Below are 72,089 nucleotides of genomic sequence, written 5' to 3' on the forward strand. Positions count from 1 at the left end.
CCAAATCCAAGCATATAGTCATGTTCCATGAGCCATACACTACCAGCATGTCAAGTATGAACCAATTCTGATGAAAAAGACATCCTACGCGTAGGATGTCTAGATAAAAATTTTTGGGCCAGATTTGCACTGTGAGCACATGCACAGCTTCACAAGTTCCTTTTAAGCTTTATTTTCAATTTTCAAGTCATTTGGATAAGTAAAACTCTGTTTCGCAGCTAATATGGAAAAAATGCTAACTTCGGACTATTGAGTGCAACAGGATCTATGGCAGTCGCGAAGTCACCGGCAAAGAAGAAAAGAATGACCATCAAGGATTACCTGGAAGAAGTGGAACCCTTCGTCATTCCAGAAGGAACACTAAAGCCCACCATCACATGGATACAAGAAGATCTGTTAGAGTCCAACGACCTGAAGATCTACCAAGGAGTGTTCAAAGACACTGAAGGCAATGCTATCGAGCTACCAATGCTGCCGCGATAACTCAATGAGTTCGTACGAAGCAAGATGGCCGGATACTTGGAGAAGATTGATCTCGACAACTACTTTGAAGCAATACCGGCAGGGGTGGACATCAAGAGAGTCTGGGAGTTTGTGAGAAGCATCAAAGAGGATGGAGTGGCCAAAGGGTGATTTAAGTGAACTCTGGAAGCCTTCTCTAGAGTCTATGTCAGGATCGTCCTGAAGAGTGCAAAGGGACCGATTTGAGGACTATATCAAGAATTTTGAGATTCTTGATGGTGCATCAGAGAATATTCCACATGCCCCTTTCACAGAGGAGGAAGTACAACAAATACGGCACAAACTGCTAGATGAGCAAGAGAGCCAAGAAAGAGAAAGAAAAACTAAAGCAGACAGGGACTTAAAGGGCAAACCTGCATCTCTACCAGCCAGCCCTAAACCCAGCCCACATCCCTCACCACCACCCTCTCCACCTTCTAGCAGCCCTCCACTAGAAGATAAGTCGGCTGAAGACAAAGCAGAAGAGCAAGAGCAGAGACAAGATCCGGAGACAAAAGAAGAGGCTAAGCCTCGAAGTGAGCAAAAAGAATTAGAAGATTCTTATTACGCATTTTTGGACTTGCTAGCTACAAGATACACGAAGGAAGAAGCCGCCACAGTCGCATTCGACTTGGTGAGGACAGGGCCTAAAGAACAGATGCAAGGCATCAGACTCGTGGAACTAAAGGAAATTGCTACAGATACAGTGGACCTTCACCTGCCCTCCAACCACTGGGACGTAGTGATGACGAAGCTAACAGGGTTGAGAGCGCAATCCATGGCTTCAGAGAAAGAGATGACGGCTCTCAAGGCCACTGAAGTAAATATTATAATGGAAGTAGACGCTCTGCAAGGACAAATTCAGAGGCAAAAGGAGAGAGAAGCTGAGCTACATGCTAGCCTAGCAAGGGCAGTACAAAGCTTCCAGGCAATGGAGGAAGCCAATCAAGCAGCCGCAAAAATAATGCAAGCAGTTGAAGAAGAAGAATGTCAGCAGCTCAGCAAATCATTGCTAGATGCCGAGAAGGAAAGAGATAATTTGACACTACAGCTGGCAGAAGAATCTAAAGAAGTAGAAGCCATGAGAAACGCCAAGGAAAGGGCTGAGATAGATCAAGAAGCAAGCCAGGATGAGGTCCTTGAGCTCAAGGACCAACTCAAAGTAAAAGATCAGACCATCCAAAGGCTGCGAGCATCACCTGCCAGAGTCAAAGCTACTAGCTCGACTCAAATCACGATTGAGAGTCAACTCTATGAAGAACAAATGCAAGAACTATAGAAAGAGCTAAATCTAGAGAAAAATCATAGATTGATGATGGCAGAAGGATCTATCGTCATGCAAACGAGAATGGAAGAAGGCCAAAAAGCCGTGCAGGAGGAAGTAGAAAGCATGAAGAGAAAGCTCGAGGAGGCGGAGAGAATAAACGCCGAACTAAATGACCTCCTTGTGAATATGGGCGAAGAAGCAGAAACGGAAAAAAAAAAACTCCTGAGGCAAATTGAGGAGTTAAAAGGACAGTAAGTAGGAGAGCCAAAGAGCACAGGGCCAGCAGCCAATGAGAGCATTGACTTAGAAAATGTGGCAGATCCGGTGGACACGCCTATGCAAGAGGAGATCCTAGAAGAATCCTCTTAAGAGCCGTAGGATCTAACATAGGAAGAGAAAGAAAAATTGCGAAAAGCAATAGAGGTGGAGCTGAGAGAGACCACAAAGGAAGCCTTGGAGTGGGAGCAGAGGGTCTTCAAGTCTATGACTATTCAGAAGATCAACGCCAGCAACCTCAGGAGCAACTGGCTTTAACCCTCTCTCCCATATCCATTGCTAAAATATGAAGCAGCTACCATAAACAAGCAGATCAGAGAAGAGCCAACAGTACCACTGTACAATGCAGATACCTCACAACCAGAAGGGGTCAGGCTCATTGCTGATTCTCATCCAAAGTGGAGGAAGGCCTGGCTTACAAAGTACCCACAATACCTAATCCACTTGGTAGAGGCACCGAAAAATATCAGAGACAACCTCATCTTTTGTCCTCTAACAAGGATCAGGACGTGGAAAGCGCAAGAAATATTACAAAGGAGCCAACCCACTTGGCTGAACTACCCTAAGCTGCCGGGCTTGAAGGCAGGTGAGAGAATAAGTGTCCAATACATGGTGAAAACCCTAACGGGCGCAATCAAGTTGTTCACTAGCTCACTTGACCTTACATGCATTATGATGAGAAAAATCTGCAGAACTCTCTTAGCAGTGTTCAAGACTTTCAAGCCAGGCCAGGTGACCGACAGCATCTTTTTCTTCCAGTATACTTACAGATGTACTTATGATCTGTCTAGTCAGCCTTCCAAGGAGGTGATACATGCGTTGTATCAAAGGATAATGCTTCTACAATCCTATCACCTCCAGGCTTTTGAAGAAGTGTTCTACACAGGCTTCTAGTCAGCCTTCCAAGGAGGTGATACATGCGCTGTATCAAAGGATAATGCTTCTACAATCCTATCACCTCCAGGCTTTTAAAGAAGTGTTCTACACAGGCTTCTTCACAATAAACACTGACATTTTTGGCCTGACAATGATGAACCTGCATGCAAGATACGAATCTCTGCTAAAGATGCGAGAAACGATATGATGAAGAAGCAGATCAGCGGTCATGTCGGGGACGACATGAGCAAGGAGGGGGGGAGTGTTAGAAGCTGGACACACCCCACGGCAACTAACTACTCAGCGGATTATTATTTTTGTAATTATTCATTGAGGAAAACCTGATTTTCCCCCTTCTAAATATTGGGACTTACAGAAGTTTCCAGATTGTATCCCAGTTTTGATAGTTAGATTGAGTAGATGGTTGATTTTGGAACTTTAGGGTTTGAGAATTGTAAGGTATATATACCACTTTTTGACCTTAATAAAAAAAACCTTTTGCTATTTTTTAAAACAAGTTTTGAAGTCTGTGAGTGAGCGTAATGTGTACGAGGGAGAGTGTGAGCTTCATCCTGATGCTACGTGTGCTCCGGTAGTCGGAATCGAGTGCGGAGAAGTGCATCGTGTTTCCCCCCGACGAGAGCTACGTGCCGATACCTACATTGCGCACGTACGGTCCGGTTTTGCAAGCTCCTTCTATGAGCTTCATCGGGTGTTTAGGTGAGCATACGTTGTCCGATTTTGCATTGCAGCATATCTACGCGTTCACATTGAGTAGAACTACACATTAGGCACTTTAGATTTTGGAAACGAAGACCTGCAGATTTTGGTCAGACATCCTACGTGATTTTTCACCGGGTGTTTTGGGTTGGGATTTTGGTTCATAGACCTTAGGGAGAGCGACCTATTGGTATTAGTAGGGTCTCCTTCAAGTTCCATGGTGTTTCGAGATTGTTTGATGGGTGTTCGGCTCTTGAAAACGTCGTAGGAAGTTTCCTCTTATGCACTCTTGAAGGCTGTGACTTAGACAATTGGTAGAGACCTCTGTAGGAATTAGTTAGGAGTAGGTCGAGTGTAGGTTGACACCTTATGCTTGCTTCCATGCGCCTGCGGGTCGAGCTTCGTTCTTAGCTGACATTATATGTTAGGTGAGTTCTTGCTGTGCTGACGTTCGTCGCGGAGTATCTGTCCAACAAACTAAAAAAAAACTTAAATCTAATCTAACATAAATCTAAATCTAGCCTAACCTTAAACTCAAAATAAACCTAAATCTAATCTAATCTAACGTAAATCTAAATCTAACGTAAATAAACCTAAATCTAATATAACATAAATCTAACTCAAAATAAACTTAAATCTAACTTAAATAAACCTAAATGTAATCTAACATAAATCTAAATCTAACCTAATTTTAAACTCAACATCAACATAAACCTAAACGTAATCTAACCTAATCTAATTTAAATTTTAACCTAATCCCTTACCTCTCCCTTTCGTTTTCTCCCCCCCTCTCTCTCTTTGGTTTTTTATTCTCTCTCTCTTTCTCTTTAATCTCTCTCTCTCTCTCTCTTTCTCTCTCTCTCTTTCTTTCAAAAACACAATGTGTGTGTGTGTGTGTGTGTGTGAAAGAGAGGGAGAGAGAGAGAAAGAGGGGAAGGGAACATGAGAGAGAGGAGAGAGAAGGAGCATACTTGGCTCTCCTTCCTCTCCTTGTGTGTGTGTGTGTGTGTGGCGAAGAAAGAGAGAGAGAGGGAGAGTGTGGGTTACCTCTTTGCTTGAGCGTCGAAAACTCAGATCTGAGATCTGAGTTTTCGGGCGCTCTCAATTTATTTTTTATCCCTGCCGGCGTCACTATTGTCGTCGCTATGAGCGTCGCTATGTTACAAATGAACTAGCGACGCTCATAGTGATGCCCATAGTGACACTGATAGTGACGCCGTGAATTTTCACTTTTGAGCGTCGCACTGCAAGCGTCGCTAATGTGAAGTACCTCTTGTAGTGATATTCAATACACGTAAAACAAATCCTAAATTGAATTTGGTAAACTTAAATTTGTCTTGTCGGCATTACTGCGTGCTTTGTCGACTCTAAAATCACCGACTTTTGTGACTAGATGGCTTGTGGAGTAGGTTAGTCACTTTTGAAGCTATGTACTTGTCCACTACATAGTCCTGAAGCTACCCATCCAGTTTTGGCCCATTTGGAGTCAGTTTGACTTCATATGTCAAAATTGACGCTTTGTAGCCCTCGAGTTGTTTTTTGCTTTTCGAGAGATTTCCTTGATAGTTTTTATAAAACCATCCATGTACATTGTGTATAGGCCCAATCTATAAGCTGTCTGTGACCTAGCAAAAACAATCAATCTGGCAAAAACCTAGCTTTTCTACTTGGGACACCCCTCGACCCCTGCCGAATGGTCATCTGGTGATATAGAAGTGTTCTATTGTATAGGGGCATGCTACAGTTCATGTCTCGTCCAATTTGGTTGAGATGACAATCCACTATGGTCAATTTTTGGTCGTAGGACTTCGTGCACTCCTCGATTTCTATGGTATTTTCCTTGAGCTTAGACTTGCTATTGGCCATATAGAATTGATCATTGATCAGCTTAGAACTACCCCTCATGTCTCGTGTGAGATGGCGTTGTAAAAGGGCGATTGTGGACTTCGAAAATCACGCGCAAAGAAGGTCGAGAACTCTCTTCTCCAAGGGAGACTTGTATTTGCGAAAGTAGGCCTTGGTTGCCTAATTTAGGCTTCCCGCTTCCATCTATCGATTTGATTGACATTTTTTGTGCATGTTTGCCTTGTCTTTTTTATCATCAGCGTATCTTCTTTTTTTCATTTGCGCTCATTTACTATTTATTATTATTTTTTGACTTTTTATTGAAAAATTCAAAGAAAATGACAAAATGAGCTAAAAAAGCAAAGTGAAAATCCAATAATTAAGAAAATCCATTGAAAAACACATCTTTATTGTTTTTTGATGGATTTCTCCATTTTTAAGTCCCAATATCAAGAACAATGATGAAAATAACAAAAAAAATATTTTTTTTGATAGTATATACATTACACTCATCGGGGAGATATTATCAGTTAAATTCCCTTGTTGATGACTTGGTAAGGGCATTATTAGGTACTCTTGCAAAATCACACGTTAACATCAAACTTTTTCCTCTCTCTTCAAACATTGCCCAAAATTACTTAGTTCCCTTCCACCCCTCCTAGATGCCGTACTCCGGGACGACCGTGTGCATGGGTTGAACAATCATGTCTATGCATAGCCTTGGTTGGCTCTACCATGCTTTGAAGATCAATGTAGTTAAAACCATTATGTTGTGGAAGAGTTGGATCTTGAGTAATTAACTCAAGGGTTTCTGATGTCAAGGTTTTCTTTTGCTGTCTTCCAAAGAGCAAATCCTGTAGCTTATGTGCTCTCTGCTTTATTGTACCGTCAGGATGCTTTGGCACTCTAATTTCTAGAGCTATTGGTATCAATAACAATGGTTGTTGAGCTTTTACACTCCACTGTTATCTTGGTTTGTCTTGGTCTGAATGTTGTGGTGTAGTCTTTTGAGACTTAACTCTCCATTGCTTCATCGATTTTACAGTTTGCAGAGAAGATAAGTGCTCCGTTTTCTTGCAAATTGTTTTTGTGTTAGATTCCTCGCTTGGAGGTGATCTTCTTTGTGTTTTGAACCTTGGAACCGTCTTTGATACTGTAGATGATGTTTTGGGCACCCAAATTTGAGTCGGCTTGTCCCCAAATTTGCCTAACTCCTTGCACGCTAATTGTAGCATTTGATTGTCGATAGGATGGAGAAGATTGATTGCTTTGTGGTTTGCTCTGTTTGTAACCTCCTTTCCATTCCTCTTTGCTTGGTGTAATTTGAACAATGGGTTGTCTGCCTTTAGGTGATAGCTTGAGCTGGTTGGTATCCCAATCTAGTATTGCTTGTACGTTTGCATCCATGAGATTCCAAGAATCATTATTTCATTCATGTGTTCATCTAATAAGCATACAAACTAATGAGGGCATAAACATCCATGTACTATCACATTTAAGTTGACTATTCCCAATGTCGGTGTTGGGTTCTTGTTGCATCCTTTAATAGTCGATATTCCTGCTGTAAAAGACTGACTAAGGTGTAATTAACCTCTGATAAATAATTCAAAGGATTTTCAATCAATTTGATAATTTCCCCCTTTTAATTTGTCCTAAACATAGAGTAATTCTGCTAAAGTAATTAGGTAAATTAATTATCTAATCTTGACATAATTATCATAGGTTTCCTAACATGTAATTAACCTTTGATAAATAACTCAAAGCAACTTGAATCCATTTGCTAATTTCTCCTTTTTAATTTGTCATAAAAACAAAGTAATTCTGCTTAAGTACTTAGGTAAATTAATTATCTGAGCTTGAAATGATTATCATGGTTTTCTTAACATATAATTAACCTCAAATAAATAACTCAAAGAAACTTGAATCTATTTGCTAAAGTAATTATGTAAATTAACTATCTGAGCATGACACAATTATCTTAGGTTCCCTAATATGTAATTAATCTCTGATACATAACTCAAAGCATCTTGAATCTATTTGCTAATTTCCCTCATTTAATTTGTCCTAAAAACATAGTAATTCTGCTAAAGTAATTTTTTAAATTAAGTATCTGAGCTTGACATAATTTTCACAGGTTTTTTAATATGTAGTTAACCTCTGATAAATAACTCAAAGCAATTTGAATCAATTTACTAATTTTCCCAGTTTAATTTGTCCTAAAAACAAAGTAATTTTGCTAAAGTAATTATATAAATTAATTAACTAAGCTTGAAATAATTATCACAAATTCCTTAACATGAAATTAGATTCTACAAAATAACTCAAATCTATTTGGATCAATTTTCTAATTTCCCCCATTTAATTTGTCTTAAAAATAGAGTAATTATGCTAAAGTAATTAGGTACATTAATTATCGGAGCTTGACATAATTATCACAGGTTTTCTAACATGTAATTAATATGTGATAAATAACTCCAAGCAATTTGAATCAATTTGATAATTTCTCCCATTTAATTTGTCCTAAAAATAGAGTAGTTCCCTAACATGTAATTAACCTTTGATAAATAACTCAAAGCAACTTGAATCTATTTGCTAATTTTTCATATTTATTTTTTCTTAAAAATAGAGTAATTCTGCTAAAGTAACTAGGTAAATTAATTATCTGATCTTGAAATAATTATCACGGGTTCCCTAACATGTAATTGACCTCTGAGAAATAACTCAAAACATTTTGAATCAATTTGATTATTTTTCCCTTTAATTTTCTTTAAAAAACAGTGTAATTTTGCCTAATTAATTATGAAAATTACTCAAAAAATTATAAGATAATTTTCCTAGCTTAATGACTGTCCAATGCAACTCTAATATTTGCCTCAACTTAATCTAAACTTAATCAATATATTTCCTATTAATTCATGGTTAATTTGGATAATTTCAGTCCTAATATGATAGGATAATTAATTAGCTTAATATTCCCAAGCTGAATTATGACAATCAGCAGAGAATATTTAATTAAGAGAGGATTTATGAGTATACATAGGCCTAATCTTTAATTTATAAAAAAAATAGATTAATCTAGCCTTGCTAATTAAGAAGGATTAGGTTAATTACAGTTTAAGTTAATCAACTAGAGCTTAATCTCTAGTGATTTCTACGTAACCTTCTCTCTAGATGAGAGAGAGTGTGTAAAGGCTCCGAGTCTAAATTTTTATGAAGGAAAAGAGATCTTTTTATAGTTTTTCTGGGCCCCAAGCTGTTCCTGGCAAGTTTTGACACCCCAAGCAGGCCCCCAGCTTGAAGATGGCACCAATTGCTACTATATTAGTCTCTGGCAGGTTCCCCCCCAGCTCCACAGTGCCCCCATACCTTCCAAAATTTATTTTGGTTGATTTTACTGATTTCTAATGATAAAAATTGGAATATAAGTTAATTCTAGAACCTTAGGATAAGAAAGTCTTTGTTAATAATTATTATTGAAACCATCCAATTTTTATTAACTAATTGAATTCCTAGTGTATTCTTTCAGGGCCTATAACTTTTCTAGTTTTTAGCGGATTTTGATTCTGAAAATTACTAACCATAGTAAATCTCTGCTTATGATTCCAAGAATACCAATATTAGCCATGATTGAATCCTTCAATAGTGGTTTTCAAGTTAAATTTACAAGCTTTGTACAATTTTTAAGGTTTCAAAAACTAGAAACCTTACACTGTGCATTAGGCAAGAACAAGGGAAGGACCCAGAAAAATGGGTACCTGCAGGACTGAAAGGCCCTCGAACAAAGCATCATACAAGAAAAGAGGCGGATGATCCAACAAAGCATTTAGAAAGAATGTACCAAGAGGCTGAAACTCTCAACCTAAAGGAGGTAGAAGAAGCTGTAAAGAAAGCCAAGGAAGTGGAAGACCAAAGGCCCGGGGAGGTCAGCTAATAAAAATGTAACCTATCACGTGAGTTCAACAGAAGGGTATTTAAAGTTCTTGAAACTTACAGAAATATATATACAAAAGGGTATGATTTTTTTTAAATTTGAAAAAAACTTACAGATTTTAAAACAAAAGGGTACATTATATTCCTAACAAAATTCACAGATAAGGGGTTTTACAAACATGGCTTGAACATACGTGATATGGTAATTTTACACATAGTGAACCCCCGAGACCAAAGGCAAGCCGAGGAAACGGCTAGCCAAGAGCAAAGTCATGGATCGCCCCGACCCACCTCACTGCCTACAAAACAACAAGACCATCCCTAGCCCGCCACTATCACCTGCAAGCAAAGGCACCAATGAAGCGGAGCCTGAGAAAGAGAAACATTATGAGTCCACCCGACAAATAGAATCTGCACAAGAGGCTGACCACCCCAACGGACCAAAAGAAAAAGAAGCTAAGTCGGAACAGGAGAAGGCAGCCGAAGATACTCAAAATCCAGAAGAGAAAATGGCAAGTAGAACCAAACAAGAGACAGATAAAGAAGCAGATGCGGAAAAAGATTCTAACCCTGCACATGAGACAGAACCTGAGCCACAGACAGAAGAAAGGTCGGAACCTGAAGAGACAACAAGATTTGAGACAACACCCTCTCCTTCTACTCAGCCAGAAACTGCCGATGCATCAAAGCCTCAATATACCCAAGAAGAAGACCAACCATCTACCTCTACACAAGAACCACCAGCAGTTACGACGCAGCAAGAAGCCACACACAAGGATGCAGGCATATCCGAGCTGGCAAGATAGGAGGAGTGGCAGTCAAGCGACGAAGTAATAGTACAGGTCAATGAATATGCACGACAGATGCAGGAAATGACGGAAAGACTCCGCTCAGCAGCACTAAATCGTAGCACCAAGGCCAGATAACTTGAGATGGTGATCAACGCTCTCCAAGGACGGTTAGAAGACAGGATGATTGTCATCACTCATCTTCAAAGGCAGGTGCAAGAGCTGAAGGCAGAAGCGGACCAACATAAGTTGGCCAGAGATAAACACCAAAAAGAAATGGAGGAGTTAGGTGATCTACTCACTAAACTGTTCGATGTCTGCAAAGAAAAAGATGAGCAGCTAACAAAAGTTACAAATAAACTTCTTACGACATCTCTGTGAGCTCAAAAAATTCAGGTGCAATTAGATGTTGCCAATGCTTCTCTGTAGTATTTGGAGCAGCGGATCAATGATCAGGCCATTTTCTTACTGCAAATCAAAGAAAATCCAACTGTGGCCTCGATCAAAAGAATTGATGAAGTGTATAAGGAACTTGAAAGAAAAACAAAGACCTAGAATTGGAATTAAAGCTAGAACAAAGCGCAGGGACTTGGCACTGATGCAAGTTCAGAGAGAGGAGGAGCTTCTAAAGGAGATAGTAGAACTCAAGCGGATTAATCAACTCCTTAGAGATGGAAAACCAGACATGCAGGAAGAGGTAGGCACTCTAGAGCCGCCACACATAGACATACCCTAGGTCTCGTTTGCTAAGTTCAAGACACAACCAACAGCAGAGCCGAGTGGTAATGAAGATTTTCATATTAACATCACATATGTAGACACAGTGCCAATGGTCCAGCAGTCAAAAGCTGAAGAAGACGCACTGAAGGAGAAGATCTCCCTAGAGGTGGATGAGCAGTGAAAAGCCGCTATGGTTTGGGAGTTGAGAGTTTTACACTTTGTGAACGTCACTCAACTCACTGCCAATCAAATCAATGCTCAATGGAACCAACAATCCCTGCCATACCCTCTCATCAAAGTAGAACTATTACAGGTGAAAGAAAGGCTGTACAAGGATATGCAAGAAGATGGCGCACATAAAGACCACCCAAAGTGGAGGTTAAGCTAACAAGAATCCGAGATACGTGATTCTGTTCACAAGAACACCTACAGCCCTTCAAAGAGATCCAACCTTCTGTCATGTACCCAGAGTAAGGACATGGCAAGCGCATGAAGCACTGTAAAAGAAGAGTCCAACTTGGCTCAACTTCCCCAGGCTACCAACTCTAGAGAGAGGCCAAGCGACGGAGGAATACATGGTGAAAACCCTAACGGACGCCATGTCTTTCTTCAAGAGTTTGCCAGATCTCTCCTGTGCCATGTTATGTAAGATTTGCAGAATGCTTCTTACATGTATACAAGTTTTTAATGAGCCTGAGAAAACAGGATCCCCATGGCTATCATTCTTGGAAGGAAACAAAGGCTTATGCTACAATCAGAGTGGGCAACCTTCAGAAGAGGTCCTTTACAGATTCTATGCGAGATGCATTTCTTGCCATTGAATAATATGCTGGCCTTTGAAGAAGCTTTCTACGCTGAATTCTTCACCTGGTGAATGAAGATATTTGCACCGGTGATCAACAACCTAACATCCAGGTTTGTAGGCTACTCAGCGGTGGAGCTGAAGAATCAAGTAACAATGCAGTTTCTGCAAGTGCCCGACAAAGAACAAAGAATCAGATACCAGAAGGCACTGGACGCGCTTAACACTAGTTTGGTACCAAAAAGGACACTTTAGTGTCTTTTTTTTGTGAATTTTAAAAAAATGGTACATGAAATCTAGAGCACATCTCAAGAAATGCTTTTGCAATCTTTATAACATGTTATTCAAAGTACTCATAAAAATTATAATTCCTCACTTTTGATCATAACCTCAATAGTAAGTACACTCATGAAAAGAACCTACACAAAACAACATTCAATGTTTCATTAAAACTCGTACTCTAGCCTAAGAAAAAAATGAGCAAGGTGCATGCAATAATCTGTGGTAGCTACTTATATATGTGTTTGATATTTTTGCAATTTTTATGTGAGAAAAAAATCCTTTGTGACTAGAATTAAATATAGAAAGTCTTGTGGGTCAAATATGCAACATTCACCAATTCAATTAACGATCACAAAAAATATTTAGTTCATCTAAATTTACAATGTCTTATGATGCATATATACCAGATCTATAAATCCATTACATAAGGTGATAATTTTTAATGGTTATGCAAGCCACATATGGTGATTTATGGCATATCCAAAAAACTGTGCATATTGTAATTATGATTTTTTATTTATAAAAAATAAGCCTTAAAATAAAGTCCATTTTTGGATTTTTTGGTTCATCTCACTTATTTGTATACAAATACCTCATATGGACACAATTGGGGGATTTATATACACACTTTCATTAGTTTTTCATAGCAATTTTTTTTTTGCAAGAAATTACGCACTACAATTGTTTTAAAATGAGCTTCAATTACAAGATACCTATGAGTTTGAACCCTTGAAAAATGCTTAGTTGATGGGTATTGACCTATAGATACATTATACACCTTAGGTTTCGTCCCATAACCTCATCATGTTAATGAAAGAGGCCTTGAAAGACCAAACTTTTCCTCTTTGTCAGCATTTTCAAGATTTTGGTCTTTTGATTATAACAAAAATCTAGTCCCGTAACTAGGTTATGAAGCTCAATTTCTTGCTATAATAAGTTTTTTCTTATCCATACACCTTGAAATCTATTAAAAAATCTTATTTTGATAAGAAGTTATGTTCAGTTTATGAAAATTTTGTTAAAACTGTACTAAATTTCTATGAATTTTTTATCTTAAAACTTATCATTATAATCTTAACTTGGTATTAATTTTGGTAAAAGTAAAATTTGGCTATGTTCTTCACCTCATAGCTGACCTAAGATATGAACATGACCTATTAATGTTTTTTCTAGATTCACCAAATAATTATGACAAGTTGCTAGAAAAACGGGACACGTTAGTGTCTCAGGACATTTGAGCGTCCGATTACAGAACTAGTGTTAAAGACCGCCTCGCCTGCCGTCAACTTGAAGACTATTTCAGCCCATAAAGCTGTGTCAAGGGATGACATAGACGAGGAGGGGGGGAATGTTAGCAGCAAGCTAACATGGACACCATTTTTCAGAGTTCTTTTTGTAAAACATTTATTATTCTGATAAATCGAGAATATTGTAACTCCTATTTTCTTGGATAACTCTGTAATTAATGAGACGGTGCTACAAGCTTCTACATTGTATCAACCAATCATCACCCAGCTTTGGTAGAACTCCATATTATTAGTTTTGACCACCCAAAAACCATGGCTAAGGTATAAAAGCCAATTTTTGCAAATTTTTAATAAGTTTTGGATAAGAAATACACATCGTGAGCTAACGACGCTCACTTCTCTCCCTCTCGTGCTTCCTACTCCCTCTCCGGTTGTCACATTGCAATTGTGTTTGTTTCATTGCAATCGCATGTAAGAGCTCTACGCATTGACGTAAGCCATTCACGGTATTCGTAGCTTTTGGCATCGCCGACCCGTAGCCTAATTTCATCATAACTAGTAATTTACACTTTTAAATCAAAAACTAAGCATAGGCGGGGTATTGGGGCATCATTGCTAAGCATTTAGATGCATTCTGGGTTGAGAACGAGTAGGTCAAAAATCCACTACTGTTAATAATCGCGACTTTGGAACTTGACCTAAAGTGGGGTTTGAGACCATAAGCATGTGTGCTTAGGTCTTGTAAACTTGTCCTAGAAGTTTTGTTATGTTTGGATGTCATTTGATGCTGTAATGGATGTGATTTGCTTGCCGATGAGCAATTGGCTTTTGGTGATTTCAGTCACTTGAGTGTAGCTTGAGTTAGATGCGAGTTGTTAGTTGTTTTTCAAGAGATTGACAACCTCTTGTAGACTTTATGCACTAGTCGAGTCAGCTTCCTCCCATGGTTTGACAAATTAATCGTGGTTCTCGCTAATGCTACAATAAGATATGATGGTGAGGCTAGACATGCGTCCCACAGGCTATGCGACAACAATAACAAGCAGAATAGGTTGTTTGTATACCTGTCTTCCCATCAAGGTAGATCATGTTCTTTTTTGCTGCTTATGTTGGATGGTGACAGGTATAGGTCTATTCTTTCATGAATTTTGAGACTTAATCAGTATCCTATCAGAAACGGATGTACCAGCTTTAAATGAAGAAATTTGTCTTTTGTCTATTTGGTCTTGTCTATTATCTACTGTCTTTTACTTCTATCTATTTTAGGTCAAGGGAACAAGTGGCAAAGTTTTAAAAAGCATACCATAGTGAAGGGGATATTGAGCAAGTTACTACTCTTGCCAAAAATGAAATCATGATTTAGGGGGAACATGGTTATCGCACCCCACAAGAGTGTGTAGCCTTTGAACGACATGTGGAGGCTTGGGTAAAAGTCTGGATGACATACATTGCTATGCAAGGACAAGCCAATGGAGCCAATGATGATAAGAACGAAGCCAACAATGACACTAGCGATGAGGAAAACTAGATTTCACCTTTCTTCGCTATTGTTAGAGAAATAATCCCTTGACACCATATAAGTATATTGTACTGTTTTGTTTTGGTCCATATCTATATTATTGTAGTTGTTGTTTTAAGATGTGTACTTTTAACCCTTTAAATATTAGTCTATGTGGGTTTGTTATTGTAGTCTTTTAATGTTGTTCAATGTTTTTCAAAGTCAGATTGTATTCTTATCCACTATTTACCATTAAAATTGGCTTGTTACAAACAATTTGTGTGCATGTATCATTGTTCAGTTAATGGCTAATCTCGTTGCATGATGTACATCATGATGTTTGAAACAAGGGTATGTGCTCTGATTTGAGTATGTTTTATGTGTTTGTATACGAGTGTGCATGTGCATGAGTGCACACAAGTGTGACAAGATAGAGTCAGACTTATCAAATTGGTGGTTAATCTTGTTTTTCAACGTATTTTACCCAAGCCCCACATGTCGTTCAAAGGCTACACACTCTTGTGGCGTGTGTAACATTTAATGGCCTAGTAACTTGTGTGTAGTGGAAAATAGCATGAACATAGTGAGCATTTCATTAGAATAGATTCCTAATGAGAATAACAAGAGTGCTTGGGTGGAGAGACCAACAAAATGTATAAGACCTAGTTAGATAGCATGAACAATACTTCAAAAGAGAGAGAAATTAAGCAATTGACAACAATTGAGGACCGGATTTGCGTGAGCCGGTCCCCCCTCCAAAAGGTTTTGTATTATGGTTTCTCCCATCAAGAGAGACATTTTGCAATACAATTCTTTGCGTTCCTTCAATACTAGCTAGTGCAATGAAGATGGAAACTTCAAGAACTAAGCAAAACACTTATCAAATACAACATCAATTCCCTCACAGTCTCAGACCCAAAACCTCACACACCTTCGAAGATGGTGAGAGCTAGCGGGGTATGAGAGTAGATTGAGAGGAAGAAGGAGTAGTCTTAAGAGAAAGATGTACATCTCCTCACATAATCACTCATATTAGCATAGATTAGCTTAGTAACTAGCATGGTAGAGGAGATGAGCATGCATTGAAGCTTGGATCTTGGTTGGATTTGCATCACAAAGCCAAGAGTTGTTGGTGTAGGCCTACCTTCTCACAAGCTTGGAGTAGATGATAATCTTTCCATTAAAGCTTGAGAAGGAGAGAGAGAGTCTTCTTGCTTCAGAAATGAGTTGTGTGACTGTGTGTGGATAATTCCTTGAGAAAATTAGTCCCCCTCTCTCTCTCGGTCGACCCCTCTTGCTATTTGCTCATGCTGCAACCCTCTTGGCCCTTTCTAGGCTTAACCAATGAGTATTAAGAAGCATCAGTGATAGCCTTCTGACATGTGTCCCCCTTTCCCCTTTTGTGAGAGCTTTAGGTAATTAATAAATGCAATTAAACTCTCATTGGACCCCTTTGCCTCCTGGCCAATAGGAATCAGGCAAGCCATTGGGTTGTTGAATGCTCATTGGACCCCTTGGGAGACTGTCCAATAGTCTTCTAGAGAGCTTAATTCTTAATAGTTCTTTTATTTACTCTAGCCTAATTCTCATTGGTTCACCTCCATGGACATCCAATAGGATTTGAGTACACCTTGTTGGCATCTGGGCTAGGGAGCTAACATGTGTCTCTCATTCCCTTTGTGTAAAGGGAGCTTGTGTGTGTGTGTGTGTGTGTTTCTCTTGCATCCCCTACTTGCAACGCTCACCCCCTCCTATGTAGGGATTATGAAGACTTTTTAGGATACACACAAAGCATCCGATTTCCCTAGTGTTTGGCCTTTGGACACAACCTTTGAATTTTGAAACCTTAGCATTTTGGAAGTCTTAATGGGCTGAACCTTAGGGTCTTTTTAGCCCATTTTTGCACCTTGCTCTTTTGCAGATGGGCCCCCCTTTGGATCCCTATTTTCCCTCCTTTGGATCCCTACTGTGGCTAGTCTGCCAGCTTAACCAATATTCTAGCTTTTTCTCCCCTGGCACTTCCCCATATTAAATGATCAGTTTAGCATGAGAAAATCATTTAGGAGAATTAGATATTAGTTATTATGACATTACCTCTCTCTTGAAATCATAGCCATCCGCGACTATGGGGTAGAGAAGATAAAGCATATTCATTAGTCCTTTTCCCTAGCAGGTAGAGGATCCCTATGTTACCCTATGACATTGTTTCAAAATGGATGAGTAGTCCATTTGGTGCTTGAGAGCCTAAGCTGCCGCAAGCATGTCTGCACATTAGTCTTATCAATCTTCCATAGTAGAGTGACAAGCTCTACTTGGTATTTGGGGGACGTTGTCTCCACAAACTTGATCTAAGCATGCATACTACTTTATTTTTGTGCACAATAAAGAAAAAGAGAGTCTTATAAGACAAAAACTTTGTTCATTTTTAACATTTGTACATTTGCTTACTCTAGGGAAGCATTGTAAGCATGACAAGGTTTAGGTTATCCTTTAGTTCTATGCCTTGCATCCATCTAGCATCTTCAAAAGGATAATTCTTAAACTTACTAAGATATCATCGGATAGTCTTACCGCCTCTTAGTACCTTGTCTTCATGTCGGAGAATGGACTCGGGCTGCATCACCTCTTCTTGGTCCTCAATCTCCGGTGGGTCTTCAATAGTTGGTTCTTGAGGTGGCTCTCCTTCATAAGGCTTTAATAGGCTCACAGAAAAGCATTGTGTATGAGCCAATGACTGGGAAACTTGAGTTGATTGGCCATTTTATTGATTGGCCTAAGAATCTAGAAGGGACCATAGTACCTTTTTGCTAACTTAGCATAGTACTTTTGGTGTCCCATAGGATTCTTGCCCGTCCTATGCCTTAATCGAGCCTTGGAAAATTTGAGTAAGACCCAATCATTTTCTTTAAAGGCTTGGGCTCTTTTGTGCTTGTCAGCAACAACAGCCTTTTGCCTTTGCTATGAGATAGAGATAGCATCCTTAATCTTTTGGAAAGATTCTTGTAGGTCTCGGCTATACTTATCTGTAGAGCGAAGATCTTCCCGTGTACCTTAAGTAGCAGGGGAATTTTTTATCTTCCCTCAATTACCTCAAAAGGTGCTTTTTTCGTGGAAGTATGTACAGTATTATTTTAGGCATACTCCACTAAGGGTAAGTACTTCTCCCATTGGGATCTTTGATCTACTTCCGTTACATAGGCTTTGAGTAGATCAAGAATTGCAAGGTTAGCTATTTCAAGTTTGGCCATCTGTTGGAGGGTGATAGGCCAAAGAGAAGTTTAGCCTTGTTTTCTAAATTCTCAAAGAGACCCTTCCAGGAATTACTGGTCATTCTAGGATCTCTATCCAACATTATGGACATTGGCAAACCATGGTACTTGAAGATTTGTGAAATGAAGAGGGTTGCCATTTGATGGGCTTTGATAGTCTTTTTGATAGGTATAAAATGAGCTTGTTTACTAAACCTGTCTACTATTGTCCATATTCTCATATTCCCATGGATAGACTTAGGCAATCCAAAGATAAAATCCATGGATATGCTCTCCCATGGTGAATTAGGGATTGGAAAAGGTTGAAGCAATCCAGGTTGCTTCCCTCTATCAAACTTCATCTTTTGGCATACCACACATTTAGAAGCATACTCTTGTATGTTTGCTTTCATGGTAGGCCAATAGAAATATGTTTCAATCCCATTTAGGGTAGATTGAATCCCTCTAGGCCCTGCATAAGGAGGACCATGAGATTCATACATTACTTTCTCACGGAGTGAAGTAGTAACACATAGTCTATTTTCATAGAGAAGATAACCATCTTGTAAAGTAAATGGTTCCTCTTTCTTCCCTAGTGCAAGGGCTGAAATCACATCTCTAAAATCAAGATCAATAGCATACTCATCTATCATAGAAGATAGATCATTGTGAGTTGCTATGGAAACCGCATTCACTCTTAGATGTCTTGAGAGTGCATCAGCTACTTGATTATTCTTGCCAGCAATGTGAGCAATATGAAAATGAAATTGCGAAAGGAGATTTTCCCACCTCATTTGGTTGTCCAAGAGCTTGGTCTGTGTCATGAAGTACTTAAGACTTTGCTGATCCGTTTGTAGAATGAAAGGAGTCCCTAATAAATAGTTCTTCCATGAGTCTAAGGCATGTAGAACTGTGAGGAGTTCCTTTTCATATATTCCTAGAGCTTGCTCAACAGGGTCGAGCCTTCGACTTTCATAAGCTATGGCTTGCCCTTCTTGGAGCAAGACTACTCCAAGGCAATCACCACAAGCATCACATTGGACCTCAAATGGCTTTGAGAGGTCCGGTAGTGTAAGCACAGGTTGAGAGATAAGCTTTTCTTTAAGCTTTTTGAAAGCATTGTTCTCCTTGGCAGACCATGTGTACCTAATGTTTTTCTTTGCTAGTTCATGTAGTGGTCCTGCTATTAGTGAGAACTTTTCTATGAAGCGTCTATAGTATGCACACATACCTATAAAGCTTCTTAGTTCATGAAGATTGCTTGGTTTAGGCCATCTTTTTATTACCTCTAATTTTGAGGTCATGTAGTGGTCCTGCTATTAGTGAGAACTTTTCTATGAAGCGTCTATAGTATGCACACATACCTATAAAGCTTCTTAGTTCATGAAGATTCCTTGGTTTAGGCCATCCTTTTATTACCTCTAATTTTGATGGATCCATTTGGATGCCATCTTGAGAGATAATGTGACCTAAATACTGAATCTCTTGTAAGAAAAATTCACTTTCCTTTCGATTAACATAAAGTTTATTCTCTCTTAGAACTTGAAATATTACCTGGAGGTGTTGCTTGTGTTCATCTAATGAATTAGAGTAGATGATGATATCATCAAAGAACACTCCAGTAAAGGTTTGATGAGGCCTGAATAGCTTCTCCATCAAGCGGTTGAATGTGGCTAATGCATTGGTCAAGCCAAAAGGCATGACAATGTATTCGTAAATACCAAACATAGTGAGAAATGCGGTCTTTACAATGTCTTGATCAACTATCCTTATTTGACGATAGCCACTTTTTAGGTCAATCCTACTGAAGTAGGTGGACCCTTGTAGCTTATCAAATAGGTCTTCTACCCGTGGAATGGGAAACCTATTTTTGATAGTGATCCTATTTAGTGCTCTATAGTCGACACACATACGATATGTGCCGTCTTTCTTTTGCACTAATAGCATAGGAGAACAAAATGGAGATGAGCTAGGCCTAACCATGCCCTTCTCAACTAACTCATGCACTTGCCACATAATCTCCTCTTGTTGAGCTTGAGAAACTCTACAAGGAGGTTTATTAGGCAGTGAACTTCCTAGAAGAAGTTCAATTACATGTTCATCATTGCCTCGTTTAGGAGGTAGCTCACAAGGTATGCCGTCAATAAAGACATCTTGAAACCCCTTGAGAAAGTTGGATAACTCTAATTCCTTTTGAGTGTGTTTATTTTCTTTTGTTAAAACATCAGGTTCATTTTGAGAATCTTTAACAAAAATCATGTACATGGAAATAGAGCTTGGCATCTACATACATATCTTTTTCCCTGAACGTAAAGTAGATTCTTCTTTTAGGGAGTTTAACATTGGTAGCCATGCGATCAAACCATGGTGCCCCTAGGATTACATCCGCGTGCTTGAGAGGAGAGGTAAAGAAGTCCTCTTTGTCCACATAGCTTTGGAAATGGAGCCTCAATTTTCCGATTAAGGGAGTGACTGAAGCTTCTTGCCCCTTGAAAGCCCCGTTTGTGGGTAGGACATCCCCATCTCGTAAGCTTGTATGCCTAGATTGGTGGTCAGCTCTGTGGATATGAAATTGTGAGTAGAACTAGGGTCAAAGATAATAAAAGCATCATGCTCTTTTACCTTTCCCCAAGCATGGCATAGAGGAGATCCTTTGTGGTGATTTTCCTCCTTTTGGATTTCGACCAAGGTAGCTCTAGGAGGTTCATGGCGGGTGTTCTTTTGGGGACAAGCGCGGTATGCACGCCCTTGCTCACCGCACTTGAAACAGCGGTTATCCTTGAGATAATGCTCAAGATCTTCTGGAGAGAGTTTGTTTTTGCCTTTGTAAACTCCCTTCGCCTTAGCTTTGTTGGAATTGCCCTTAGGAGACTTTTGGACATTGTCCTTCCCCTTAGGCTCATTGGAACCCTTGTTTTCCGTGGGCTTAGAATTTCTCTTAGCCCCTGTTTGGAAATTGATTCAAGAAGCCACCATAGTATGGTGTATAACCGCTGATATAGTGCGTGGCCTTTCGGAGTTGACATACTCTGCCATTTCTTCAGTTAAGCCCGCACAAAATTGTTGGTTTTTCTCTCCAAAATCCAACTTTTTGAAGACAATGTCTTTGAGTTGTAAGTCCCAAAAATTGTCTACATATTTGTGAATGGATTCGTAGGAAGAGAGCTTCAAGCTTCGCCATTCGGTGAGTACTTTTTCTTTGGCATCGGTGGCCAAAAACTGCTTCATAATGGAAGCTCTTAAAGCTTTCCATGTTTGTGGAGCTTCAGCGTTGGCCCGTAGGCTAGAGTACCATTGTCTGGCGGACTTTTGAAAGTGTATAGCTACATGTGGGACACATGTCTAGCCTCACCATCCTATCTTATTGCAGTATTAGCGAGAACCACGATTAATTTGTCAAACCATGGGACGAAGCTGACTCGACTAGTGCATAGAGGCTACAAGAGGTTGTCAATCTCTTGAAAAACAACTAACAAGTCGCATCTAACTCAAGCTACACTCAAGTGACTAAAATCACCAAAAGCCAGTCGCTCATCGGCAAAAAATTCACAGCTGTTACAGCATCAAATGACATCCAAACATAACGAAACTTCTAGGACAAGTTTATAAGACCTAAGCACACATGCGTAAGGTCTCAAACCCCACTTTAGGTCAAGTTCCAAAATCACAATTATTAACAGCAATGGATTTTTGACCTAGTCGTTTTCGACCCAGAATGCATCTAAATTCTTAGCAATGATGCCCCAATACCCCGTCTATGCTTAGTTTTTGATTTAAAAGAGTAAATTTCTAGTTATGAGGAAATTATGCCGCGGGTCGACGACACCAAAAGCTACGACATACTCTGAATGGCTTACGTCAATGCATAGAGCTCTTACTTGCGGTTGCAATGCAACAAACGCAATCACAATGTGACATGGAGAGGGAGTAGGAAGCAAGAGAAGGAGAGAAGTGAGTGCCGTTAGCTCACGCTGTGTATTTATTATCCAAAAACTTGTCAAAAACTTACAAAAATTGGCTTTTATACCTTAGCCAAGGTTTTTGGTTGGTCAAAACTAATAATGTAGAGTTCTACCAAAGCTGGAAAATGACTGGTTGATACAATCTGAAAGCTTGTAGCCTCGCCCTCGCCTCATTAATTACAAAGTTTATCCGAGAGAATAGGAATTACAATATTCTTGATTTATCAAAATAATAAATTTACAAAGAGAACTCCAAAAAATGGTGTTCGTGATAGCTTGCTGCTAACATTGCCCCCCTCCTCGCTTGTGTTGTCCCTTGACACAACTTTATGGGCTGAAATAGTCTTCGGGTTGATGGCTAGCGAGGCGGTCTTTAAGCGCATCCAGTGCCTTCTGGTATCTGATTCTTCCTTCTCTGCCAGGCACTTGAAAAAATTGCATTATTACTTTATTCTTTAGCTCCACCTCTGAGTAGCCTACAAACTTGGATGTTAGGTTGCTGATCACCGGTGCAAATATCTTTATTCACCAGGTGAAGAATCCAGTGTAGAATGCTTCTTCAAAGGCTAGCATATTATTTGGTGGGAGGAACATACATCTGGCATAGAATCTGTTAAGGACTTCTTCTAAAGGCTACCCACTGAGATCGTAGCATAATCCTTTGTTTCCTTCCAAGAATGATAGCCATGGGGCTCCTGTTTGCTCGGGCTCATTAAAAACTTGTATACATGTGAGCAGCATTCTGCAGATCTTACATGACATGGCACAGGAGAGATCTGGCAGACTCTTGAAGAAAGATATGGCGCCCGTTAGGGTTTTCACCATGTATTTCTCTAACGCTTTTCCTCTCTCTGGAGCTAGCAACATGTGGAAGTTAAGCCAAGTTGGACTCTTCTTTTGTAGTGCTTCATGCGCTTGCCATGTCCTTACTCTGGGTACAGGACAGAATATTGGATTACTTTGAAGGGCTACAGATGCTCTTGTGAACAGAATCAGGTATCTCGGATTCTTGTTCAGCCATCTTAACCTCCACTTTGGGTGGTCTTTATCTGTGTCATTTTCTTGCATATCCTTGTACAACCTTTCTTTCACCTGTAATAGTTTCACTTTGATGAGAGGGTACGGCAGGGATTGTTGGTGCCATTGAGCATTGATCTGATTGGGAGTGAGTTGATTGATTTTGACAGAGGGTAAAACTCTCAACTCCCAATCCATTGTGGCTTTCCACTACTCATCCACATCTAGGGGGATCTTGTTCTTCAGTGCGTCTTCTTCAGCTTTTGACAGCTAGAACATTGGCACTGTGTCTTCATCCGTGATGTTAATATGAAAATATTCATCACCACTCGGCTCTGCTGTGGACTGTATCTCAAACTCAACAAACAAGACCGAGGGTATGTCTATCTGTGGCGGCTCTGAAGTGCCTACCTCTTCCTGCGTGTCTGGTTTCCCATCTTTGAGGAGTTGATTAATCCGCTTTAGTTCTGCTATCTCCTTTAGGAGCTCCTCCTCTCTTTGAACCCGCATCAAAGACAGGTCCCTGCGTTGTGATTGTTCTAGATTTTATTCCAATTCAAGGTCTTTATTTTTCTTCTCAAGTGCTTTATATAATTCATCAGTTCCTTTGATCAAGGCCACGGTTGGATTTTCTATAATTTGCCGTAAAAAAATGGCCTGACCATTGATCCGTTGCTCTGAGTACTGCAGAGAAGCATTGGCAACATCTAATTGTACCTGAATTTTTTGAGTTGACAAAGATGTTGTAAGAAGTTCATTCGTAACTTCTGTCCCAGCTGCTCGTCTTTTTCTTTGCAGGCATCAGAGAGTTTGGTGAGTAGATCACCTAACTCCATTTCTTTTTGTTCCCTATCTCTGGCAAACTGATGCTGCTCCGCTTCTACCTTCAGCTCTTGCACCTGCCTTTGAAGACCCGTGATGACATTCATCCTGTCTTCTAACTCTCCTTGGAGAGTGTCGATCACCATCTCAAGTTCCTTGGCCTTTGTGTTGTGGTTTAATGCTGTTGAATGGAGTCTCTCCGTCACTTCCTGCATCTGCCGTGATATTCATTGACTTGGACGATTACCTTGTCGTTCAACTGCCACTCCTCCTGTCTTGCCAGCTGGGATGTGCCTGTAGCCTCATGTGTGGCTTCTTGCTGTGTCATAACTGCTTGTAGTTCTTGTGTAGAGGTAGATGGTCGGTCTTCTTCTTGGGTATCCTAAGGCTTTGATGCCTCGGTACTTTCTGGCTGAGTGGAAGTAGATGGTGTTGGATTAGACCTTGCTGTCTCTTCAGGTGCCGGCCTTTCTTCCTTCTCTAGCTCAGGTTCTGTCCCATGTGCAGTGGTAGACTCTTTTCCCGCATTTGCTTCTTTATCAGTCTCTTGTTCAGATCCACTTGCCTTTTTCTCTTCTGGATTTTGAGTATCTCCTGCTGTGTTCTCCAGTTCCTGCTCAGCTTCTTTTTCTTTTTGTCCGTCGGGGTGGTTAGCTTCTTTTGCGGATTTTTTTTGTTTGGTGGACTCAGAATCTTTGTCTTTCTCATGCTTCGCTTCTTCATTGGTGTCTTTGCCCACCGGTGATGGTGGTGATCTAGGAATGGGATGGTCTTGTTGTTCTATAGACGGTGAGGTGGGTCGAGTAGATCCATGACTTTGCTCTTGTCTAGCGGTTTCCTCGTCTTGCCTTTGGTCTTTTGCATCCTTGGATTTTTTAGCAGCTTCTTCTGCCTCCTTCAACTTTAGAGCTTCAGCCTCTTGGTACATTCTTTCTAAATGCTTTGTTGGATCATCTGCCTCTTTTCTTGTATGATGCTTTGTTTGAGGGTATTTAAGTCCAGTAGGTACCCATTTTTCTGGGTCCTTCCCTTGTGCTTGCCTACTGCGCTCGTATGCATGTTTCTCTCTTTCAAATCATGCTTGTTTTGAGCCGGCTCTTCTTGGTGTGTGGCCACATCTCTTCTCTCCGAGCTCTCTTTTCTTCATTGTCAGAGATGTCGCTGATGTGCCTTTCCGGCGAGCTGTGAGTTGACTCTTCATCATATTTATATGATCTTTTACCTGAGCTTGTAGCTCTTGGAGAGGGTTCTGCTACCAATATCCATGTGTTCTGATCAGGGGCAGGCGGTAGGTTGTCATCCATGCCAATGGCATGATATGCTATTCTAGTCAAGACCTATGGCGCACCCAAGTACGTGATTTTTCCTTCTTTCTTGGTGCTCTTCAAGTTTGTCAGGACATACTGCACGTGGTCCACTGGTTGTCTTGTAGTCGACTTGAGGGCCTGAGTGAATGTGGTGGCCACGAAATGATTTGGTGTAGTGTACCTTGGTGGCCTTTTTGCCAAGAAATAAAAGTGTTGGTGGTACAAACGGGCTGGCTCTTCCACTTGTTTGTGAATGAGGTCTACAAATGTAGCCATAGTTGTCTCTTTGGTAAATGTGCCTGCGGTTTTCTTGTCTCTTGCTTGCATGATCATTCCTGCCACTATCTCTTTTGTGATCACTACCTCAACCTTGCTCCCTTGGGTGTCGGATATCTGTGCGGTTTCGTCTTCTTTAATTGTGGATAGAAGCTCATAAGCCTTCTGAAAATCCACTCCGCAAGGCTCTTGTTCGTAGAAATGCCTAAGCCCTAGCCTACGGTTAGCTTCTTTGGTTTCTGGCTTGGCAGCTACATCATAGACTTCTTTGGACAGGAGTTGCAACTCCACCTGATGTCCTTCTTCACTTTTTAACCTGCCAGTGGAGACTGTAGTGTGGTGTTCTTCTAGCTGCTCTCTAGAGAGGTATGATACCTTTGCTACTTTGACTGACTCGGGGTCTAGTTGATACGTGGGCAGTTCCTGTAGTTTCTCTTTTTGGTTGAGATTCTTTTTAGCCCTCTTCGCTGCTTGCATGGTTCCTGCTCAGTGAATAGGGTGCAAAATTAGCAGATTTGTCGAAATTTTCTCTGAAATGACCTTTTAGACTGAAATGCTGACAATTTGGTCCACTTTGCTTCACATCAATTTTTGAACAAGCAAAGATGCATAAAAACATGCAAGGAACAAAACTGTGTGGTCAAAACAAAAATTTGCAACTAAAATAAATAATCGCGATTATTTACAGCTGAAAAAAAAATCAACTTTATGCAAACTTAGCTTTATAGGCTTGAAGTATATACCAAATACATGCCTTGAGTGAAATATGGACTCATTTGGATGCATAGGGTGAAAATGGTACTAGATTTTGGCTTTAGGTCTCTGAAATAGTATAAAGGAAATTTGAGATTTTCAGCTCCAAATTGATTCAAAATTGGCTAGTGGGCTTAACACATCATGTACTTTGGATGTATGATGGGCAAAATATCATAATTTCCCAATTTTGACCAAAAAGTAAATAATCACTATTAACTTTTCTTCCAAAACTGATATTTTTTTGTACAAATTGGTTCTAGGCATTGTATAGACCTTGGGTATGAGATATGAAGTGATTTGGATCAAGAAACGTGGTCCATAACCCAAATTTTGGCTTGCAAAGACTTCTTTGCGTTTTTTGGTAATTTTACAAGTGATGGGTGGTCATTTTGGCTCATACTTGATTTTTGGCATGTAGTAGGTGTGTACACATGATAGGTGAGGTGAGGTGACAATTTCCAAGCAAAACTGATGCAAAAGTAAATAATCGCGATTATTTACATCAGGGACAAAAACTTTGCAAAACCTACCAATTTTGACCTAGACATGTTCAATACACCTAATACAAGTCCTAAATTGAATTTGGTCAAATTTGGTCATGCCGGCATCACTTTGTGCTCTATCGACTCTGAAATCACCGCCTTTTGTGACTACACTTCCTGTTGGGTTGGTCGGTCAACTTTGAGGCTTTGAACTTGTCCGCAACATAGTCGTGAAGCAACCTATCCAATTCTGGCTCATTTGGAGTTAGTTTGACCTCGTATGTCGAATTTGACGCTTTGTAACCTTCAAGCCATTTTCTGCTTTTCGAGGGCTTTGCTTGATGGATCTCACCAAACCAATCATATATATTGTATATGGACCTCATAAGCAAGCCATCTGTGGAGTCACATTGGAATTCTTGCATTTGCCTAAAACCTAAGTTTTCTACTGGGGACCCCCTCGACCCGAGCCGAATGGTCATTTGATGGTATAGAAAGGTTCTATTATGTTAGGGAATGCTATGGTTCAAATACCATCTAATTTGGTCAAGGTGGGGGGCCGCTAGGGTCAGTTTTAGGTCGTAGGTCTTCGTGCACTGCTCGATTTCTAGGGTTTTTTCTAGGGCTTTAGACTAGCTACCGACCGTACAAAATGGATCATTGGTGAGTAAAGAACTTACCCCTCATGTCTCATGTGAGACGATGCTAAAAATGGTCAACTGTGGGCTCCAGAAAAGTCGCGCGAAAGAGGCCGAAATCTCTCTCTGCAAAGGCTCCAAGTGAAAATGAGGTGGTTTTAGCCTACCTTGGATATCTATACCCGAGCTTCCCAAACCAAATTTCCCAAGATTCCCCCGTTAGTTCTACTAGGCCGTGAAATCTATGTTAGACTCGAAAATTTCCCTGATCAGATTAGTGTAGCTCATTTTGCAAGAATTTTGTAAAAGTAGGCTTGGCCGCCTAATTTAAGCTTCCCGCTTCCATCTTCTGATTTCATTGAAAATTTTTGTGCTTGTCTACCTTGTCTTTCTAATTATCATCGTGTCTTCCATTTTTCCATCTGAGCTTCCCTGCTATTTATCATTATTTTTTAACCTGTTTATTTGAAAAAATCAAAGAAAATAGCAAAATGCTCTAAACAAGTAAAGTAAAAATCCGATAATTAAGAAAATCTTTGAAAAACACAGCTTCATTGTTTTTTGTTTGATTTTTCTATTTTTAAGCCTCATTATCAACAAATATGATAAAAAATACTTAAGAAGGACTATTTTTTTATGATTTTTTGATAGTATATACACTAGTTCCACTCATCAGGAAGATATTATCTGAGAATTTTCCCTTGATGATGAATTATAAGGACATTATTAGGTAATTTTGCAAAACATCACACGTTAACATCAAACTTTTTCCTCCCTCTTCAAACAGTGCCCTTAATTATTTAGTACTTAGTGCACTAACTTAGTGCTAAGTGCTTAGTGCCCTTCCACCCCTCCTAGATGACGTACTCCGGGACGACTATGTGCATGGGTTGAACAATCGTGTCTATGAATAGCCGTGGTTGGCTCTACCATGATATGAAGATCAATGCAATTCAACCCAATATGCTGTGCAAGAGCTGGGTGTTGAGTAATTGACTCAAGGGTTTCTGAGGTCGAGGTCTGCTATACTGATGTCTTCCAAAGAGAAAACCTTGTAGCTTGGGTGCTCTCTGTTTGATTGTACCATCAGGATGCTTTAGCACACTGATTGCTGGAGCTGTTTGTAGCACTTTTGACTGTTGTCGAGCTTTTCCTCGCCATTGGTAGCTTGGTCGGCTTGGTGCTGCATGGTGTATTGGACTCTTGTGAGACTTAACTCACCATTGCTTGATTGGTTTTGTGGTTTGTGGAGAAGATAAGTGCTCCTTTTTCTTCCAAACCATTTCCATGTTAGGCTCCTTGGTCGCAGATGCCCATCTCTATGTTTTAACCCTTGGAACCTTCTTGTGTTTTGTTGGTGAAGTTTTAGGCACCGAGATCTGAATCGGTTTATCATTAAGCTATGCTTTTGGTACCCAAATTTTCCTGACTCCTTGCATGCTATATGTAGCATTTGATTGTCGAGGGGATGGAGAAGATTGAATTTGTGGATTGGTCTGCTGATTGCTTCTTTTCTATTCCTCCTTGCTTGGTGCAAATGGAACAATGAGTTGCCCTCCTTTAGGTGATAGCTTTAGATTATTTGTATCCCAATCTAGTACTGCTTTGTATGTATGCATCCAGGGAATTCCAAGAATCATCGTCTCATTCATGTGTTCATCTGGCAAGCATATAAATTGATGAGGACATGAACATCCATGTACTATCACGTTCAAGTTGACTATTCCCAATGTTAGAGTTGGGTTCTTGTTGCATCCTTTGATTGTCACTATTCCTACCGTCAATGCTTGACTTGTGGCCTTCTTGTATGTGGAATAACTGACTGCATTTACTCTAGCTCCTGTGTCAACCAAAGCATTCGTGCTATGATTGTTGAGTTGTACTTTGATGCGCAGATCCATTCCGTCTAACCAGTCATCATCTTTTGAAACTGTGTCTTTAGGTAATTCCCATTGTCGATCATCTATTTCCAAAGTGTTGATGGGAATCGGTATCTATTGATTCTTGAAAGCATCTTTCCGCTTGATTACCCAAAGCCTAACTTCCTCTTGGGCTTCATCAATAACCTGCTATCGTTTGATATTTCTTTGCTTGGTTGCATGCATTCTTTCTAGCAAATCATTGATTAGTGACAAATTGTATTTCTTTAAATGACATCCACTAATCCAATTAGCCATTGGTTCACCATCTAGGGTGGACAATTTTACTGCTCAACTTAGAGATACATCTTCAATGATAAATGGTCCGTTTCCCTTTTTCTTAAACTTGGAAATGTGTTGCTTAAGGGAATAGACTAAAACTAAGTCCCCTTTCTTGAGGATTTTTGTGATTAAGTGGGAATCAAAAAACTGCTTTTGTTTCTGCTTTTGTGCATAGATATGAGCTACAGCAGTTAGCCTTTGCTCGTCTAGATTTTCCAAATCTTCGAGTCTTTCTGACAATTCATGTTCAGTCCACTCAAGATTCTGTGCTACCCTAAATATCAGCAATAGAAATTCTATTGGAAGTATGGAATCAAGACCATAAACAAGGTTAAAGGGTGTGGCATTTAAAGCTGTTTTGAATGAAACTCGGTAAGCCCATAGAGCAGCATGGAGATTCATTTCCTAGTCTGTCCTTCCTGAACTAACCACTTTAGTGAGCACCGAGCTAAGAATTTTATTCGTATGCTCAGCTTGTCCGTTTGCTTATGGGTGATAGGGAGCTGATTTGTTATGGATGACCATAAACTCATTAAGCAAATACTCTATTACTTCATTGAGGAAATGAGTTCCCCGATCACTGACAATCTCTATTTGTAGTCCATACCTCGTGAATACATACTCATATAGGAATGCAACAGTGGTTATGGCATCATTCTTTTGAGTTGCTTTAGCCTCAGTCCACTTGGTCAAATAGTCCATAGCTACAATGATATATTGAGCTTGGTTTCTATAAGCAGGTGGTTGTATTGGTCCAACAAAATCTATACCCCATTTTGTGAAGGCTCTAGCCCCCATCATTGGTCTTAAGGGCACGCTATCTACTCGTGTTGGAATTTTTGCTCGTTGACAAGCATCACACCTTCGAACATATTCTTTAGCATCTGCAAAAAGTGTTGGCCACCATATGCCTGCCATCAAGATTTCTCTTAAGGTGGTCTCACTAGAAAAGTGACCTCCAGCTAATCTAGCATGTGCTTGTTCTATAATCAGAATATACTTGTTTTCATTTGCACAAAGATGCAAATATTGATCTTTACCTCTCCGATACAATTGGTTCCCAATAAGAGCATAGTCTCTTGCTTCAGTTTCAATTGCTCTTTGACGGCGTTTACTCATATCCTCAGGAAATGTTCGGCTCGATAAGTAAGTAACGAAATAATTACTCCACTTAGGAACAAGTGACATTTGAAACAATGTTACATGAGGAATGGGTGTCTATTTTTGACATTGAGGGCAATCCTTTACAAAAGATCCTCAAGATTTGTTGCATAGTTTGGTCTTCCACAAAGTGAAGTCCTACTATGGTATCATGTGCTTGACTTAGGTATTGTTCTTTTTCTTCAGGGTTAATGCATAAGAGCAATATCCCGTCCCGATTTCTTTTGTATATCCTTACAACTAGTAATTGATACATAGCCGATTGCTCAATTAATCCGATTGTGATAGGAAGTGGTATTTGTGAATCCACTTGCATGATTGTCATTAAAGACACAATGTTTTCCGACCATCTAGGTATCATTTCTATGGAGAACAAATAGGCATCTAGTAGATCATTGTCTACCCCTTTAGGTGATTCCCCTGAAACAATCCTTGACAAATGATCTGCTAGTTGATGTGTAGTGCCTTTTTTTACAACCATAGTGAAATCAAATTCGAGAAGAATGATGAACCATCTCACTATTCTCCTTGTGCTGCATACCAAATACAACAAAGCTTCGTGGTCCACAATGAACACAAACTTGTTGGCTAATAGGTAGTGTCTATACTTTTTAATGTCATAGATCATTCCTAGTCCTTCTCTTTCGGTGGTGGTGTAATTCTTTTCTGCCATGTTCAATTGTCGACTAGCATAAGAAATAGGAAAGTCAATTTTCCCATCTCGTGGTTGAGCTAGTACACAACCGATAGAGAAATTTGAAGCATCTACATGTACATGGAATACCTTATCCCAATCTGGTGCTTTCAATATTGGAGGTGAGGTGAGATCTTGCTTAATCTTCATGAAGGATTATTCACATGCCTCGGTCCATTCAAAGTGCTTAATCAAGCTATACATGGGTTTTGCAATTATAGCGTACATGTAGATGAACCGTTGGTAATATCCACAATGCTCCACGAAGGCTTGTACCCCCTTTACTGTTGCTGGTCTAGGCAATTCTGCAATGACATGAATCTTCTCAATATCAGTAGCTATGCCATTTTTAGACACTATATGTCCAAGAATTTTTCCTTGTCTACCCATGAATGTGCACTTCTCAGGATTTAAGCAAATCCTATAAAGTTTACATTTTTTGAATACCTTTTTGAGGTGTTCAAAATGATCAGCCTGGATTGATGAATGTACGCATAGATCATCCATATATACTTATAAGAATTTCCTAAGATATTCTTTGAAAGCATGGCTCATTAGCCTTTGAAATGTATCTGGAGCATTAGTTAACCCAAATGGCATAACTCGATGGGCAAATATACCCCATTTTGTTGCAAAAGTAGTTTTATGCTGATCTTTTGGGTTAATCAAAAGTTGATTGTATCCCGAAAATCCGTCTAAGAAGCTGTGAGCTTCTTTTCCTGCAACTCGTTCTAAAACATGCTCAGTTATCAAAACAGGAAAGTTGTATGTGATGGTAGCTGCATTCACTTTTTTGAGATTAACACACACTCGTAATTTCCCATTCTTCTTGGGTACTACCACAATTGGAGACACCCAATCAGTGTGTTCAATCTCGTAAATGAATTCGGCTTCCTTGAGTTTTTCAATCTCTTCTTTTATCTTCCTAGCAAATGTTTCGTTATACGTGTATGGTCTTTGTCTACTTGGTTTCGCGTCATCTCTCATGGGTATGGTATGTTGACAGATTTTTGAATCAATACCCTTGAGATCCTGTAATACCAAGCGAAGATATCTCGGTATTCTTTTAATAAGTTCAGCAAAATCTTTTCTTCTTCTTGTGTTAGGTCATTCGTAATGTAAGCAGGTATAGGCTCTTCGCCTAGTTCAGCCAAGTCTATCCTTTTAGCGTTTTCAGGCCCTTCATGAGACTTGCCCCATTTCCGTAGTTCTCTAACAAGTTGTTCAACTATGATTTTCTGATCTTGGAGAGTACACTTTTTGTAATGGGACGGAACATGCATTACATCCTTACCATCCTCTTCTGTGGTTTCCATTTTGGTTGTGTATATCTCCTTTAGAGCTTTTTTCAACTCTTGATATTTCTTTTTACACTCGACTCTGGTCATGAGTGGTTTCTTTTCCTGTGATTTTTCTTGAGTACCCTTCCTTGTCTTTCTCGATGTCTGAGACATTTCTGCGTTTTTGTTTGAAGGATATCTGTCATTTATTTTGTCCTTGATGCAATCATTAGCATCTATCTGCATCAAGAATTATGCTTTACTGGAGATTGATGGCATAGGTCATGTTTTACTGTGTCTCTCTTTCGTCTATACCATTTTTTTCTTCTTGATTTCTGGTTTGGAAAGTCAAAAAACTTTTCCTCCCCTCCTTTTAAGAGTAACTTAGCTCTCGTATGCTCTTTTTGAGACCGCGAATCTTCTAAGGTAGCTGAGTGTTCATCTAACTCATCAATTGCATTGTAATAGAGGTGTGAAAATACTTGTTGAGATGTCATTAAGTCCTTGGGTTCCTCATCTTCATTTTCAATGTTAAGGATTGAAATCCTTTGCATGGGAATTATGTCGTAGCCATCCTCGTTGAAAAAATTGAGTAGGCATAGACGTATTCACATATATATCCATTGTCGCTAAAATTTGAGTCCACTCGAATGGATCAAATAAATGCTGTGGAAAGGGTTCAGGTACGTAGGCTTCGTCTGTGCAGTCCCTTTCTAGGATACATTCTTCTCATCTTAAGCTTCCGTTTTCTGAAGCTCCACACATCCAAATAGGAGTGTCTTTGTTAACCAGGATGGGAGCTTAGTTTCAGCCAAAGAGACTAAATCGAACTCTTGGATGCATGTTCTCAAGACATCTCTATAAATGTGATCTTTTAGATTGACTCTTGTTATAGATCCCACTTGCTTCAAGTACAGATAGTTGTTTCCCCAATGTTGGATAAGCTGTACCTGTCACATGAAAGGTCTTCCCAATATGATTTCATAGTTGAGTTTTTTCCCAAAGTCTACTATGGCAAAAGTGTGTTGATATTCAATTCCACAAGAATTGACTATCACTTTTTCAAGAAGCCCTAATGGTCTCTCAATGTGTCCGTCAGCCAACTGCAATTTCATTCGAGTTTGTCTAATGGCTGGCTATCCCAAGGATTCCCATATTGCTTTAGTGGCTATGGCTATGCCAGCTCCACTATCCAGTATTTCCATGGTTTCTGTTAAGTATGGAGTCTGATTTACCCTTGTAATTTTCTGTGGTAAAAGCGCACATTTGTAAGGCCCCCATTATGAGGATAAGCCATCGTGCGTGAAGGAAAATCACTCACCGGAAACCAAAATTTTCACGGACAAGAATCAGGGGCAACTTTAGAGGCTCCCGAGACATGGACGGATTGGAGGGTCTTCTCAAGGGCGGCCACACATGGACGGATTGGAGGGTCCGATTTGGACTTATTCGCACAAGGGCGGCTACACATGGCTGTCTCTCATAAGAGAGGGCAGCCCTTTTGGCCTATAAAAGGAGGCCATTTCTACACACATTTCATAGTGTGAAGTTGATGCAACAAGGTGAGTGTGAGGTGGTGAGAGTGAAGCAAGGCGGGAGCTCCATTAAGGGTATAATCCCTTTGTAAACTACTTCTTGTTTTGAAGTACTAAAGCCATTGAGTGGCTGCTTTCCCGTGGACGTAGCCCACATTGGGTGAACCACGTATATCGTGTGTACTCTCTCTCTCTCTCTCCCTAATCTATAATCTCGTGTATATAAATCTGTCTCTCTCCATTAAGTAATCTACTCAATTATCTATTTAGCTACGTCTTCTGTGAATGGCTTACATCAATGTGTAGAGCTCTTACCTGCGGTTACAATGCAACAAACACAATCGCAATGTGACAACCAGAGAGGGAGTAGGAAGCGCGAGAAGGAGAGAAGTGAGCGCCGTTAGCTCACGTTGTGTATTCTTATCCAAAAACTTACAAAAATTGGCTTTTATACCTTAGCCAAGGTTTTGGGTGGTCAAAAATAATAATCCGGAGTTCTACCAAAGCTGGAAAATGACTGGCTGATACAATCTGGAAGCTTGTAGCCCCGTCTCATTAATTAGAAAGTTTATCCGAGAGAATAGGAGTTATAATATTCTCGATTTATCAAAGTAATAAATGTTTTACAAAGAGAACTCCGAAAAATGGTGTCCGTGTTAGCTTGCTGCTAACACTACATGGTGTAGCTTAGAGGACGTTGTGAAGCCTTTATCTCCAAACACCGCATCGAATTGTTGGATAAAGGCCAAAACTTTGTCTGTAGCACCAAAGGTGCCATCGTAGGTAAAGAAACAAATGCTCTTCCCTCCCTCTTTGAACTTCTTGAGCTTGGACGACCTCTTCCACGCGGCATAGGATTTCATATGGCCTCTTCTTTTTGATGGTTCAAACGTTGCACCATCACTTTCTTGAGAAGATGAAGAATTTGAGGAAGATGGAGAAGAGAGTGACCTCTTTCTGGGATCTTTCTCGCCTTTTTCTTGCCTTGATCTTCTTTGTCTTCACCATTACTTTCATAAGAGGAAGAGGATGAAGAAGATAGAGAAGAGGGTGTCCTCTTTGTTGCCTTTTCCTTATCTTGATTTTTGTCAACCCTCTTTGAATTATGGTGTGGAGAAGCATGCGATGGTCTGCTCCTTTTTGGAGGTGATGGAGAGCTTTTAGCCCGCCTTCTTCGTGGAGCCATTTTCATCGAGGTGGCATGAGACTCACTTCTTTCTCGTTCTTTCGGTGGAGACTCTTGAATTCTCCTTTGGGAAGGAGATGCATCCTCTTCTTCTTCCCAAATCGGAGAGAGGCCTCTTTTGGAAGTCTCACAAGGAGGCTGCCTAGGTACTCTCTCGTCATGGTGGGGAGCTTGGAGAATCCCATGAGCACAAAGCTACCGGTGCACTTGACTTTGGAGGGATGGATTTCCCATGGCTTTGCCCATGGATTATTGAAGCCTAGAAACAAGATAGTTAACAAGCATAGGCGCATCATTAGTAGCTTGCTCATTAGCAAAATCAAAGTTATCAACATCAATTTCACTCTCTTTACTATCTTCAGCCATTCTAACAACTTTTGGGTGTAAACTTTTTAGGTGTACTTTGGCACTTCAAGCCCTAGTTGCTACTCCTCTTTACCCCTTTAGAAAAAGCACTCAAGCTACTGTACCCGTGGCTCCAATACCATTAATTTCAAGGAATAGAAGAGAGGGTTGTTCAACATCAAAACAGCACCGCCTCCTGTCAAGCTTCTAATAGCTCAATAGTGGTTAAGCCAGAGGCAAGCCCTGTAGGACTCCACTATTAAGAGCATAGCTCTCGACGGTGATGCCCCGTTAACTGCACAAAGGCAGACACACTGCAAGGCTAAAAAATCCCTATTCTCCTTACTCACAGGCAATTAATAATACCAACAATTTAAGCTAGCTTGAAGACCACCCTTCTTGAGCAAGAAAAGAGAAACCTCGTGCTCTGATACCAATGTAACATTTAATGGCCGAGTAACTTGTGTGTAGTGGAAAATAGCATGAACATAATGAGCATTTCATTAGAATAGATTCCTAATGAGAATAACAAGAGTGCTTGGGTAGAGAGAGCAACAAAAAGTATAGCACCTAGTTCGATAGTATGAATAGTATGAATAGTATGAGAAAAGATAAGCAATTGACAACAGTTGAGGACTGGATTTGCATGGAGCCGGTCCCCCCTCCAAAAGGCTTTGTATTATGGTTTCTCCCATCAAGAGAAACATTTTACAATATAATTTTTTGTGTTCCTTCAATACTAGCTAGTGCAATGAAGATGGAAACTTCAAGCACTTAGCAAAACATTTATCAAACACAACATCAATTCCCTCACGGTCTCAGACCCAAGACCTCACACACCTTTAAAGATGGTGAGAGCTAGCGGGGTATGAGAGTAGATTGATAGGAAGAAGGAGTAGTCTTACGAGAAATATGTACATCTCCTCACATAATCACTCATATTAGCATAGCTTAGCTTAGTAATTAGCATGGTAGAGGAGATGAGCATGCATTGAATCTTGGACCTTGGTTGGATTTGCATCACAAAGCCAAGAGTTGTTGGTGTAGGCCTCCCTTCTCACAAGCTCGGGGTAGGTGATAAGCTTTCCATTAAAGCTTGAGAAGGAGAGAGAGAGAGAGAGAGATTCTTTGCCTCACACATGAGTTGTGTGAGTGTGTGTGGATAATTGCCTTGAGAAAATCAGTCTCCCTCTCTCTCTTGGTCAACCCCTCTTTCTATTTGCTCATGCTACAACCCTATTGGCCCTTTCCAGGCTTAGCGAATGAGTATTAAGAAGCATAAGAGATAGCCTTATGACATGTGTCCCCCTTTACCCTTTTATGAGAGCTTTAGATAATTAATAAATGCAATTAAACTCTCATCAGACCCCTTTGCCTCCTGGCCAATAGGAATCAGGCAAGCCATTGGGCTGTTGAATGCTCATTGGACCCCTTGAGAGACTGTCCAATAGTCTTCTAGAGACCTTAATTCTTATTGGTTCTTTATTAAGTGATTTTAAATTAATGAAACTAGATTTACTCTAGCCTAATTGTCATTGGTTTACTTCCATGCTATCCAATAGGATTTGAGTACACCTTGTGGGTATCTAGGCTAGGGAGCTGACATGTGTCCCTCATTCCGATTGTGTAAAGGGAGCTTGTGTGTGTGTGTGTGTGTGTGTGTTTGTCTCTCATCCCCTACTTGCAAGGCTCGCCCCCTCCTATGTAGGGATTATGAAGACTTTTTGGGACACACACAAAGCATCCAATTTCCCTAGTGTTTGGCCTTTGGACACAACCTTTGAATTTTGGAACCTTAGCATTTTGAAAGTCTTAATGGGCTGAACCTTGGGGTCTCTTTAGCCCATTGTTGCACCTTGCTCTTTTGCAGATGGCCCCCCCTTTGGATCCCTATTTTCCCTCCTTTGGATCTCTACTGTGGCCAATATTCTAGCTTTTTCTCCCCTAGCACTTCCCATATTAAATGATCAGTGTAACATGAGAAAATCATTTAGGAGAATTAAATATTAGTTATTATGACAGGGTGGGATAACCATGTTACCTCCAAATCATGATTGCATTTTTGGCAAGAGCGGTAACTTGCTTAATATCCCCTTCAGTATGATGTGCATTTAAATCAAGGCCATACATGGCATTGAATATGGACATTGTGGCATCGTTGACTGCACAAAAATCCTCTGTGTAGTTGCGTGCACTTTGTGTTGTGCATAAATTATTCATAGCATACACATTGTTGAGAATGCAATTAGCATACATATTGTTGATGGGGTCAACATGGGGGGGAGTGGTTGATCACATTGATCCATGCCTGCATGGTGGCCCACCCTGATTCTATTGTCCACGATTTTCCCTCGGCATGGTAAATATGTGAATGAGAGAAGACTAAAAGATTAGCTTGTGAAATAAAAACATAGAGAAACTTGTGAATGAATGAAACTAGTGTGTCTTTAGCTATTTATAAAGAACCCCGAGTGACTTTACTTCCAATATCATTTGCACCACGTCGTTTGTAATATTTTCAAATAAAATAAAGTGGGAAAAAAATCTTACTAAAAGATTAACCACCTTCGATTGACTTGCCTTCAAAAATTAAAACATAGTGGCAAGCACATAGCACACGATACTCATAAAAAAATAAAACATAGTATGAACAACCATTTAAAATTGATGTGCCATTACATAGAGAATAATTTCATATGCATAATTAATACAAATTGAGATTTAGGTTCTTGTTGGCTGCAATTCTTGTGGATGTTGCGCTACTAAAGCATGTGCAAGTGGGGGTCCCATGAATAGTGTGGGAAATAGTGGTCGATAGAGTAGTTGACCATGGCTTGACTAGACTAGAACTATAGCTAGAGGTCTACTCAGATGAGGAGAAAATGACATAATTGACTCCTAGTGACACCGTAAAGGCGATGGAGGTGGTTGTGACTGTGTTGAATGTAATACCTCACCCACATGAAGAGTCAATCCTAGACCACTAGGAAGCCATTGATGCAATGCTAATGCAATTTCATTGTAGATTCTCGCACTCCATTTCCAAGCTACCACATCCTACAAGACAATCCAAAACTGCATCCCCATCCTGTGTGAAGGTACCCAACAACCACCTGTTTACAGGAGCACAAACATTAGCAAACATTGCAATGGCAAATATCAAGCAAAGAAGTACCCTCCTCGACTTACCAAGCAAAGAACTTTCTCTTGTCCACTCCCATAGCACTCATTGATATATACCATCTACAAAAGGCGCTCATGATACAAAAAAAAATTCTAAGTAAGTTTATGACATTTCGGCATCTAATTTCAATTTTGAACTTTTTGAGCACTCAATCAATCTTCTTTTGCATGGTATTGTGTATTGAAGGAGCCTTCAAGTGATCCACCATTTGATTGGGTCTCTCTCACACTCCAACAAATGGAGCCTGATCAGCGGCTTGGAGGGGTGCGGCTTGTGTGGGTAGACCTTCCCACACATTGCAAACTTGAAATGACATTGGTGGCATACCCCGATGGAATGTATTCTCTATCAAGATCGTTGCCAGTGTGTTCACCCTAGATGCAAAGTTTTTACTACCCGATGGTGTAGTAGTCATGGCGTGCCGAGCAGATCACTTGGCACTCATCATCGAGGAGACACACTTGTGTGATTTTTTCCATCTTTGTACCATCGTTCTCCAAATGCTGTCACGCACATACACTATGATAAGATGACCTCACAAATCTAGTAAGTTCTTAACCATTTCTCAACAAAATTCATGATAGATACTGGTGTGTTTTTTTTTAAAACATTAACCATATTGTAGGTGGGGACCTTGCTACTGACCATGTTCACTTGTAAAATTTAAGGGCTTTCAGTGATTCCATTATATAATCGTCAGGCAGGAGATGTGGCAACAGACAATGATGGGTTCAAATTTCATAGTGACATGATTCAAGAGCCACTACGGGACCTACCATGGATGCTAGATTCCCTCGGAGCACCATTTTGACCAAAAGGAGCAAAAGCAATAATGACGATGATGTTTGATCGAGGTGTGTTTGCCAAGGAAAAAAATCAAAGAGAGAGAGAGAGAGAGAGAGAGAGAGAGAGAGAGAGAGAGAGAGAGAGAGAGAGAGAGGCAGACAGAGGGTTAAAGGAGAGAATAAATTTGAGGAGAGAAGAAAAAAAATCTTTTTGAAATTTGCTTTCCAGATTCTAAAAAAGCGCTTGCAAGAAATGCTCGCAAAAAATTATTCCCCGTTCACCTCCACACAATATCTACAATCTTAATTGTCCTTATCTGATCACATTCATGTTGATAAATAAATTTGTTTTCTTTGTTTATCCATGCATTCTTGTTATCTATGGTTACAAACCCATCGGATGCTCTCTTCAAGATGTTTAATGATCAAATCTTCCATCAGCTCAAAACCAATGAGCATCAAATATGTACACACATTAAATAGTCTATAGGTGAAATTATAAATGGCATGGATAATAGAATAGTATGTGTACCTCTCAATTGACCATACTTGTCTCAACTATGGCCACTTGATCAAAAGAAGTCGATATACCACTATCATATGCAACACATTTGGCATCAATGCATGCCATTTTGAATCCTCGGCCTCTACTCCAAATAGCGCCATGTCTCCTTGCCTACAAAATGAAAACTTGAATAGTAATTTCAATCCGTGATATTAAACAAATCAATGGAATATGTTTCTCACATTTCAAAAGCATCTATATGCATAGTCCATCTCCTCATCTATCAATGAATCATTCCCATGTCTTGCATTGAAAACAATTGTGTGAATCCAATCATAGGTGGGTACATGTGGTATCCTCGTTTCTCCTCATACATAGTCACCCATTTCTTCATCTGGGTGCATTCCCAATGCAATAGGTCAGGAACTTGTCTCTAAAATTATCAATAATTCTAAATTGGGTACCATAACCTTGCATTACATCTCTCACTATCCTCTCATCATCTTTGTTACTATAGAGCACAAGAGAATCCTCACATTCATCCATCAAAGATACTCTAAAGTCTACAGATTTGTTGCTTGCATGAGACATCTCTCCTCATGATCCCCTCAAACTTTGCCTTTTGATAGTGTTGTATGACTACACTAAGTAGAGATAATATCATCAATGTATCTACACTATCGTTGGTTACCGCCGATACGTCCATCATGTTTGGTAGCGGTGAATATACTTACATTTTTAGTGACATTTAAATGTGTTTGTCTAGAGAAATTTTACTCACAAAAACACCAATATGGGGTCCAAAAACCTTTTTATATGTTGTAATGATATATGTCTCGTAGAAAGATGCGGAGGCTAAATATATGGAAACATGCTTGCAACGCACTATGTCCCTCAAGCCCATCATAGACTAGCCACCTACTATAGAATGGTGCTTGTTAAGAGATAGAGAAGAAGAGAGCTTGATCTCTTGCAAGTGTGTGTGTGCGCACACACACACACACACACACACACACACAAAGATGGAGGGAAAAGTGTCTTCTACTTTTTCTTCACTAACTCAAGATAATAAGTTTACAATGCATAAAAAGGAATATACAACATAACAAAAAATGAGTACAACACTCTAGCACTAGTATCATTGGCAAAGATATGTGTATCCACCAAGCCACACTAGTGATGATGACTATCAAAGATAGTCATCCATGAGTAGCTCAGGGGAGGTCACTATAAAAAAAAAATGCCTATCGCATGGGTTCAACAATAGGAAATTTTCTTTCTATATTTTCTCACATTTTCACCTATAAAAGGGTATTGAAAAATGACTATGAAAAAAAACACATATTGAATAGGAAAAGGGTCCCTTTTATTGATGAAAAACTCATAGCTAAGGGGTTTTTTAAATAGTCCTTGAACGCACGTGATATATATTTTTTACATATAGTGACCCCCTCGAGATGAGTAGTACATGATGAGCGTCAAATCTCATCATTTTTCCTCAAGCTCAACGCCATCTCTTGTATGAAAAGCATCACTTGAAATTATCATAGCTTCTGCATTCCAAAGGTCTTTGTGAAGATATCTCCAATGTACTCATCTATCATCACGTACTCAAGAATGATGTTTCCTACCAAGACCCTCTCTCTAATGAAGCGGTAATGCATCTCAATGTTCTTTGTCCTTGTTTGAAACACTGGCTTTGGAGCCACACATGGGGTATTGATCTTGGATGGCTTAGCAAACAATGCCAGAGGTACAAAGAAAAGCTGAAAGCATTGCTCACCAAAGAAGCAACCCCAAAGGAGGAACAAATCCCCATACCTTCTCTCTCTCTCTCTCTCTCTCTCTCTCTCTCTCTCTCTCTTTGTATTTTGTATTTCTCTTGCTCTTCTATAGTGAGGACTCGAGAGCTTCTATCCTGTCCTTACCTGGGTTTGATCAAACCTTTGTCCATAAACCAAAGAGGGCCTACTATTGCGATCCCCCTACCTAATTTCTTCTCTTCTCCATCATCCACATTTCTTTCCACACTAAGAATTTCACTCAATCTTCCTTAAGCTCCCTTACTTAAGAAAAAGGCAGTCAAATTTATTGCTCCTTTCATCAAGAGGTAGAGGAAAAGGAAAGTATTTGGTGAAGTATCCTTGCTTAAGGGTAGGTGATACACACAAGGACCACCCACAGAGTTTGTGGCTTGCAAGCTAAGCAAGCACCGACGTTGCCTCTTAAAGAAAAGAGGAAGATATCTATACTAAGTATAATGTGGGGAGGGACTCCCACCCCCCTTCACTGCCACATGTTGAGTCCTCCTTCATCCAGCCAACCCCAAGCCAGTGTAGCCTACAACCCACGACGCTCAGCACGCTCAAAGACGGAGAAGCATGCTCTGCAAATAGAGAGAGAGAGAGAGAGAGAGAGAGAGAGAGAGAGAGAGAGAGAGAGAGAGAGAGAGAGAGAGAGAGAGAGAGAGAGAGAGAGAGAGAGAGAGAGAGGTGACCGAAGGCCGCTGGCAATACTATGAGTCATAAGACACTTGGAAAGAAGTTTTGCTTTCGAAAGAAGACGTCCCTTATAGGCATGAAGACTTTAAAGGCTTTTAAGAGGGCTCCCCCATAGGCCCTTTAAGGAGCATGGACCCATTATTTTTTGGAGGGCCCTTAAAAATGAGATCCGGATTCCCATACCCCCCATATCCCCAAACCTGACTTGCTATAGCCCTTTGCTTTTATTCTATTTCTAGCATCCCTACCTCTTATAGACTATCCAAATGGTGCTTCTTTGGATGTAGGGGGTGGTTGAGACACCCCTACCTAAATTGTGGTAGTCACTACAGGTTACCCCCAAAGTTTGTGGAAGAGGAGGACATAAAACTAGGGAAAGCTATGGGGCATCCATTTTCGTTTTTGAGGGCCCTCTACAAACGCTTTTAGAGGTTGTATGGGGGAGCCCTCTAAGCATCAGCAAAAGGCAAAATCCTTTTTCTTTTTTCCCCTTTTTTTGGGCCAAACTCACAGAAAGTGAGCAGGTTAAATTAAATAGCAAAAGAATTACATAAAATTCATGCTCATAGCGAGCCATGGATGCATCAAACACCATAGAGTCCAGTTTTATAGGGAGCCACCCATACATATCAGCCCAAAAGATCTCGACATCATAAAACCAAATAAAACATAACAAAAACCATCACAGTACTCAGAGGTGAACATAAACAAAGATCTTAATGCCAAAAATGGGTAGAGCCCGAGTCTCCATCACCAAGAGGGGGGGGGGGGGGTGAGAGTGCCACCATGATCCACCTACTGCCACCAAAGGAGAGTTGCCCTGCCCACCAGAGAATCATTGCAAGGCACTGAAAAAGAATCATTCCATTAGACCATGTAGCCAAACACCCCGTCAAAGTCAAACCACCAAAGCTACCCTAATAGGATACAACCCATGCACAGACTTTGGGGGGAGCCAAGACACCAACAACCCCTCAACTCCCACCATTGGAGCTATCACGGAACGGTTATTGAAGTCACTGAGCCACCAAGAATCCTCCAGTAGGAGAAGGGAGGATGGCCCTCTCCCCAGGTTCAAAAAGAGAGCACGAAGGGCAAGCCAAGGAACCAGCAACATAAGTGAGGGGATCACAATTGAGGACCCCCACTGGGAAAGCTTCTGTGCCTCCCATTGAAGCAGCTCCGCACCTACTCTAAACCCGTGAAACCCACGTAGGGAAGATCGTGCGTCCCCTTGCCCAGAGCCTCCCTTCTCACAAAGGTTGAGCAAGCCATCAACCCTAACAGGGGCCTCGCCTCACCTCGCCTCGCTTCTTATATATAAAAAAATATTTCAAAAATCCTTTGACTTCTAATAATAGTATCTCTTTCGACCCAAGGAAGAAAATACCTTGGGCATTAAATGCCTCCAAGAACACACACACACACACCAAGTATTTTTTTTAGTAGCTACAAAAAACTAGAGGTTCAAGTTAAGACCTTGATTTTAATTACAATATTACTTTGGGATACCTAGTTCAAATCTTGTGCGGATGGGCTCAATGGAGATCTAGCAATGATGGCTATGTGCACGCGTGCGCGCGCACACACACAAGTCAACTGAGATGACGGTGCTAATGCAAGGGCCAATGAGGCCAGCTATTGTGCACAAAAAGTAACACACACCTAATTAAAATTATCAAATTAGCTCCAATGTTAATCTAAATTGGTTCATGAGGGTATTTATCCATCGACATGCCCTCAATTATCTAATCAACAATTAACTTGAGCTTTATAAAGAGATCGAGTTGCAATTACTATGGCTAAGAGAATGCCAAATTAGAAATCTAGCATAGAAGTTAATGCTTAGGACCTAATGTGATTAGGAGATACTATGATACTAGTTGGAGATAATAAATTTGTGAGCTTTCAATTTAGATCCTTTTTCAAAAATTTAGAACTTATATAGTTGCATGCTTGAATAAGCTCACTGTACATGAGAATGCTCCCAAACACAAAGCTTGTTGACATAATTTTATAGCTATCTATTCAAGGATTCAAATTAAAATTATACGTTGTAATCGTGTAAAATTTGGTTCAATACAAATACCTTTTGGATTCTCTAAGTTAATACATATCACATATCATAAATTTATAATGTATACCCATTTTATGCCACCACACAATCATATTTCTACATGCTTGTTCTATATATATGTCTATTGTTTCTTTTATTTATTAAGGGCTAGATTTAAGATTATTGAAGACACAATGTAATCTTTCTCTGCACAAAAGGGTTAAGAGCTAATTGTCCCACTAATCTATGACCTCTTCTTGGATCACTTGAAATCACAGCTTTTCCCCAACCCTCCAAAATAAAGTTCACTTGTTAGTGCATGAAAGCATTTGTCAATCAATACAAGCACTAAAAATGTTATGATCATCAAATAAGCTTAATTTTAGTGTTATAAATTCAAATCAAACACTAAAATTCATAATCAATACCAAGCCCAAAATGTACAATGTCACCCAAGAATCAAAGCATTAGCAATGGTAGCTCTAGGAGTTCATATGCTTGTTAAAAATTTAATTTTCCTTTTAGTGCAAGGAGAATTTTTCAATAAATCCAAGCACTAGATCATGCATGAGCCAAATACTCACACAATCATCAGCCCCACTATCCATATCATTTTTGGACAAATCTTTGAAAAATTGTTCGATCATTTCAATTGGATGCACCAAATTTGAATGCATATGCACTCCATGCTCTCATGTAACCAATTTCTTCATACAAGGCAAACAAAAAATGTTTGAATCATCTCGAGGAATTGCACAAAATGCTCATGTCCCTCATGCTCGTGTATGGCAAGTTTTTCATACAAAACATAATTTTAAAATTTTTTCTTGTTCTGGTGATTGTCTATAATGAATTAAGGGAGAGAGGGCAAGAAAGACACAGCTTGTGAGAGGGTGTGTGATGGTGTAATGGCCATTTATTATCCGGTAGCACTCAAACGTGAGTGAAGGCTGAGACAAAATGGGTGAAAATGAGCCACGGCCCATGGGCTCCAGAAATGAAGATTTTGGGTTTTGAAGAGTCGCCTATGGGAGACTACCCTTATGAGGATTAATGTAACTCAATATTTTTGAACTTGATTGAATTTAATAGATGCGATCTCTCTGATTTCAAGGTGAAGCACGAGCGCCCTGTGGGTTTGTCAGCTCTTCACAAGGGGCAAGGACCGAGGAGCAGCAGGTCGATTGGGGCAGAGCGTAACTTGTAAGGTAGGAGCCGAGTCGATCATTGATGCAGAGATTCCTTGTTCTCATGACAGAGGTTCTACCTACAACTTAAACTAAGCACAAATTGCTAAAACTTCACAAACTGCAGCGCTTTGTCTTGTCTCCCTCGGCTATGGTGAGTGATTTGGTATTTTGCCAGGCGACAAAGTACTCAAGGGCACCTCTTGCAGCTTTTGTGGGGCATGGCATGTGTATGTGACGTGAGCCAATTGAGAGTCTGGGCAACTTGAAAGCGGCAGTGGGTGTGAGGTGTGTGAGGCTAGCTATGCTAGAAATGGCTTGGCATGGCAGGGGCTATAGGAGCAGAGCAAGAGGAAAATAGGCCCAAAATTAGCGAGCTATGACAACGACGAGCTACACACGCATTGGCTATGCTGGAAACAAGACAAAGTTGCAAAATATGTGTGTGTGTGTGTGTGTGTGTGTGTGTGTGTGTGTGTGTGTGTGTGTGTGTGTGTGTGTGTGTGTGTGTGTGTGTGTGTGTGTGTGTGTGTGTGTGTGTGTGTGTGTGTGTGTGTGTGTGTAGGGTATCATGGACTGCCAAGCATTAGTGGGTTGGTGGCATTTCAACAGCGCAAGAAAATTGACTGAGCTAAATCCCGTGCAACCGAAAACAAGGTCCACAAGTGACCCCACCAATCCTGTGTTGGTAGTATCAAATGTGCAAGTGGATAGGGTCCAGGAGATCACGATCCACAAGTGTGTGTGGGGGGGAATATAGAATCTACACCAACTTGGCAGGGGTGGTCCATGCTCAAGAGAGTGTATGTGAGCTCGCATCAGAGTGCCAATCCAGGCCCGCAAGGCAAGTGGATGGAGTAGGTGACAACTAGGATGCAAAGCAGGTGTGTGGCCTTAAGATTAAATAACTGATGCCCTCTTTACTTTTGAAGTTTCCCTTTACGGCTTGTTCTCATGGAGAGACAAGAATACAAGGGAAAACTAGTGAAGTGTGTCGCAAGTGTCTACTTAAAGCAATTGAATATACAAACCTTCAAGAATACTGATTTTGACCAAATATATTCAAGAAATTTCCCCCATCTGCTTTATCTTAAGTTCATATTCTCTCACCATGATCACCATCATTTATGCAAATAACCCAAAATTTTCACCTCAAAATGGATTTGATTTATGCTCAATAGGACACCAATCGTAATCAATTTCCCAAAATCAATGGTTTGTGCACATACATATCTATAAGGTCATTCTTAATGAAAAAATCAATGCATAATCCTTCAAGATTTGATGAGCGTAACACACACATTGAAATGGATTACAATTCGTGCATAGAAGACCGTTTTTTCCATCAAAATTTTCCCTTTCATAATCATTGCAACAAAATTTTCTCATTTTTATCCCGCAAAATCATCAGGCCGGATTAGGCTTGTCAATCAGTCTTGGGTTGCTACACACTTTTGATTATGACACTAGAATTTGCACAATCATTCAAATTTTTACCATGTCCAATTGAATTGGCATACAACTCAATGGCAATACATACAATCATTATCAATTATGTGCAATTGAATCATTCATCTCAATTGATTTGATGACAAAAACACAAAGGTTAAGGTCTATTCAATCATTATGACTAGTGATCAACACCAATCATTCATTTCAATTTGGTTATCAAACACCATTTCTTAGGCACACACATTAGTGCATTTTTTTCATATTCATCAAATTGATTCATCATTAGCATGGTAATGCACTAAAAATATACACAATTGAGTACCAATTGTGTGATCTATCCCAATCGTCAAGCCACTTTTGTGACATACACATCAACTATTTGGCCAAATTAATCATCATAATTGCTAAAAAATACCAATTATTCATTCATTCATTGGATTGCACATGCCATTAACTTGCACACACCCAAATTTATGCCAAAATTATATGCAAAAATTACATAAATTCCTCATAGCAATGCTCAAATTGCAAGCTCCATCAAGCATAATTGAATGTATGCATGCTCAATTTCTAAAAAAATAACACTATTTTGACTTAATCAAACAATGCACACACTCAAAGATTAAGCTCAAAAGATCAATTTGTCTCAATTGCCAATGAATTTAGGCTTATACCTAATGATTGCACATACTTTTCATGCACATTTCTCAATAAAAAATCATTTAGGTTCTGCCCCAATTTTGACCATCAATCATTGAAAATCAAATGGTCTTGGATGGGCACACACTCAATTTATGCCCAAATTCTCGGCAATTAAGCATATCCAATGATTGAATTAGCCTAACATACACATCAATTATTTGATTGCACATTCACATACCATCAATTCCATCAATGTCTATGCATGCACATACTCATGATTAGATGCACACACACTTGAATCTTTTGGCAGTTTTTCCCCTCTTTGGTGCATTACACACACAATGATTTTTATGCACACACATGAATTCTTGATGAGAATTAAGCATTATCTTGACACACACAAAGTTTATTAGTCTAAATTTGACCATAAATTCTGTTCCAAGTGAATCAAATTAGGTGCAAAGTGTAAGTCAATTGAGCTACACACATAATTCTAGCAAATAATTAGCACTCATTGAACCACATTAATCAATCAAGAATTGACATGAACAAGTGAGTACACTTACATTGTAATCACACTCCAAAATATTCCTTTGCTCCACGAGGAGACGCATCATTGCACACACAAGTGTGTGCACCATCAAATCAGCTCCAAAATTGCCCATTGTAGGCCAAAAATCAAACACTCAAATCATCAAATTTGGCATAAATTAGCACAATTAACTTGATTACAGTGATGATTCCACCTCTTATAAAGGGATTTAACATGCATTACACATCAAAATGTAAGCGGTTAGGTTAGCAAAGTTAATCAAAAATTAGTGAAAATTAGCATGGAACTAGTACAATTATCATGGAAATGAAGTGAAATTAGTAAAGGTTAGCTTGAAATTAGTGAAATTGGGGTGGAATTGGGGATTTGGGGTATTCAGAACTCAAAAATTAGCTTCAATTTCTTGCACAACATCATCAAATCAAACCAAAATTGAGCTATACACACTCAAAAACCAATGAAATTAGTAGTGAAATTACTCTATTCGAAACATCCTATACTCACTAGCTTAGGTTATCAATCCCCAACAACGGCACCAAATGTTGGGGGCAATCATAGCATAACCTAATCAACCCACGACCAACAAAGTTATCAATCCTAGGATTGGCAACCTGGTTAGGGCATGGAAGCACGAGCATCGGATGTACAAATAAGAGGATTCAAAAGTATGCTAATGCAATGCAATAGAGATTAGTCATTGATCACTAACTCTAATCACATCATCAATCAAGCATCTCCTACACACGTTAAGCCCACCGAAGTTCAACTTACCATAGACTAGAATCTCCAAGCACACACTAATTGCATTGGTGTTGGCATCTCCAATCACCACATGTCAATCAAGGAACTTCATAAAAAGATACACACACAAGGTGAATGGTGCTAGAGTTTCATAAAACCCATCCACACACAAGCAAACAATAGGGCACATACACCAATTACAAGATTAAGAACTAACTTAATCAACCTAATTAGAGATGTTAAATATCGCAAATCAAATGCTCATAGAAGGATAGGAGTTGTTAATAAGTAAGAAGTCATCACATACACTCAATCTAGAATAATGAGAAAGGTGAAACTACTTCATAACATAATGGAATAGAAGAAGTAGAGATTAGATTAAGAAAGATTCTCTAATTACAATGGATTAGCACTAGCCTCTTAATCATGGGCATTAAGCTCAAGGCTAGGCCATCCATAGAGTGAACACTCAAGAGAGAGAGAGAGCTCTCAAAAGTGGATCCTCAAGAGTGGATACTCAAGAATGAAGCCTCCTTGCATAAAGGCTTCCTTATAAAGGCTTGCACCACAATCCCTTCTACTATGGGTTTAAGGTTGAGCCTCCTAGCTAGCATATACAACTTTGGAACTCCCAATGAGCCCAAGACCTTATACAAAGTGAGTTGGAAATATTATGCACGTCCATAGCACATCTCTCGCTTGATGCATAATCAGTGTAGCTTATGTTAGCCACTGCTAATAACTCGCCACAGTAGGGCAACCAGGTTAGACAATTTCAAGTTCTCTTATTTTTCTACATTTTAACTTTTGAGTTGGCAAAGATTGCCTATCGTCCAAAGCAAAGTGCTTTCATAGCATTCATGGAAAGCAAGGCTTCTAGCTCGTGTCAAGATCTTGTCATTGATTTTGAATTAACAACATTGGTATACAATTTTTGGCATTTAGCAAAGTGTGGATATAAGCTCAAAATTTACACGACGCACTCTAATGTATCCATGCTAGTGTGATTATGCAAGGCACGTTGTCAAGAAGTAGGGGTCTTGCCAGGAAGGCACCGGGCCTCTTGCTGTGAGAGTTTGTGAGGAAGCTCAAGGGTTATGAGAAAGAGCTAAGATGTAGATAACATAGCTTCTAGAGCTAAAGAAGAAATGTAGCCAAAGAAGTCGCTCACTTTTCCTTACAAACACACACATGATGGAGAGAAGTCATGAAAGATAGTCAGAACAAAACAAAAATGAAAACATCGAGATTAGGATCATATCGTATCATGGGTAGAATAAAAGGGTTAATGGATGAGTTAATGATATTTAATCTTTGTTGTCCAAATAAGCTACGGATTTCTCTTTGGAACTGTAGCTTTGTGCTTACTATAATGTATATGTTTTGTCTAGTGATGGGGATTAGTTGTGAGTAAAAATCCTCTTCATTCATAATAAAATAACCACACTCACATCAAAAGAGAAGTTATAGTCAATAATAGGTAGTATGATGGGATCTGGTGAGAGAAGTATTTCGTTGAGCCTTTCAAGACCAAATAGAAACACTATGCGTTGCTGAAAGTGAATCTTTCGACTAATCCAAATGTTGACCCTAATAGATTGCACAGAATGGAAATGAAAGAAATCGCCTCTATGTGGATTATGGTTATTCATCAATGATATACTTAGTATGTTCAAAGATAAAGGTGTGAAAGAAGTGAAAGGAGAAGAAGAAGAGAGTTTCTCTCCCAAGCCCTATTGTTGCCCTTAGGCAATAAGGATACTGCGGGGAGAGAAGTACCTGTAGCAAGGAGATTCTAGAGTTTGTTGAAGAGAATTAGAACCTTAAGAGAGAGAGATGCTTGTGGAAGATGAAGATATGGTTACTAACCTTGTGCACATAATTGTTTCCCACAAGAAGGTTGTACCCATTACATTGGCAAGGTTGCTGCTTGAATACATGAGAGCAATCGCCACCACCTTAATGGAGAGAGAAGATGAGGCAAGACTTCAGACTTTCTTCAAGAGAAAGTGTGTCACTATGGAATTGAGCTATTCTCACTCACTCATAACTTGCCCTAAGCATGCTTGTCCATGATTGCACTAAAATCTTTTGATGTTGATATGGTAACATGAAGGGCTAAGAGTAATCCATTTTTTAAGGGCTAAGAGTCCCTATTTTGGAACGTCTAAGAGCCATCTGTTTGTAATCCATCAGTGATTTATTACAAGATCGAACAGTTCTATCCAGTTGAGTACCCATTGACTCTAATGGACAAGCAAGCGTCTTGCTATTACTGATTTTTTGGGCGTTATTTTAGCACTACATATAGTAAGTGTGATGATCAAGTTGTGTTTTTGAATGTCTTAAACTCGTAAGGGCTTATCTCTACCAAGTTGTATAGATAAAGCCATCATTTCAGACAGCATGGCTGTTCAAAAAAATCCAAGATTATGGATTTTTGGGTATAGAGAAGATCCACCAGTGACTATGAGTACAACTTTTGGGTAAGATCCCGCTTATGATTACTAATTCACGTATTTAGTGTTGAAGGTCAATTCTTGGAACCTTCATACTTGCACTTTCTAGGAAAGAAGTCCATGAGCTGCCAAGGGGTAGTGGACAAATTTCAAGTTTTTAAGTTGATTTCAAACATTTTTGTACACGGTCAACTGCGTGGTCACCGTTATCTGTGCTAGTTGAGCAGTTTCTATGTAAGGTCTCACCAACGGGTTTGACGATGTAGGTTTTAACCAAGGGGTTTAGATTGCAAAGGCAACACCCAGGGTTTCATGTGCAATAATACTTGCATTACATTAATTTTCAATTAGTGTTCTTAGGCCTTTGCAGGTGGAAAATTTGGACAGGTACCTTGCACTACAAGTAAGTGAACTTATGTTCAACCTCCAGGTACGCATTTGATTTGGTTTAGTTCCATTTTTCAATATGCTTTGCTTGAATTTTTTAAGTCGGATGGCTAAGCTTGAATGCTTTCATCCGTTTTTTCTCTTTAGAGAGATGACAAGGTCATGTAAGAGCCAAGAATTTTGAATCCCCTTGTCATGTAAGAGCCAAGAATTTTGAATCGTATTGTCCAAAATATATCTTGTACTATGCACTTATGGACCCATTTGTAGGGTTTGATTTGGCACATGCTGTCACATAGGATACAACATGGTCTAGGAACTCAAGGAGTTTGGTTTAGCCAGTTTGGAGCATGGATAATGAGGGTCCCTCTCATGCACGTCACATGTGTATTTACATTTACCTCCACACCCAAGTAAATCTTGTACTTGAAGGATGTTCTTTTTTCAGACATCCTTACCTGAGACATATTTCACATGTGGAGAATATGAGTCTCTGGGATTGACACTGGTGCTACTACTTCAAACCTTCTATTATGGTTCAAACATTTCACCGAGGCTTGCAAATGATTGCAGTAGAAAGTATCTAGTTTAATTTTTCAAAACTGTTTACACTCCTCTTTATTGTGTGCTAGGAGCATCACATTCGCCATACGTATTGGCAAGTATGACCATGAATATACATGTTTGGATATGTGTTTGCTAACTGCATGCACACTAGATGTTTGGGCCCTATTGTTTTACAGAGGCTGATTTGGAACATCATGCATATTCATCACGTTAATTGCTGATAAAGCATTTTGCACTCTATGTGCAATATCTCTATGAGATTTCTTTTGGATCTAATAGAGGTCATGGCTTGGTTTGGGTGCTTGTGGATCTTTCAAGTTAACCAAGATGGTTATTCATGACATAATTGATTCCTCAGGAATGTTGTACGACATTGTGATCCCTGTTTACCAGTCACTTTGAAAGATTGCCTATAAACTATGGGGGAAACACACCTCAGTATTGTCGGTATCCAAGGGGATAGAAAAATTAGGCAGATTACAAAGTGTAATCTTGTGCTAAAGGATATGCAAAGTATGTATGTTAGCAGCAAGCAATTCAATTAGAAAGCATGTCTTGCTCTAGTCGGAGTTTTCTTACCATAAGTTAAAGCATGTTTGCAACTAGGTTTAGTCTCTTCATGTATAATTCACGTTCTCAACCTTAAACACTAGTTTTGATGGGGTTGTTTACTGATGAAAATTGAGAACAAGTCAAGGACTTGTATTTTGCTGATAAGTTATGTCAACTAGTTACTTTCATGGAAAGTGGTACTCTTTTGGGTACATCTTTGTTGTGATAACTCGTTTAGCATGCTGGTATGAGTTCTAAATGGAGTCTACACACTATGTTGGATGGGATCTGGTAGCACAAGAAGGTTGCAAATGGAAAACAATGTGGAATTTCAATTTTTACACTGCAAGAGTTCTTCAAGAGGTTTGCGCTAGTTAATTCTTGATGCAAGAATTACTCTTGTCCAATAAAGGTAGTGGTGGCAATGGATGTTGATGCACCGAAGGTTGATTCTTTGTTGATTATCAACAAATATCTTTATCATACATGACATGTGGATTATCCTATGAAGCAAGGCTTCTTTCTCTCTAGTTCAATGTCATGGATCATGGATTAGCTAGGGCATGGCACCTAGGATTCTACGAATGGATTCTAGCAAGCTAAAATCTTGACGTAAAGGCAAGGCCTATTGTTGGGTTTGATTGTGAGTGCAAGGGCATGGTTCCTAGGCATGTTTATCAAACTTGATGTAGTAAAAAACAATCACGATCGACCCTTTTTTTTTATTAGTGGGATCCGATGGGTTTTGTAAGAGGTGAATGTTAGTAGTACTTGCCAACTCAGGTTTTTTTTTTGTGTAATGACTATAGTTATTCTTATGCTTTCAGCAGGGTATCCTCCTCGACAAGGTCAAAAATCAAAGATATATCACGATACATGTTTAATCTATGGAGCATGGCTCCATATTTTTTTTTGGCCATAGATTTTGTTGGCTTTTATCTCAAGTTTGATATGTCCTCCTTGTGCTATCAAGCAAAGGGGGAGCCTTGGCTCCATATCTACGTATATGCATTTAGTGCATAATCACTCCAAAGAAACAACTTGCCAGAGTGTAGGAAAAATCTCTTGTCCTCAATTACGACCTTCATCATATATGGTGTGCAGATTTTGCGATCTTATCTTATACCTCTTCTTACAAGTAGATATGGCTATGACTATTCTCGTCAATGATTTTCCTCCTGGCCATCATTTTGTCCCTCCTTTTCAAGGCCAAGGATTTCTTGGTTGAAAATCAAATATGTTGTTAATTCTTGAGGCGATGAACTCTCTGATGTTGTTCTTGGAAATCATGTATGTCCATCCCAACGTGTTGATCCAGACCATACAATGTCTTATCATTGATGAAGGAAATATATTTGTAGACTCACATCTTGTACATATGGACTAAAGACGGTGAGATAAAGCAGCTTGTCAGTACACTCTTTTTGCTCTTATTGATTATCTTTTGTTTGATGTGTATGAACTTCAAACTTCCCATCACATATGAAAGTACCTTATTGTAAACTTTGAGAAGAAATATGTTACAAAAATACTTTATTTGATAGGTTTTGTTGCCAAGTTACAATATGAAGTTGTGTTGAAGCAAAAGAGCCCAATCACGCCAATCCGGATGGACCTGCAAATGTTTTTCCTTCCTCGTTAATTTTTTGCCTAAATTGATGCTATAAATACTTAACTTGAAAGAGTCTGATTATTTTTGGAACCATTATGTACTTAATGAAGAGGCTAGATGGCATATTCCATCACATTATTGAAGTAACTATTCCTTTCTAACCAAAAGGCCCAATTTTCTACCTTAGTTATCCAAGCCAAAATTGTAATTATTAAAGATCTATTTTTACTTTGGAGCTCAATAGTGAAGAGTAAGCCCACACTTGCATGCTCACTACTCATTGTATCCGTAAGCATTACTAATGAAAATTCATGTCTTTCTTTCTCATACTCTTGGCATCATTTAAATGTTCAATGTTCTATGTTTGAGTGTGTGTGTGTGTGTGTGTGTGTGCGCGCGTCTGTGACACAATGAGCAGTTTTAGCTCTAAGTTTCCCAGTGTGTTTAAGTGCTCTTTTTATTTTGTTAATGGGTTTTTAAGTGAACTAAGCATAAAAATAGGTAAGTAGGCCTTAGGAGGAGCCAAACGACCCCTCATTTGTCATTTTTGGTGAAGTTGAGAGGTGGAAACAATTGCGGTTTCTCACCTACCTAACTGTGACTTTTGCAGGTTTTGGTGTTGGAAACCTATTAACTATAGCCTAGAGACACCCAATCTCAAGTTTCATGTCATTTGGAGTTCATTTGACCCCTATACAACCATTTGAGTGCTAATTAGACCGCATAGGAGACAAAACACCTATTTAGGAAAATAGGGAAAAATTCACACATTTGGGACGATTCTTTGTGTCTCATGGACTTGAGGTAAGGTTGTATTGTACTAGGTTGTTGCACATATGAAAACTGAGATACAATGTTTAGTGGATGCTTATGAGTCTGCAAGATCCAATATGGTCCGTTCTCAACAACCATACTATACACTAGAGTGTTTTTGCACATGTTAGTTTACAAATACACACACACACACACTCACGCGCACGTGCACACACACACACATGCTCATGCACCCAAAATTTTCTTCCCACACATGCTTCATTTGATAAAACAATTAAAATGTAAGTTGCAAGAAAAACATGGGTGACTAATGTGAAAAAAAACACCATTCATATTGAATAAGATTTCTTGAAGATTACAAAGGTGGGATGCCATTATCAATGTTGATAATGACCATAGCTATGGGTGGACTAATTGGACCCATTGCTAGAAGATTACAAAGTTGAAAGGTGAATGCTAAGCGATCATTCCTCTTCATTTGCATTGACATTTGATGGTGCCTCATGTTCATCAAGTTTCAACTGACTCTCTTTGGCCTTGAGGATTATTGCCTTTGGAATCTTGATTTTCTCAGGAATTTGTCCACCCTTGGGCTTCCATGCCCAAATGATGCAGCTAGTGTCTTCCCAACGTTGAGGATCATTGATGTTCTCTCTCCAATACTTGTTCCAAATATCCTTGTAAACCTCCACATCACTTGCATTCTTCTTCTTTGAAATTGGTGCCCAGTATTGTATCTTCACTTGAAGATAGGTTGCCGAGTCATTGTTCTGATCAATATCTATTGCTGCTACTCCTAACCAAATTGGGTAATTTTCATCACAAGGTTGCACAAGTACAAAGTCTCCCTTTGCCACATCAAGAGTTGGGTTGAACTCCTCAGCAGGTTTGTTGCACATTGGACCACAATAGTGGCCCTCTATTATGTCAAGTGCTTCATCTAGACCATCTTCCAATGGAACTTCAAGAGGATGATCTTGTTCACGCATACTCCTTGTCCAAAAGTCATCAAATAAAGTGTTTTCACTTTGTCCAGGGTTTTGCATAGCTTGCATGAGATTCTCCCAGTACATAAGAACTGGTTGATCCACCTAGCATACTCACTTTCATCTCCTTTCTCTTGCAAGTGATCTTTCCACCAACTAACATACTTCTTTATTCCTTCCATAACTTTCTCACTATCTTTAACATACTCAAAGGGTGGTAATACTTTTGGAACACCTTCAAGAAGCTTGGCTCCTCCTTGGTCATTTCTCTTCCATAACTCTATACCATTTTCAAGTAACCAATCCACATTTTTAGGGTGCACTTTGTACTACATCAAAGGTATTCCATCACTCATATAGAACCTAAATTGCAATGGCTTTGAATGACCCACTAAGCTATCTGCTCCATCATGTAAGAACCCCTTTACAAATCCTTTAAAGTCTGCCACCTTTTGTAGGAGAAAAGGTGTTGGATGCATGCTAACACACTCACTGAAGATCTTCATCAAATGTGGAAATGTAAAAATGGCTTGTTTTCTAAGCTTCTCAGAAAAGCGACTGAACAATGCATCAATGTCTTCATGAGTGTGACCAACCATAAGAAATCCAAGTTGTACATTGTCAAAGACTCCTCGTGCAACCAACAATGATAGGTATGCAAACACATATCGATTCTTATTTTCTGAACCACAATTGTCAAGTTACAACAACAATGTTCTTTGCAACCTCTTGAACCCAAATACATTGCCATCCTCCTGTACATGTGCATTAGTACCAAAGATTGATTGCATCCTTGGACAATCATTTCCCTGTCTAGAAGCAAAATTCTCAGTGTCCACATTCACATTTGTGATTAGATTAGTCTCTGCCTCTTCATTCTGAGCACTCTATTCCTTGCAGTACTGGTTTTTCTCCTTAAGCACTTTCATATGGTGATAGAGAGAAGCTGTAGACAAAACACAATCAAAAAGATTTGTTCGTGGTTCTACACTTGAGTTTTCTAAGCTCAAGTCACCAAACATATGTTTAACTTTTCTTTCTAAGTTTCTTAGACATTTTGAGAGAGATGCAATTGTGAAGTTGGATCACTCGGCCATAATCCCAATGCAAAGTGACCATAAGTTGTTTGTCCATGTCCATGAGTGATCATTCCTGTCAAGGATACTGGAAGCCTCTCAACTCCATTGAGAGATTTTGGAACTGGTTTAATTTGTGGTATAGCAGTCTTACTCTGGTCCATCTTGTCATGTATAATGCACAAGAACTTGGTTGGATTCATTTCTGAAGAGCTCCTCCAAGCATAGTATAGATTTCTACAGCTCATTTGTTGCAACATGTGTGCTCTCCTCTGTGCCATGTATCTAGCACGCTCCACCTGATTTTTCGTAGACTCCAGCTTGACCTTTATGGATGTGCAAATGTCACATTTAGAGAATGTGCTTGATTTTCATAAAGTGACTGTCTTGAAGACTGTGTTCCACAACCTTGAGAATGTTGGTTGTGACAACGTTTTGTATTCCATTGTGACAAGTGTGTCGTTTACTTCCCGCAAAATGTCCACTTGTTTGTACATCGTTGGTAGAACACGTTGAGTTTCCCGAGTGCCATGCATGGTTGTCCTTCACTTATGTGGAATTTGATCTGCATTATTATCTATGAAGCCTTGTATGAGTGCTTTTGCCATCTCAACATGTGTCAAGCTCTTCCTTATTATTCCAGTGTTTCCATGATTGCCATTGCATGCTCCATCCAAGAATTTTTTACGCAGCCTGTAAAATGTTGACTTTCCTATTCCATGCATTACATACCATGCTTTACTACATACCTTCTTTCCATCAAAAGTAAACTCAAAGCATTCCTCTTCTTGATCTTTTATATGAGCCATGCTCATACAATCCAATACAAATGTGCATCGACTAGTGTAGCTTTGTCCCCAAAAGTCTGCCCTCGCTTGCATGATTTTGGATCTATTTCCAATCTGGCAGCATCGCATCTCACAACAATCAATTGTTGCAACTTTGTGAATGTTTGTAGCATCACATTGTTTGTTGAAAGCATGAGAATTACCTTTTTTTTTTCTAGGCCTAACTCTATGTACATAACTCTTTTTCTTACCTGTCCCATCTCTTATATCATAGTCACCGGCAATGGCATCCTGCTCTCTATCATTTTGAGTATGAAGAAGAAGACCTAGTTCTGTACTGGTGGTACCTTCTTCAAAACTAGTTTCAGTGTTGTTATCTATGCCATCATCCTCATAGTCATCACTGGAAGCATATAAGCTGTCAAGGGAATCTCCCGTTTCTTCCATGAGGAAATTTTGAATACCCTCAATGGCAGAAGAGGATCCAGTGTCTTTGATCAAGGGCTCACCATTCTCAAATGTGAGCCTCCTAATAGGCCAGCTTACCAAATTCAAACTTGAAATATCACTTTGATGTGGATGCATCGACCCTTCCACAATGACACCCAAGCTACTCTCACCTAGTTCAGTACAGTTTATAGCCTCATATGGTTGGACCAGCAATACCACTCCATTACCAAGTTTTGTAGATCTATTGTCAGCCCAAAGGATGACTCTTTTCTCTTTCCAACTCGCTCTATCTATCAAGCTATCTTCTTGACCAACAAGAAAATCCTCATCTATTGTGTGAGATTTTCCTCTATCCATAACAATATTATGCAATGGCCATTTGATGATGCTTCCAACTGCTTGAGACATGGTTCTTGCATCCATAGTGATGAATGGAATCAAGAAGGTGTCATCAAAACTTTCTAGTACATGTATCATCACACATGTTGTGCCAATCAATTCAAAACCACAACATTGAGATGCATCAGTGGAATGAATAACCCCACGAGATTTCCTTGTGGAACCATCAACAAGAAACACTGAATCACCTTGTTTTGGACCGTGCAATTTTTGAGAAAATCAAGAGATATTAGTAAAATTGTATGAGATACTAGTAAAATTGTATGCCTGAACATATAACTCAAAATTTAATGCATTCCCAAGATACACTCACAATTTTGGCAAAATCTTGCATCCCATTCAACTAAGAAAATCTACACTGAGTCAATCCATGGAGGATGGTAAAAGGCTCGAGCTCAAGTTTGAGCCTATATGTACATCCAAGTGCTAGAAATATAAAGCTGACAAGAGTTGCAAGATAGGGACTATGTTACATTGCAGAGGCACCCATGGAATTTGATAGGAGGATGGAGCCTTTATGCACATCCAAGTGCTAGAAATATATATCTCACAAGAGTTACAAGATGGATCTCGAGTTATACTGAATCAACCCATTGGGGATGGTAGGAGGCTCGAGCTCAAGTTTGAGCCTAAATGTACATCTAAGTGCTAGAAATCTAAAGCTGAAAATAGGTCCAATATGGTGCCTAAGTTACAATGTTGGAGCATAGATGGAGCCTAAATGTAGGTCTAAGTGCTAGAAATCTTTAGCTTAAAATAGTTGCAAGATGGATCTCAAGCTATAAGTCAACCCACACACGACAGTAGGAGGCTCAAGCTCAAGTTTGATCCTAGATGTACATCTAAGTGCTATAAATACCTAGATAAAAAGAGTTTCACAAAGCCAAAGTTTCATAGAGGCAAGCATGGAATTTTGTAGGTGGCTCAATCTCAAGTTTGAGCCTAAATGTACATCCAAGTGTTAGAAATCTATACTTGTCACACGGGTTGCAAGATGTAGCCCAAGTTACATGGAGGTACCCATGGAATTTGGTAGAAAGCTCAAACTCAAGTTTGAGCATAGATGCACATTCAAGTGTTAGAAATCTACGAGCAACAACAGGTGTGAGGAAAAACCCAAGCTATGTTGAAGTAGCCTTGAATTTGGAAGGAGACTCAAATTGAAGTTCGAGCTATATTATACATTTAAAGAGTTGTAAGGTGGAGCCAAGGTAATGATGATCTTTACATCAAACCTAAGTTTCCTTGGATGACCTATCAAAAGAGTCGGAGCTTACAAGAAGGTGAGGCTTCAAAGTAGTTGCATGAGTGGCTTAAACTTAACTTCGACCCTAGTTAGTCATATAGTTTTCTTTTAGGATAGGACATTAGTTTGAGTATAGGTGGGCTTGGAGATTATGCTATGACAATTGATCGTTGATGGACATTCAAAATACAATGAGATTTTTTTCTCAGTTGTTTATGTGTAAATCGATTCTTGGTGATTATAGTCCTGGTGTTTTATGTGTTGTAGCAGGACAATTTTACATGCAAAAAGGTGCAATGAAATCGGTTAAGGAAGAGGGTTGGTGGAGGTAGGTCCCTCACTCATTGATCCTAAGAGGTTTTAGCCAAGGGAAGTCAAAACTATGTCCAACTTGTGAGTATTATTTTCCCAAAACTCTCAAAAAACTAGTTCTAGACACCCCTAACTTCGTCGAATTTTTTGACCCCTTAAACGTCGTTTTTTTGAAAACTGTTCATAAAACTTGTTGTAAATAGTTTTTTGAACAGGGTTTGTTCAGAAAAGCGTAGAGCCGCTCTCAAGCTACAAGCTCATAAAAAAAGTTTTGCAATCGGACTCCGTATGTGAAAGTTATGCTGATTTTCGTGAAAAAAAAAATTCACTTCTTTTAACCATCATGAAAACCATTAGTTTTGGTCCACCCATGTGAGTTTTCTAATCTAACCTCGGTAGGGTTGGTGGGAAAAGCTATTAAAGGCTTTTTAATGCTTTTAAAACCTTCTATATTATAATAGGTTTGGTTTTTTCTACAGACTGTGACGAATTCGACGACGGCGCGACAGGTGAGATTCTTTACTCCCGCATCTCCTTGCCCTCTGCGAATCTGCTCGCGGCCCCACAAGGCTCTTTTTCACAACTCTAGATTAATTCTCTATCTCTCTCTCTCTCCCTCTCTCTCTTCTACATTAAAACAGGGTTTCGGTTTTTGTGCAGACAGTGAAAAAACTGACGACGACGTGACAGGTATGGCTCTTTACTTACCCATCTCCCTCTCCTCTATGAATCTATTTGCAGTCCCAAAACGCTCTACATTAGCTTTGTGTGTGTGTGTGTGTGTGTGTGTGTGCATATCTTTCTCTTTTTGATTCCAGGTGAAGATCTGATTGCAATTTAGATTTGAAATTTGAATTTCAAATTTGAAAGGCTTATCCAGGTGCACTTCTTTGTCTCTCTCTCTCTCTTGTGTGTGTGTGTGTGTGTGTGTGTGTGTGTGTGATATCTTCTTCTAATCTTTCTGTGTAATTATCATCAGCTCCTCTTAATCACTCCCTAATCTCTCTGTGTAATCTCCCTTGCCTCCTCTTAATCACTCCCTAATCTCTTCTAATCTCTCTATGTAATCTCCTTTGCCTCCTCTTAATCACTCCCTAATCTCTTCTAATCTCTCTATGTGATCTCCCTTGCCTCCTCTTAATCACTCCCTAATCTCTTCTAATCTCTCTATGTAGTCTCCCTTGCCTCCTCTTAATCACTCCCTCCCTTCCTCCTAATCTCTCCTAAACCTGCATCTCAAAAGTTCAGTCTTCAATATCATTCTATTAGTTTCTAATCTCTATTTAATATACTTCTAATGACTACTTATACTCATTATTGTTTGCTACCGTCTCCTTAATACACCTTTTAAACTCTATCATTAAGTTAATCAAACTACAACTACGTCTAAAATCACGCTCTATAAATTGAAAGTAAGTGTCTATTCTTCAATTAGAGTACTTAATCAATAAGTACTTTAATTAACTTTTTTTTAAAACTGTAATTAAGTAATTAATCTACTTAAAGAAAAAGATAGATAACAACACTTACTTGGTTGGGAACTAAGTGTGACATTTCCACTTGATGTAGATTCTTTGCTTTTGATATTTAGCTCGTTTTTGGTGCCTTGTTTCCTTGTTGAGAAACTAGAACAATGAGCTGATATAGCTTAAACCTCACCTTCTAATGCTCTCAAAGCACTAGCATATTCCACTCTAGTGTGACCTCATGAGCTTATTGTGGATATTTTAGCATGATAGCGTTGCCTCATGCAAGTGCTTGAGACTTAACTAGGGCTAGAGCATAATAGCTCTAGAGAAAGCGGCTCAAATTTAAGTTTGAATCTCGCCTACATATGCTATTGTAGCAAGTCTGGCTTAATGGCATCCTTGTGGCTACTTAGGGAAAGAGGCTCGAGCTTCAGTTCGAACCTTGCCTACATGTGCTAATATAGCAAGTTTGCCTTGAACTTAAGTTTGAGCCTCAACTGTATATGTTACTTTAGCACTAGGGTGTACGGTTAGCCTCATGAAATCTGTGTGGCTACCAATGGTAGTAGGCTCAAACTTAAGTTCGATCCTCACTTGCATATAGTAGAGTGGTACCATCATGTAGGGCTTGTTGCTACACGGGGCATAGAAGAACACCTTTAGGCTTGATCTTAAGTTCGAGCCTCAAGTGCATATTCTTTAGAACTAGGATGCAAGGCTTGCCTCCTAACATCCTTGTAGCTACCAATGGAAAGAGCCTTGATTTCTGTGTAGCCCTACTATGCAAGGGCACAGCCTCATGACATCCTTGTGGCTATCAAGGACATGGAAAAATATCTTTAGACTCAAGATAAAGTTTGAGTATTTCATACTGTAGCGCTAGGAGGAAAGGTTAGCCTTGTGAAATCCTTATAGCTACTAAGGTCATATAATAGCATCCTTGTGGCAAACAATGGGAAAAGGCTTGCACTTAAGTGTAGACCTTGCCTACAAATGTCAGTATAGCACTACGATGCATGTATAGATTCATGACATCCATGTGGATACCAAAGGAAAAGAAAAACACTTTGAGGATCGAGCTTAAGTTCGAGCCTCAATTGTATAAGCTATTGTAGGACTAGAATGCAAGCCTAATGCCATCCTTGTGGCTACCATGGGTATAGAATAGCACCTTAAGTTCAAGCCTCATTTTCATATGCTAGTGTAGCACTAGGATGCAAGGCTTTCCTCATGAAATCCTTGTGTCTACTAAGGGCAAGAGGCTCGAACTTAAGTTTGAGCCTTGCCTACATATGCTGGTATAGCACTAGCATAAAAGTCTAGCTTCATGACATCCTTGTGGATACCAAGGGAATAGAAAAACACCTTTAGGTTCAAACTTAAGTTTAAGCATCAATTGCATATGATATTGTAGCACCAATGTGTAAGGATAGCCGAGGGATATCCTTGTGGCTACTTAGGGAAAGAAGCTCGAACTTAAGTTTGAACCTCGCCTACATATGCTAGTATAGCAAGTCTAACCTAATGACATCCTTGTGAATACTTAGGGAAAGCGGCTCAAATTTAAGTTCGAACCTTGCCTGCATATACTATTGTAGGATATCTTAATGACATCCTTGTGGCTACTTAGGGAAAGAGGCTCAAACTTAAGTTTGAACCTTCCTACTTATGCTAACATAGCAAGTCGAACTTAATGTCATCCTTGTGTCTACTTACAGAAAGCGGTTTGAACCTTACCTACATATGCTGTTGTAGCAATTCTGGCTTAATGACATCCTTGTGGCTACTTAGGAAAAGAGGCTCGAGCTTAAGTTCAAACCTTGCTACATATGCTAATATAGCAAGTCTGCCTTGAACTTAAGTTTGAGCATCAACTGTATATGTTACTTTAGCACTAGGGTGTAAGGTTAGCCTCATGACATCTGTGTGTCTACCAATGCTAGTAGGCTCAAACTTAAGTTCGATCCTCACTTGCATATACTAGAGTAGCACCAGCATGTAGGGCTTGTTGCTACCAAGGGCATAGAAGAACACCTTTAGGCTCGATCTTAAGTTCGAGCCTCAAGTGCATATTCTTTAGCACTAGGATGCAAGGCTTGCCTCATGACATCCTTGTGGCTAGCCTTATTTGCATATGCTATTGTAGCACTAGGGTGTAAGGCTAGCCGAGGGACATCCTTGTGGCTACCAAAGGCAAGAGGCTCGAGATTAAGTTCGAGCCTCACCTAGATATGTTAGTATAGCACTATCATGAAAATCTAGATTCACTAAGTCCTTTTAGGATTCATGCAAGAATAGAAAAACACTTAGGATTGAACTTAAGTCTAGCCTCATGGCATCCTTTTGGTTACCAATGACAAGAGGCTCAAACTTAAGTTTGATCCCCACTTGCATATTTGAGTGTAGCACTAGCATGGAAGGCTAGCTTGATGACATATTTGTGGCTATCAAGGGCATAGAATAGCACCTTTAGGCTCGATCTTAAGTTTGAGCCTCAAGTGCATCAGGGAATAAAAAATCACTTTTAGGCTCAAACTTAAGTTTGAGCTTCCTCTCCATATGCTAATGTAGCACTGGGGTGCATGCCTAGCCTCATGAAATCCTTCTAGCTAGAAAAATCATAGAGCTTCACTTTTAGGCTCAAATTTAATGTAGCACTAACTTGCAAGACTACTCTCATGACATCCTTCTGGCTAGCAAGGGTACAAAACAACATCTTTTGGCTCAAACTTAAGTTCGAGCCTCGCCTACACATGCTAGTTTTTTTTTTAAATGTACTATTTAACTTAAACATATGCTCCTTGTTTAGGTTCTAACATTGTTCTTTTTGGTTGTTTCAGGAATGGAGGCTTCCAATGTACCAAGTATACCAAACTAGGGTGCACAAGTCTTCACACTCGATGTTCTTGGAATGTCCACTCATGCCAAAACTACTGCTCCAAGAATAAATGTTGACAAGACCTTTGAGTTAACAAAAGAAGAAGGAGTGAAGTGGTTTGTGGATACCTACGATACAGATGCAAACTACAAAGGTGACATCCATCTATATTTGTCACAAGGTGATATGAAATATGGAGACATGGGGATTGTTGTGGGTATCAAAGATGATGTGGATGCAACAGCAATGCCATGCTTTGCATGTAATGTGCTACCTATTGGAGAGACCACAAAGGCAAACAAGTTTTGCTTATCATTGGGCACTTTTCATGTAGCAGACATGAATGGTAGCAAACTAGGAAAAGAAAATTCTATTGTAAAATTAGGATTGAAGATCTCCAACTTCACTAATCAAGAAGACTCGGGTGTGGACTGTGTGGAAGACCTAGTGAAGGCAGTGAAACATGCAAAGCGAGTCTTGAGCTTACCAAAGAAGATTGTACCTGCAAAGAAACCAATAGGGGCACTACCTAAGAAAGTTGTGGAGAAGACAGGGAAAGCCATAGTTAGGAGTGCACTTGCAGCATCAAGAGGTGCCCGTGGAAGCGCTTCAACACATGTAGAGAAGATCACTGCCACCATTAATTTAGAGGAGCAAGAAGTTTCACAAGGGCAAGATGCACAAGGACTCATAAGAAAAAGAAAGGCAAAGGATGATTCTACTCTTGAGGAAGATCGACAAAAACGAGCAAAGAGGAAGATGAAAAAGAGTGCAGAAGAAAAAGAGGTTTCTGAAGAGGAGTTGATGGACATGGAAACTCCATCCGAAGATAACAAGGCACTGACCTCTTTAGAAATCAAGAAGGGATTCAATCCTTTTGGGATCAATGAAGTCTTTAGCATTGACCTGACAAGGTGTTTTCCTGCTCCATCAAACTATGTGTACAGAAGATTAAATCTAGATTGGGTCAGGATTTTGACTTTAGACTTCATTCAAGAACCAAAGCAAGAGGAGATACTAGCAATTTTGATGCCTTGTGATCCTTCCAAAAAACATCCTCTTGACAAACTTGCCAAAGAGGATGTTCGCAATGTTGATTACTGGATCATCTCTGGACAACACTCCATTAGTGCTGCAAGACGTTTGCAAGGTGCAAACGTTGCAAAGGTTACCCCTCAATTGCGTCAACAATTCAAATATAGACGATCAAAGATTATTCTCAATTGCCCACCAAAGATCTCTCGTGAAATCTCCAAAGATGCGAATCTATCTGTTGCAATGTCAATGCAAAAGGAGCCATTTCTTGACCAACTTATGCAAGCACGAGCACAATGGCATGCAAATGGTTGTCCTTCTAAGCCACCACCTGGTGTCAACCAAACCAAGAAGGACTTTGAGGCTTGGAAGGTACTTGTTTGATTCTTTGAAAAAATGGATGTGAGTCTTTTTAATCAATATCTATTTGTAAACTAGAGTCTATCATAGGCTCAAGAAAGACCTCCATGTGCTCATTTAGAACTTAAATTCAGGTTTTAACTTAAGATTTAGTGTCACTTGCATATGAGGCTAAGCGAGGCTCGAACTTAAGTTTGAGCCCCATTTACATATACCCATGTATTTTGGACTTTGCATAGATGCATGTGAGCATATAAAGAAACAATTCAATCTAGATAGGCTTGAACTTATTAAGTATACGTCTCAATCCCACAAGTTAGAGCCTTGTCAATATTGATGTTGGAATTTTCAATTTTGCAGACCTTTATTGAGACAACAGAGCACACACTTCAAAAGGGATTTGTTAAGACCGACTTGCATTTTCTTCTATGTGATGAGAAGATATGGAAGAATTGGGTCAAGATCATGAGACAATATGCTCGAGGCTTGCTACCAAATACAAAGGGAGAAACAATTGACGAAGGTTCCAACGAAAATCCTAAATTTCTAACTATGAAGGGTGGTCAGATTCGACAAGCACCTGGCACAGCAACACTGGCACCTACATTGTTCAGGTGCATTTTAGGCCTCGAGAATAAAGAAGTTCTTGAACTACAGAATGCAATCCTGGACAAAACCATCTTGCTAAAGAAGAGCAAGCATAACCCTCATAGAATGGACACGGATGATATGGCTTGGAAGCTAAAAACAGATCGAGTGTTGAAAGAAGCAATAATATCATTCTTCTTTGATTTGACAAGGGAAAATTATCTTGGGAGCAAGTTTGTGAGAAGTACAAGCTAGCAGAGCATGAGTACAATCAAATGAAGAGCTATAGCCAGTACTATGTCAAGGACTCCCTCAACAGAGCAAAGAAGACTCCACCCTCACTTCCAAAAAGTGTAATAACTCTCCTCAATCATCTTTATAGAGCTAATATGGGCATAATATCTCAAGATGAGTCTATTCCATGGAGAATCAAGGGGGTGGGCTTTGATATGGGGAAGATCAAAGACTTTTGCAATACAGAGCATGTACCATTTCAATTGGTTGTCTTGGATCTTCATGGTACTAAAGAAAATCTCTATATAGATTTTTTTGCAAATTTGGCACTCAATCTAAACACATTGAATGCACAATACGAATATGTGCTAGTGTGTTTCATTGATTTCATCAATATCGGAATGCTTGTTGAAGGGGTTTCTAGCCAGTCAACTAAGGTCCATATTGAATATGGAAATATCCAAGCAACAAGAGATGACTCATGGATAGATGGAACTGTGGACTCTACAATGGTTACTCTTTTTGTTAGCAAGGTTGATAGATTTGAGGCTATTGACAAAGCTCATACAAAAAGAGTCTTTTTATAAGGCTCTCGTGGCAAGGATCATGAATTTATTGATAGAAACTTCATTGATGGCCTTATCACACGGTTTTGTCCTGAGCAAAGCTATGTGTTGGAAATCTTTTGTGGTGGAGTTGTGTTGGAGCAAAGCTTGTCGAAGAAGAGAAGGGCAATTGCTCTATGTAAAGATGATTTTGAAGCAATGGAGTTAGAATCTCAATGCTCTAGTCTTTTGGAGAGCAATCCGTCCTTGCAGGAGTGGTGTGGTGCAAGTCAAGCATCACTTGCGAGACAAACAGTGGAGCTGGATGATAAAGAAAAAGAAGACCTTAACAATCTTGACATCGATGAGCAACAAAGCAGTGGAGAGGATGTTGATGGAAATGAAGACAACGATAACGTAGACAACATGGATGATAGTGAAGTTCAAGAAGCTACGAATTTTGATCATCAAGGGGGGGCAGACAATGTTGGAGAAATGAGTCCAATTGTGGATGTTGAGTGTGCAAAAGAAAATGATGAAGATAATGAGGATGATGATGCACAAGAGGATGATAGAGCCCCTCAAGACATTGTAGTAGCTGATGAAAAAGGTGCGAATGCTTCTTAGAGTATTTTTGATACTAGGTTTAATGATGCATGCCATTATCATGTACCAACAAACTCCTAAAGTATAAAAAGGCAGGATAGTGTATTGAATTGATGAATTGTGATACTTTAGGTCCTTCAAACACTATTTTCTTAATACTATCTTGTGTCTTTATCTAAAAGTATGTCATTTTAATTAGATTTAATTGTTGTTTTTTTTTTAAATGATGGGGGGGGATCAAACATGAGTTTGAGCCATCACAAAGCACATGTATTTATTTAAAGTGTCAATTCACAAAGCATAGCTAGCATACAGATGTGTTTTAAGAGTAAGAAATTTTGGTTTTGGTGAGACAATAATGAAGCATTATCAAACACTAATGAGGCTCAAACTTAAGTTCAAGCCTAACAAGGAGAGATAGTGAAGCACTTGTGTATGAACTTCAATCAAAAAATTCATGGCTGAGTTGTTCTAAGTGAGACTTGAACTTCCTTATCCTAGTGTAGCACTTGCATATGTTACGTGAAACTCATAATGTCTTTGTGCCTAACAAAGCATTGAAATTTAGTTTGTAGGCTCGAACTTAAGTTTGAACCTTGCCTCCACATGTTATTGTAGCACTACCATGTGACGCCGAGCTCATAAGCACTACCATGTTATACCAATCTCAAGAGCATTGTAGTAATATAATCTTCCAAATAGCAATACTTATGGATCATGAAGTAAAAAGGATCATACCTTGAAAAATTCATAGTTAAGAGGTTTTTTGAATAGGCCCTAGATGTACACAATATAATAATTTTATACATAGTGAATGCGTTGAGACTAGACATGGCTTGAGATTTAAGCCTTACACTTGAAACATAAGCTTAAGGTTAAGACTTAAGCCTTAGGCATGAACTTAAGTTTGAGCCTCAAAAGTCCTTGTCATAGAATCCTACCTCAGTACTTCCAAGCGAAGCTCACAATTTCATATCCTATTGTAGCGATTACATATGTTAAGAAAGAGAAAGAGTCATAATCTATAACAAGAAACTGAAATTTATTTTGTAGGATTGAACTTAAGTTCGAGCCTTGCCTTTGTATGTTAGTGTAGCACTACCATATGAGTCCAGTCTCATGAGCATTGTAGCAAAAAAATGTTACAAATAACAAAATACTTATAGATTATGAAGAAAATTGGATGATACCTTGAAAAATTCATAGATAAGGGGTTTTATAAATAGGTCTTCAGTGCACACATAGTATAAAAGGTTTTCACATAGTGAATGATGAAGACTAAAAAGGGCTTAGGACTTCCATTTTAAACTTCAAACATAAGCATAAATTTTGAGACTTAAGTTTTAGGCTTGAAACAAAAGCTTAAACTTTGAGACTTAAGCCTTAGGCTGAGCTTAAGATTAAGCCTCACTTTCAAATGTGCTTTAAGTATCATTCTAGGTTAGCATTTTTGTGTTAATGTGCTAAATGGAGCCTTTCTAGCATAAAACGTCTGGGCTAGATGATGGAAATGAAATGGATTCTATGGTTATTGAAAATCCACTAGACTATTTTCTAAATAGGTAAAAATTTGGCTTTTTTCATCTTTCAGATGAAGACAACAAAATAGAAGACGGAGATAACATATCTCAAGCAGCACAAGTGCTGCCCGCCATTGTTGGAGAGACCGAGTTTCATAAAGGTGATCTTGTAGAGCACAAAAGTGATCTTGTAGAACAAACCTCTCAAAAAAATTCAAATGACATGACTAAAGAGAGCGAGAACATGCTACCTACAATTAGAGAGACCCAAATTCATGAAAGTGACATTAGGAATAGTGAAGAGGAGATGGTGGTGGTAGAGCATCAAAGTGATTTTGTTGTGCAAAATTCTCCAAAACCTTCACACGACACTAACAACATGCCTCAAAGAGATGAGGATGCAGAGGGTAGTGAGAAGAAGGGTGAAGCCAATGAAGAGCTCCAAGCGACTCTTGCAACCAAGGACATACAAGAAAAAACTGACAAAGGGACAGTAAAAGCGACACCAAATACAAACAAAGTCCAAAGCATTCAAGAAAGGGAGCAAGGGATTGAAGTTGGTGAGAAAAACAAAGGTACTCATTTGTCCAATGTGATTAGTATAGATATGGCCCTTTTTGGAAGATAATACAAAACTCTATTATTTTGTCTTTACAGGTGAAATTGACATTCAAAATCAAGGATCCAGTGTGCCACAAGTAGACATCAACATTGAGGAGCTACGTCCTGATGCACGAAAACGTAGGCCACTTGGAAGCTTATATTCTTTTGAGAGAGATGGAGATAAACTAGTCTTTCAATCTTCCCACATCAATAGAGAAATGCAATCACTTTTAGGAGACATCATTATAGATGAGTATGGGAGTATGAGACGTAAATAAATGTGTGCAATTTACAATTCTGTGCTGCAAATATATGGTCCCTTGTTTTGAGATTTATAAGTGCAAAAACTTAAATTGTTCTCATTCTTTTGTATCGTATGCAGAAAATATTGCTCATGCAATCAGAATGAAGAAACATGCACTCATTCTTGATCTTAATGGAGTTTTACTCAGCAAAGAAGACAAGAGGAATCCATGTACAGATTGTGTCAAAATTGACCTTGGTCACACCACAATTGTTGTTCGCCCGTTGTCGTGCTGTGACACATACATAGTGGGAACGCATGCTACAAGATCTATCTTGTAATTTTTTAGATACATAATTATCTTTCCTATAATGTACATATGCATATTTAAGTATAATAATAAGCCTTCTATCTCATCCTATTATTTTTCTCAAGGGTAACCTATCCTTACTTTACCATCAGAAAATACTATGGGAAAAGCATCAATAGCTCCGCCTCTTTAACTTGGGGCAAAAAGCATTGATTCTTTATTTCTACTATCTCATTATCATCTCACACCCTAGCTAGATCCTATATCTAGGGTAAACTCCAATATATATATATTCTATGTATTTTTTATACTTTTCTTATATTTCTTTTTAAATAGCTACTAGGAGGGAATCAAATCCTAGTGGGACACTAGGTGGCATGATTTCAAAGAGACACTTATTTTAATGCATTATTGCAAGCATGATTACAAAACTTTTTCAAGGAGCAATGTCATGCTTTCATATGGCATGAGGTGTCCTTTGGAATCAAATGAAAGTCTAGGCTAAGGGGACCACGGGAAGACTTTTGCTGTCAGAAATGGACCCTATTTTTATGAATTTTTTACACAAGGTTCCAATCCAAATTGGAAAATGACTTTAGAATGAAAATCGCAGCTAATGAGCTGAAGTTTCTGCCCATATTTTTACTTTTTTATTTGGAGCCACAGTTGAGGAGATATGATCAAAATACTGGACCCCAGTCTGCCCACATCATGCAGGGACAGCTCATTTCCAACTTTTCCAATTCCTATTCGCATTAGCTCCTCTCTTCTTGTGTAAACCCTTGGGGGTTCCCTTCACCTATAAAAGGGGACCTCTTCTT

Source organism: Adiantum capillus-veneris, chromosome 11, assembly GCF_014529385.1.
Source record: "Adiantum capillus-veneris isolate H3 chromosome 11, ASM1452938v2, whole genome shotgun sequence".
Lineage (NCBI taxonomy): Eukaryota > Viridiplantae > Streptophyta > Polypodiopsida > Polypodiales > Pteridaceae > Adiantum > Adiantum capillus-veneris.